General features: G+C 44.9%; 2 protein-coding genes across 2 annotated transcripts; both read left to right on the top strand.

Annotated features, from left to right (window-relative positions):
- Positions 1-19,067: 19,067 nt before the first annotated feature.
- LOC123064847 (putative receptor-like protein kinase At4g00960) lies at positions 19,068-25,510 on the top strand. Its single transcript, XM_044488252.1, has 7 exons — positions 19,068-19,394; positions 21,832-22,093; positions 22,205-22,433; positions 23,307-23,454; positions 23,561-23,737; positions 24,720-24,789; positions 24,978-25,510. Exons 1-7 carry the CDS (start codon positions 19,161-19,163, stop codon positions 25,508-25,510), a joined length of 1,653 nt encoding a protein of 550 aa, XP_044344187.1. The 5' UTR covers positions 19,068-19,160.
- A 4,773-nt stretch (positions 25,511-30,283) lies between these two features.
- LOC123067339 (coatomer subunit beta'-2) lies at positions 30,284-35,758 on the top strand. The gene is made up of 6 exons (XM_044490175.1): positions 30,284-30,434; positions 33,024-33,358; positions 33,483-33,611; positions 33,752-33,900; positions 34,034-34,099; positions 35,608-35,758. The coding sequence occupies exons 1-6, from the start codon at positions 30,284-30,286 to the stop codon at positions 35,675-35,677; spliced, it is 900 nt and encodes a 299-aa protein (XP_044346110.1). The 3' UTR covers positions 35,678-35,758.
- Positions 35,759-72,089: the final 36,331 nt, after the last annotated feature.

Here is a 72,089-nt window from a genome sequence, read left to right on the forward strand (position 1 = left end):
CTTTGGTTATAAAAACTTTCATATAAAGTGCATTGAATACTATGATCAATTTGATACTTGATAGTTGTTTTGAGATATAAAGGTGGTAATGTTAGAGTCATGCTAGTTGGGTAATTATGAAATTGAGAAATACTTGTGTTAAAGTTGGCAAGTCCCGTAGCATGCACGTATGGTAAATGATGTGTGACAAATTTGAAGCATGGGGTGTTCTTTGATTCCCTTCCTCATGAGTGGAGGTCGGGATCGCGCGATGGTTAACTCCTACCAACCCTTCCCCTAGGAGCATGCGTAGTAGTACTTTGCTTCGAGGGCTAATAAACTTTTGCAATAAGTATATGAGTCCTTTATGACTAATGTGAGTCCATGGATTATATGCACTCTTACCCTTCCGTCATTGCTAGCCTCTACGGTACTGTGCATTGCCCTTTCTCACCTTGAGAGTTGGTGCAAACTTCGTCGGTGCATCCAAACCCCGTGATACGATACACTCTATCACACATAAACCTCCTTATATCTTCCTCAAAACGGCCACCATACCTACCTATTATGGCATTTCCATAGCCATTCCGAGATATGTTTCCACGCAACTTTCCACCGTTCTATTTATTATGATACGCTCCATCATTGTCATATTGCTTTTGCATGATCATGTAGTTGACATCGTATTTGTGGCAAAGCCACCTTTATAATTCTTTCATACATGTCGCTCTTGATTCATTGCATATCCCGGTATACCGCTGGAGGCATTCGCATAGAGTCATATTTTGTTCTAAGTATTGAGTTGTAATTCTTGAGTTGTAAATAAATAAAAGTGTGATGATCTTCATTATTAGAGCATTGTCCCATGTGATGAAAGGATGATGGAATCAATGATTCCCCCACAAGTCGGGATGAGACTTCGGACTTTATGAAAAATAAAAGAGGCCAAAGAAGCCCAAATAAAAAAATTGAGGTCAAAGAAGCCCACCAAATAAAAAAAGAAAAAAAAAGAGAAAAAGAGAGAAGGGACAATGTTACTATTTCTTTTTCCACACTTGTGCTTCAAAGTAGCACCATGATCTTCATGATAGAGAGTCTCCTATGTTGTCACTTTCATATACTAGTGAGAATTTTTCATTATAGGACTTGGCTTGTATATTCCAGTGACGGGCTTCCTCAAAATGCCCTAGGTCTTCGTGAGCAAGCAAGTTGGATGCACACCCACTTAGTTTTCTTTTGATGAGCTTTCATACATTTATAGCTCTAGTACATCTGTTGCATGGCAATCCCTACTCCTCGCATTGACATCAATTGATGGGCATCTCCATAGCCCGTTGATTAGCCGCGTCAATGTGAGACTTTCTCCTTTTTTGTCTTCTCACACAATCACTATCATCATACTCTACTCCACCTATAGTGCTATGTCCATGGCTTACGCTCATGTATTGCATGAGGACTGAAAAGGCTGAAGCGCGTTAAAAAGTATGAACCAATTGCTTGGCTGAAACTGGGGTTGTGCATGATGGGAGTATTTTGTGTGACAAAAATGAAGCATGGCCAAACTATATGATTTTGTAGGGATTAGCTTTATTTGGCTATGTTATTTTGATAAGACATGATTACTTTGTTAGTATGCTTGAAGTATTACTATTTTTATGTCAATATTAAACTTTTATCTTGAATCTTTTGGATCTAAACATGCCACAATAAAGAAAATTACATTGATAAATACGTTAGGAAGCATTCCACATCAAAAATTCTGTTTTTATCATTTACCTACTCGAGGAAGAGCATGAATTAAGCTTGGGGATGCTTGATACGTCTCCAACGTATCTATAATTTTTGATTGTTCCATGCTATTATATTATCCGTTTTGGATGTTTAATGGGCTTTACTATATACTTTTATATTATTTTTGGGACTAACCTATTAACCGAAGGCCCAGTCCAAATTGCTATTTTGTTTGCCTATTTCAGTGTTTTGCAGAAAAGGAATATCAAACGGAGTCCACACGGAATGAAACCTTCGGGAGAGTTATTTGGAACAAACGCAATCCGGGAGACTTGGAGCAGACGTTAGGGAAGCAACGAGGTGGCCACGAGGGTCCAGGGCACGCCCTACCCCCTAGGCGCGCCCCCACCCTCGTGGGCGCCTCGTGGCTCCCCTGACCGACTTCTTTCGCCTATATATATCCATATACCCCGAAAACATCCAGGAGCACCGTAGATCGGGAGTTTCGCCGCCGCAAGCCTCTGTAGCCACCAAAAACCTCTCGGGACCCTGTTCCGGCACCCTGGCGGAGGGTGGATCCCTCACCGGTGGCCATCTTCATCATCCCGACGCTCTCCATGACGAGGAGGGAGTAGTTCACCCTCGGCGCTGAGGGTATGTACCAGTAGCTACGTGTTTGATCTCTCTCTCTCTCTCTCTCTCTCTCTCTCTCTCTCTCTCGTGTTCTTGAGGTGATACGATCTTGATGTATCGTGAGCTTTGCTATTATAGTTGGATCTTATGATGTTTCTCCCCCTCTACTCTCTTGTAATGGATTGAGTTTTCCCTTTGAAGTTATCTTCTCGGATTGAGTCTTTAAGGATTTGAGAACACTTGATGTATTTCTTGCATGTGCTTATCTGTGGTGACAATGGGATATTCATGTGATCTACTTGCGGGTTCAGTGACCTTGTGAACTTATGCATAGGGGTTGGCGCATGTTTTCGGAATCTCCGGTAGAAACTTTGGATCACTCTTTGAAGTTCTTTGTGTTGGTTGAATAGATGAATCTGAGATTGTGTGATGCATATCGTATAATCATGCGCACGGATACTTGAGGTGACATTGGAGTATCTAGGTGACATTAGGGTTTTGCTTGATTTGTGTCTTAAGGTGTTATTCTAGTACGAACTCTATTATAGATCGAATGTAAAGAATAGCTTCGTGTTATTTTACTAAGGACTCTTGAATAGATCGATCATAAAGGATAACTTTGAGGTGGTTTCGTACCCTACAGTAATCTCTTCGTTTATTCTCCGCTATTAGTGACTTTGGAGTGACTCTTTGTTGCATGTTGAGGGGTAGTTATATGATGCAACTATGCTATTATTGTTGAGAGAACTTGCACTAGTGAAAGTATGAACCTTAGGCCTTGTCTCCTAGCATTGCAATACCGTTTACGCTCACTTTTACCACTTGTTACCTTGCTGTTTTTATATTTTCAGATTACAAAAACCTATATGTACCATCCATATTGCACTTGTATCACCATCTCTTCGCCGAACTAGTGCACCTATACAATTCACCATTGTATTGGGAGTGTTGGGGACACAAGAGACTCTTTGTTATTTGGTTGCAGGGTTGCTTGAGAGAGACCATCTTCATCCTACGCCTCCCACGGATTGATAAACCTTAGGTCATCCACTTGAGGGAAATTTGCTACTGTCCTACAAACCTCTGCACTTGGAGACCCAACAATGTCTACAAGAAGAAGGTTGTGTAGTAGACATCAGTTCTTCAGTAGGTTGTGCAGATGCTTCAGCCTGAGGAATTTTAATGTGCATTTCACCAGCAACATTGGATGTAAATCCCTTCGCCATTCTGACGAATCTGACCTTGGCTCTAGCCATTCTACCTTGTAGGCGTCAAATTTATCACTGAGTTTCTTGATTTCTGATTACAGAGGAACAAGTGCTTCAGGTGATAGATTCAGAACATTTTCCTTCAGAAAGCGCCTTTTCTTGTACTGAGCTTTCTTCACAGACCTGGCTTTCTCAAATTTCCATTTTTCTTCAGAAATGAAAGCCGTCAACATATGACTTTGGCCAGGTGTGACGTTTAATTCTAGAAAGGGAGTGTTTGGGTCCTTGTGCCAGAGATCATTGAAGTCCAGGATCTTCTTCGGATCCATCATGAGTGGCACAGCACCGCCCTTGGCTCTAGCGGCCCTTTGTTGTCTGTCTCTGATGATTTCTGCTAATTCCTCATCATGAGCTTCGTCATCATTGGACGGCACTTGGAAAGCAACTTTCTTCTTATGAGGACTTGGTCTTGTGCCTCGTCCAGCAGTAGCCTTGGTCTTCAGCAAAGTGGGGCCTGTTGAGGACCGAGGAGGAGTTGTAGAACTTGCAGATGCTCCTGAAGCAATTGAGATTCCTGTGGTCCTTTGGCAAGAGGCGAGATGCACAAGTGTCGAGGACTTTGCTGGAGGAGCTGAGGGTTTTGCAACTTGAGGAACTGGAGCAGCTTGAGGAATATGCCATGAGGGCATAGAAGAGCTTGGTCGTGAGGGCATTGTTGAGGAAGGTGGTGTCCGAGCAGGCTTCTTGGCATAGCCTTCTTATTAGTAGAGGCCTCAGCAGCGGCATCTGTTGAGTCTTTGTTGAATTTCCTCACTATTTCCTTGGCCTGTTTTGCCAACTTGGCTTGCCGCTTGGCCCATTCATCATCATAGTCCTCACCGCACTTGATACTAGTGGGATCAGAATTTGGCTAGGTGCCAACATAGATCTTGGGCAAGGAGGGTGAAGAGCGAATTTCTTCATGTACTTTGGAGTGACATATCTGTATTCCCTCCATTCCCGTGCCCATCTTTTCTCAATCCTCTAAATGCGCACCTTGCTCTCATTCTTTGTTTCTTTCCCATGAGTTGCCTCGTCAGGAGTGCAATACCCTGCATATATGTCATCAGGGATTTCAAAGGCAGTGTTCACTTCCGGTTTCTTCCCTCCCTTTTGAGGTCTCTTGCCATCTGCCATTTTCTTCAGCTAAGGATTTTGAACAATTGAGTTCTCTGAAGAAGTATGCAGTTTTTCTTCGAGGAACACTGCAAATGAGTTAACTTGATGAGAACCTACTGATTCAGCAGCGGACATGTGTACATGTGAACAGAGTATAGGTGCGAAGAATTTGGAGAGGTCACATGCGTTCTCAGAAGTTTTTGCAAAAGGAACACGTTTGAGGAATTTGACCAGATATGTATTGAGGAATTTCACTAAGCGTTCTTTGACTTAGGTTCCAGAGTTGTATGGATTTGTGAAATACACACAATTAAGGAATCTTGAAGAAAAAAGTTTCTTAGAGAAACAGATCAAGAACAGATGATTGTGTGAGGTGTTTAAAGTGTGGAAGTTGAAGAATAAACACCTTTTGAAGATTTTATGGAAATCATCAGAATCAACAAAGGAAGTAAAAGTAACTTTTAATTACCCTTGACGAAGAACACGACGAACTGGGAGTGTTAGGTTGGAAGTTCGTCAGTCCAGATCTTCCACGCCCTAACTTGGCAGAGGAAGACAGCTACGGCGGCGGCGGAGTGAAGATATCCGCGGTCGGCGCGAGTACGACGGCGACGAGGTCGAGGCAGTGAAGCTCTTCCTCACCGGCGATGATGAAAGTAGCGGCGGCACTAGGGCTTGAGAGCTCGAGCAAGGGGAGTGAGTTCGAGCGGGGTAAATGCAGTCTGAGGAGGGTGATGGGTATTTATAGACGAGGTGAAAAACCGCTCGCTCGAGGAAAATGGACAAACGTGCCCCCGACCCTTCTCATCCTAGCGACATGTGTCACCCACGTACAGTGTGGTGGAGATCGTGTGAGATCGCGGGTGAATAGATAAATCTTATCGTGGGATGTGGAATGGTTTGAGCAGCAAAAGCCAAAAATTCACATAAGAAAATTTTAATGCTTCGTTTGCAAATTCTTCAGCTAACAAGGACACAGTGGAGATTTTGAACAGGTTTCAAATAGAACACACATAAAGAATTTGTGAACAGACTGGGTTGAGTTTAGCATAGAGGGGGAAAGGGTCCGATCATATTCACTTAGCAGAAAAAGCAACTTGAAGAATTAGCGAGAAGTGAATGTTGTAGAGGACATAAAACTCAAGTATATATTTAGTCAATGAAGAACGCACATAAAGAAATTGTGAACAGACTGGGTTGAGTTTAGCATAGAGGGGGAAAGGGTCCAATCACATTCACTTAGCAGAAAAAGCAACTTTAAGAATTAGCCATAAGTGAATGTTGTAGAGGACATAAAACTCAAGTATATATTTAGTCAATGAAGCAACAACGGAAAGAGTGAAGACAATGCAAAGTTGAGGAAATTGAACAACTGAGGAATTTCAAAAATGAAGGAAAACTCAAATTGAAGATTTTCAACTTTGGTTGGTGTCGTAACCCACTGTATAAGAATGATGATTTCAGACACCGCGTACAATTCTCGTAGGGTTCTGAGAATCAAATTTTTCATTAATTTCTCGTAGGGTTAGTCTTCATTGATTGAAGAAAAATGTTACTTCGTGTGTTGCACATCTAAGTCATCAAATTTGCATAAGTGTTAGGATGTGTGTCCTTTTCAAAGAACATTTGAAGATTTTAAGATATTTAGCTCACACCGCAACTTGCTAAATCTCTTCTCATCCAAGGGCTTTGTGAAGATATCGGCCAGCTGGTCTTCAGTATTTGCGTGGTCGATGGAGATGTCACCCTTCAACACATGGTCACGAAGAAAATGATGATGAATCTGGATGTGCTTTGTCCTCGAGTGCTGAACTGGGTTGTGCAATCTTGATAGCACTCTCATTCTCGCAGTAGAGTGGCACATTCTTTACATTGATGCCATAGTCCTTGATGGTTTGCTTCGTCCATAGCAATTAAGCACAGCAGGATCCAGCAGCAATGCACTCAGCTTCAGCAGTAGAGCGTGATACGCAGTTCTGCTTCTTCAAGGACCAACATACCAAGGATCGTCCGAGGAAATGACATGTGCCGGATGTTGACTTGCGGTCCACCCGATCACCAGCATAGTCAGAGTCGGAATATCCAATGAGATCAAAGGAAGAGCCCATGGGATACCATAATCCAAGTGTTGGAGTGTGAACTAGATATCGAAGAATATGCTTCACAGCCTTATGGCGTGATTGCTTCGGTGTAGCTTGAAATCGGGCACACATGCAAACACTAAGCACAATATCCGGCCTAGATGCACATAGGTACAATAAAGATCCAATCATGGAGCGCTATACCTTTTGATCGAAGTCTTTAACATTTTCATCGGTGCATAGATGGCCATTTGTGGGCATAGGGATTTTGACGCCTTTGCAATCTTGAGATATGAATATGCCATTGTGTTGTTGACGAATTTGAAGACCTAAGAAGATTTCAACTCTCCCATCAGGGACATTTGATATTCCTCACTCATCATATAGGCAAATTCTTCACTGTAACGCTGGTTAGTACAGCCAAAGATAATATCATCAACATATATTTGGCACACGAATAATTCATCATCATATGCTTTGGTGAAAAGAGTTGGGTCAAGTGATCCGGGTTTGAACCCTTTCTTCATGAGGAATTCCTTCAATGTGCCATACCACACCCGAGGTGCTTGCTTGAGGCCATAGAGGGCCTTGTTGAGTCTATAGACGTGATTTGGAAATTTTGGATCCTCAAAACCCGATGGTTGAGCAACATATAGTTCTTCCTCAAGCTTACCATTGAGGAATGCACTTTTCACATCCATTTGATGTAAGATGATATTATGGTGGTTAGCGTAAGCAAGCAATATACGAATAGCTTCAAGTCTAGCAATAGGTGCCAAAGTTTCGTCGAAATCAATTCCTTCAACCTGTGTGTAGCCTATAGCTACAAGACGAGCCTTATTCCTCACCACAAGGCCATTTTCATCTTGTTTGTTGTGGTAGATCCATTTGGTATCGATGATGTTGTGCTTGCGTGGGTCTGGTCGCTTGACAAGCTCCCACACATTGATGAGCTCGAATTGATGCAATTCATCTTGCATGGCTTGAATCCACTCAGATTCGATGAATGGTTCATCAATTTTGGTGGGCTGTGACAAACATGTATCATCACGGAAGTGCATTTTTTTGTAGTGCTTGACATCGACGACGATGAGTAGCTTGTCTTAACAGCTACGATCTTGCACCCTTGGGAGGGTTTGTAGATAGTCAGGCTTGCTAGCCCTCTATATTTTCTGTTGTCTGTACTCAGATAAGTTTTATGCTTCCGCTTGGTTTTTATGACTTGTCTGTATGGTCATGAGACCCCTATTTGTAATAACCTGCTATATATGGCTCTCCAGAGCCTTCTAAATAAATACTTGAGTTTGTAGACTTATGTTGTGATGTCATTGTTGTATCTACACATATCATGCATATTGTGTGTATGTTTGAAATGCAATGATATTTGTGGGATCCGACACCTAGTTGTTAATTCTTGGTAGCCTTCCTTATGTGGAAATGTCTCCTAGTGCTTCCACTGAGCCATAGTAGTTCGCTACATACTGCTCCGGAACACTTAGGCTGGCCGGCATGTATCCTTCTTCGTTCATGTGTCTATCCCTTTGGGGAAATGTCACGAGTGCTCTTTAAGTCCATGTAGCTTGCTACGACTTGGGTTCATATGTTGATGACCGGCACGTTCGTTGCCGGGTTATGTATGCCTGTCCCTGTAAGTTTGTGCCACCTTGGGTTTACGACTAGTCATGTCGGCCCGGGTTCCTTGTCATATGGATGCTAGCTACACAATCATATACGTGAGCCAAAAGACGTAAACGATCCCAGCCAAGGTAAGGCTGCAGCCATGAGAATACCGTGCGTGTGGCCGTAAAGTGATATGATGTGTTACATGCTAGACCTGTGCGACTTAGGATCGGGTCCCGACAATAATACACGAAAAAGAAACAAAAAGAAAAAAATACGAAAAAGAAAAGAAATAGAAACAGAAAAAACAAGAAAATGAAAGAAACGGGAAAAAGAAGAAAAAGCATCGTGATAGTGGGCCGGCCCAAGTAGGCGTCGGGTGTCCAGGATTGAGCGAAGCCACGTCCTTTTGACGCCCGCGGGAGTCAAATAGGATCTGCTTGAGCGTCCAACAGGGACTCTCTGGATGGAAGTTGGATTGGAGTGGGGGTTAGTTTGCTCACCATGCGGTATAGATCGATAGATATATTTGATACGTCCTATGACATATGGAGATGGAGATAGCCAAGCCCCTTTCTCGAAAGGCAAACCCTCTTTATCATCCAACACAGGATCTCCCTATGAAAGTACCTGCCATCTGTAGTGTACCTCTTTGATGGGCTGAGGCCCAAGTAACAGGTGATACACGCGCTAATAGGAGTCGGGCCCAAGTAACAAGTGATACACGCGCTAATAGGAGTCGGTCGTACAATCGCTCTAATAGGACCGTATAACATAAATGGTATGAAACTAAGAAAACTGTATGAGGAACTATAAAATCCTTCTTCTTTCAATATTAGGTATGTATATAGATTTTTTTTTGAAAAAAAAAATCTGAGTGGTGGTTCCTAGTCGTTGTTTGCCAACACAAGAAACCATCTCTAAAAGTCAACACATGTTTTCTTATTGGCGACTGCGACTTAATTACTATCTAATTTTCACGCGTCGTCTCCGTCGCAATACCTTTCCAATCATACGAGACGTGGAGATAAGACAAGTGGATGTTTTTAAACATTACAAGTTCTTTATATACAGACAACCAGTAACTGCTTGATTGGTGGTACGAGTATACGAAGTCGTACCTTTCAGTTGATTATATGTCACCAACAAGGCGACAAGCCAACAACCCATCGTCTATATGACTTTTTGCTCCAACCGCAGATTAGTGATCAACAATACTTACGCGTCATCTATATAGGTTACCAAAAAAAAAAGTACTCCCTTCGGCACCGTAAAGATAACGGTGTAGGCATTCATCTGGTTACAGCTTAATTTGACCAATAGTTTCTCTAGGCATACATATACGTGAGAGTACACCCTCCTTTTCGGTTTAGAGGGCATATTTTAACTTTTTTGTTTTTTTTTTGACTTAAAGTGCTTATCTTCATCTCTTTTTGAGATTTGAAGGAGTTAAATCTTTGCATGCAGGAATTAAAAAGGAACTCATCACTGTCTACTCATCAACAATTAATTTGGATAGTTTTATAAAGTACGAGACACATTCCTCCACTCATCATCTGCCATGATTGATGAGATTTCATATTTGAGCCTGAATATAGGAAAGGAGAGAGTACTGCAAAATTGTGAGGACACTGAATGCAATATTCCTCCACTCATGTTTATTTGGGTAGAAACATGAGACATGGGACAAGAGTATCTTACTAAATAATTAAGAAAGCAAATCGAAGAATATTGCTTCCAATGTTACTAACTTTTTTTCAAGAACACGCATGAGGTTTGTGCGTCTTTTCATTAAGAGAGAAGAATAGGTTCATACAATCTTTACATGGGTATGGGCAACACAAGAGGAAGTCGTCCATCCACAGTCCGCATGATGATCAAGAAAGAGAGGCAACTACTCGCTAACCACCGCTGTGCCGCGAGCCCTTTGCCAGAGATCCAACTCTCTCCTAGCCTTAATGACAACCTTCAATGCGCGTGAAGATGTCTGCGCTTGCGCTGAAGCCAGATGAAGTGTAACGTAACCGAGATCAATGAATTCACCGCCCTCCTATGTCTATGCTACACTGCCCTAGCCACCTATGGCCACCACTCCTACAGGTTCTGAAGCCCCATCAGGTGAATCTATGCAGGCGCCATGGGAGAAGCATGGCAAACCAGACCTCTCTCGAGAAACTACAGCTTAGCAGCATGTGACCATGATCTTCCAGAATATGTTCGCAAAGCACACAGCGAGAATAGTGATGTAACTATCGATATGCTAGTCGATTCCCTATCCAAAGGCGCTCCCATAGCACAAGCCATAAGAAAACCTTCATGTCCGAAGGAGCCCAGGAGTTCCACAGCTCGGCCGCGCAAGGGGTGAACGGCCGACCAAGGAACATGGTATGGTAGGTCGAGCTCGCAGAGTACATACCATTAGTAGTCAGCCGCCATGAGAGCTTGTCAGGCACGTCCGTGAGCTCAACCTGATGGACGAGTTCCCAAAGCTGAAGAAGTTGGGATATCGCCGAAATGGAGGCGGAGCCCCGGAAGTCACAAACCAATAGATCATTGTTGAGAGCCTCTACCACAAAGCATTGTCGCTTGGAGTTGGAGTTGGCAAATTGAAGAAGATCCAGGGCAAGATGTTCGATCCCTAGCCCCTGGACCCACCCGTCCGCCCAATGAAACATGGCATCCCCATTACTGAGTGAGCACATCAGGCCTGCCCTATAGAGCTACCCCTCCCCCCCCCCCCCCCCCCCTTCCTCAGAATGTTGAACTCGAGGTCAGCCCAAGGCTTGTCTGCCATCATGCGCTCGAACCAACACCGCCTAACTCGAAGAACCAAGTTGAGCAGGTGAAGGTTGTGCACGCCTAATTAACCCCCACCCCCCGAACTTCTTTGGGGTGCAAACTCCATTCCAAGTGATGAGCAAATAACAACCATTGTCCTCCTCCTGCCCACACCAAAAGAAAAAGCGGTGGAGCTTGCCCATGCACTTGATAATCCATGGCAGGAGGTCGAGGGTGACCATGTGGTATACCATAGTGGTCGTGAGGGTGGGGTTCACCCAAATCAGCCTTCCGCCATGCTTCACGAGCCTTGCCTTCCATGTTGGGATGTGGTTTAAGATTATCAATCAGCAGCTGCAGCTCTGCGTAGTAAGAGCATAGAGGACAAGGGAAGGCCCAAGTACCTGACAGGAATTGCTTCTGCGGGCATCCCATCGCAGACAGGATCATCTGAAGGTCCTCCTCCGAGCATCTTATGGGTGATAAAGAGCTATTGGTAACATTGTGTTGCAGTCCCAAAGCCGCATTGAAGCAATTGAGCAGTGCCACCACCGCTTCTACCTCGCCCTTTAGTGGCCGAATGGAGAGGATGGCATCGTCCACATAGAGAGATCGGCGGTGCTGAATGCCCTAAGGCCCAAAAGCACTAAAGACACGTACCGCCTCTGCCAGTGCAAATATCACCGTGAGCACGTCCATGATGACAATGAATAACATAGGGGAGAGGTGGTACCCCTGTCGCAGTCCCTGGGCATGGAGGAAGCAACTGCGTGCACCACCATTAATGATCACCCTAGTGGACGCTAAAGAGAGAAGGACCATCAATCTGTCCATCCAACGCGGCCCAAATCCTCTGAATCTCAAAACTTCTAGCAAAAACGGCCAAGCGACGGAATCAAAAGCATTGGCCACATCCATCTTAACCAAAGTCGACCCAACTCGGCGACGATGCATCTTGTGAATAGAGTGCTGCACTAGCATAAAATTGTCTAGAATTAACCGGCTGTCAATGAATGCGCTCTGATTTGGGCCACCAAAGCAGGCAGTAGAGGAGCGAGTAGAAGGACATGGCCTTAGCCAAGATCCTGGCAAAACTATGGACCAAGCTCATCGTTCTGAAGTCATGGATAGTAGAGTAATGTATGCTTCATTTAGGCGAGCAAACCCCTCCCATTCGCTGAATTGAAGGACTTAACCGCATGCATGACCGCCTCCTTAATGATTGGCCAACATGTCTGGTAGAAACGACCCGAGAACCTATCCGAGCCCGATGCCTTGTCCATAGGGAGAACATTAACAGTGCGCCAAATATCCTCCTCAGAGAGGGGAAGTTCGAGATGCCTGGTGTCCACCGGTGGCAAGTGAAGGTTCTCCATGTTGAGAGTGTGATCTCTGCGCCGGCGAGCCAAGAATTCTTCTGAAATTCTCTTCAATGATGCCTTGCATTCCTTTGGCAATGTTTCCTCATGGTCACAAGACTTAAGCATGAAAATGTGATTCTTCTAAAGGCGACCACTTGCATGAAAATGTTTCCTCATTTAGTTATGTTAATCTTAACTGTAATCTTGTGATCATCCATTGCAGAGAAGCTAGGCCCAGAACTCTCTTCTTGAGATTCACCTGCAGCCATATTTTAGTATCAGACAGGCGGCGGGACTCCATGGCTTGGTCAAGCAGCAAAATAACCTCATGTGTGAGCATGAGATGCTCCTTTATGTTGCCAATCCTCCTATGGCTCCAGCTAGTCAGCTCCTGGGATATTGACAGCCAACACCTCAACATTGCCTCATGGAAGCCACTAATAATCTTGGGCCAAAACGCTTGAAAAAAATGATCTTCCTCGATAATGAGACATTGGTGGCCATCGAAAGGGGGGGGGGGGGGGGGGCAATGATCTAATAATGACATTGACATGGCTTGAAGCAAGCAATTTGGATGGCCCAAATCCCAATCTGCAAATGCAAACCATCTATCAATATGTTTCAACATGGGTCAACGGTTCGTTGCTCCATGTCTAACGGCACCAATCAACAGTTGCTATTTAAGCTCAAGATCATCTAACAGCCTTCAGAAGTGGACCACTGCAGCTGATATTGTCGCTGCTTTTGTCTGCAGCATCAAGGATCAGATTGAAATCTCCCACGATCGCCCAAAGGCCTAGGGTGGCCACGCGAATCAAGCAGATCTCCTCCAAAAATAGCGTTCACAATTGATCAACACTAGGACCGTAGACCATGGACAGATACCATGAATCCGACCCCTTGAAATGCACCATGATCGTGATCGCAAATCTTTCCACCCACACATTGTTGTTAGAGGCCTTCGAGCCTTGCCACGCCACAGTAATTCCTCCTGTTGTGCAACTAGCAGTAAGGGCCCCGAAACTGTCATAGTTAAGGCAAAGCAATGAAGAGATGGTGTAACTGTTAACCATGGCCAACTTTGAATCCAGCAAACATACCACAACATCACCCACTTCCAATGCAATGTTACGCACAACCGCATCCCTAGTCGGGTCATTGAGACCTCGCACATTCCACACAAGGATATTATGATTGATGTGCTCCATTGCAACACGCCTCTAACACCGGCATATAAAGCGAGAACAGCTTGCTGAGCGCATTGACGTAGTGGATAGACAACATTTCCCTAAAAACATAGCATATTGCTCAAGGCGAGCCACCGATGGCTCGTCTTCCAACGTGCAAAAACCCAGCCGTGCCATCACAATGGGTAGGGTCCTCTTCACATAAGAAGAAGGTAGACCCGCAACCTTTCCAGCGAGGCAGCCTGATTGACGTAGTTGATCCCCTGGGACAAAGAGGTGACACCGATGACCACACTACACGTTTGGCAATGCCAATAGTGGAGCCGCAATGTGCAACCTTAGATGGGATACCATGTCTTGGAGAGCCGCATTCTGCATGTTCATGGGTGTGGAAGGAGGCATGGGGAACCTAGCGGTAGGAGAGGAGGGAGCAGAAGAGGAGAGAGCCCAGGATCCCCATGGGCCAAATAGTGGGATATCAGTCCAACGGCTCCCTGCAAACCGGTAGCTGAGGCATTGCTTCTGTGTGGCTCAGATGTTACATGCACGCACTCATCGGCCCCGCATCCTGTTGTCCCTGTAACAGAGGGTTGGCTCGAATCCCAAGCTCCATCCCATTCTCTTGGTCAACTCTTTGTTTCGAAATCAGGCATGACCCCACCTCAGACGCATAGGGCGAGCCTCCTTGCGCATAGCACGTCTAGCCCGAGTGCAGCTCTCCTCCAATGGCGCCGCACACAGATGTCTTGGACTGCGCGTCCTTATCTGCAGCGAGATACGCACAGGTTCCAATCCATGCAGAGCCTCCCACTGAATTTGTGTTGGGACAAGCTAGCTGGTGAGAAAAACCGATTAGGGGGACAGAGTTCGGCCCTCCCTGGCCAAGACAGGGCATGCTTCCGGGAATGGAAACTGCAGGGAGCCGCAGGAGGAAGGCAACCATGTCGGGTACAACGAGCTAGGAACACTATGGGCAGCAACAGGCTGAAACTGGTGATCGGGCCCCAATGCGCTAGTCACCAGTTGGTCCATAGTTTGATCCGAAACCTGGACATGTCCCAGCGGTTCACCGTGGCTCTATCGATCTCCATCACAAAGCCAAATCCCTCCAGAGCCACCTCTACCGAGCGACTGTACCACAAAACCAAAGCCAAAGCTCAGTGTTACTAATGTAAATACCTTCATATATATTACTAGCTAAAGATATAAAACCATCCTCGAGACAAAAATAAGCTAGAAAGCCATGTTTTCTAGCATGTTGTACACGGTATCTGCATTATAAACTATTTTATGCAATACGTTGATCATTCATATGTAATAATCAAGTTTTTTTTCCAATAAAGGGCATCTTTATTGACTCATAATGCAATATATAGGGCATACAGAAGACGATGAACACATACCCGAGGTCTGTATAACTATGATGCACACAACAAACAACAATGCATGCACATAAAGGATCACGTCAGCCAAGAGCAATGTCATGGTTGTGTGCACCCTAACTATGGATAGGCCAAATGTGTGCTCATTGTGTTTGTATCCTCCTGATGCTCCATTTAAACTAATAGAATCAACCATTTATAGAAAAAAAGAGCAAAGTCATACAAAACCGAAGCTAAGCATATGCAGAGGAGAAAGTAAAAGAAATTAAAAAAAGAACAACAATGATCTGCATTGAATTGCTGCTGACACATTAAAGATGTAGGCGCCACGATTTGGATATGGGCACAGAAACAGAAAACCGTGCATCACCAAGCAATTATCCTGACCACCAAGAGTTATCCACAAAGATGAGGACCAACAATGCCCATGCGACGATGGTCGCAGATTAATTGGTGAGAGGGAACCGCACCGCCAAAATCTCACATTAGTACGCTTTGGCAATCCCACGCCTTCGTCATGAATGTACGTCGGTGGTTAATCTTGGCATGGCCACCGGTCTCCACATGATACACCAGGAGCCGACATCGCACTGCCATGGCCACAATCTGTCGTGACTAGCTCCGTCATGGTCTGGCCATCCGCATCCTTGGCCTCGCCAACACCGCCGACATGAATCATGTCCACCATGCCACACCGCCATGATAGATCGTAGTTGCCGCCTAACACGCCACTTCCACGCCTCATCCACTCACATCTATGCACCGGAAAGACAGGAAAGCAACAAATGCGGTGCATACCACTAATGCCTCAACCAGACCAACTCCAAAATGATAACAGAAGTGATGTCCTCGTCTGGTTTGAGGGATTACGAGCCTAGGGTTTCCCCTAGTGCAATAGGGATGGGAGAAGAGAACGACATCAATGACACCTTCATCACGGTAACGACTCTTGCGGGTACTACTGTCATCGGCCCGGACCGTGTTCGATCTAAGCTTACACCATCTATGTTGACTCCCAAGCCTGTAGGTTGGCTGGTCCGCCTGAACCACCACCCATTCTATCCTCCTCGCTACAGAAAAGACCCACAACAGGATCATAGGGACCCATGTCCGTCGGATCAGGAACTACCGATCGGGAGAGGCGTAGCCCAACATGGTCACTAGTCGGGCCACCACCGGGAGGACCTTCAAAGCTGCGAGGCGGCCATACCAAGAAACTAGAGCATGGGCATGTCACTGGTAGACGCAGTCTAGTCCCATCTAGCCAAGAGCCCCACCCAGATAGATATGCAATTCCAGATCAAGGGATGGGCTGTGCAACAGCTTCGGGAAGCCACATTTGGCCACCACATGAAGGGTCATCAATGACTGGGACGCCGCCATGCCGAGCAACTTGAGCAGGGGCACGACACCGGACAACGCCTGGATTGCACGCCACCGAGAGTAGAGACGTCGGGACAGGACACCACTATCCACATGCCTTGTCGTTGCCTAGGAACCACAACTCGAGGGAGGAGTTTGGCCCATGTACGGCCGCTACAGCTTGAAGAACCATCAGGGAAAAAGGCATCGCGTGCAGCGAGAGATATCCTCTCCGCATCGGTCGTGGCACGAGCTTAGAGCCGCTTCCTCTTATGGCGGCTAGGGGATCCGGACGACATGAGTGGTAGCAAGTTGTGGCGGCTAGCCTTCCCATGTGAGAGTGGTGCGGGGGTGGTTTGTTTGAGACTTGTCGGTCTTTAAAGTTGAGAGAGAATTTCACTTCTATCGGCCTCTACATCAATTAGGGATGAACACAAACATTTTGGCATTAGTACCATGCTGATTTTTATCTCAATATTATCGAAAAAAGCCCCCCCTGCTTTGTATTCCAAAGCACCAACACCGAACACAGAGCATACGCTGGGGTGAGCAGCACAACAAGCCAAAGAAAAAGAATAAGAAACAATGCCAACACCGGCAGCTCGACAAAGCGCGGATGACCCATTACAACTGCGCCCTCCGAAATTTACCCACCACGATCCTAGGCTCCGATCCTCCGCGTACCAAGCAGCACCTCCAGGAAGGAATGCGACGCCGACGACGCTGCTGCCCAGATGTGTCCTAGGGTTTCCCCCGACACACGGAGGGTAGAGGGGAATGAAGACCACCGACACCCTCCAGGAAGGAATGGTGGCACCCGCAGGCATCACCGCATCGTAGCTAGAAGACCCGGAAAGGATTTCTCCCAACTCCAAACCACATCGCCCAACCGGATAGGAGCCAACCAGCCAGCCCGCCGCCCACCAGCATGCGTCACCACGGACGCAACACCACCCACGCCGCCTCACTGAGATCACCACCACGAGGCCAAGAGAGCGAGGAGAGGAGGCGTTGGTCGACGGGAGCAGCAGCGCCGTAGCCGCGCGGGAGGGAACCACCTCCTCTGCCGTCGTGCAAGAAGCTCGTGCCTCCGGCACCGTCGCGGTCGCCATTCGGACGCAGCAGCAGGGCATACCAGGCCACTCCTGGCCCAGCCAGGCCCGAATCGGGCCCGCTAAGCCCCGCCGGCCACGCTGCAGTAGTGCGCCGCCAGCACCGCCAGCCCCCAACGCCCATCGCCGCTCCCCCGCCTCCTGGAGGCCAGGCCGACGACCCGCCCCGCCGTCAGCCCGCCCAGACCCAGATGGGGCCCAAAGGGCCCATATCTGAGCCGAGGGGGCGCCGCCTAGCCGCGCCGCCGCGCCACCCCGCCGCCAACGGCGATGCCGCCATCCAGTCGATCTCCCGCGCCGCGCTAGGAAGCCCCGCCGCCACGTCAGACCGCCGCCGCCTAGGGAGCACCCCCTGGCGCCCTCCGCCCCGCACCGGAGAGCAACTAAGAGGGGAATGGCCGGGGCCGCCGCCACCAGCGTCGCCCGGGCCAGGTACGACGGCGAACGCCGACGAAGGCGCTGGGGAGGAGGGAATGAGGGAGAGCTGGCGGAGGAGGATACGGGGCGCGGCCGGTCGCCTGCGGGGGCGACGCGATCGCGAGAGCCCGAGTCGGGGGAGGGGGGGAGGGGGCTACGGATATTCGATGTATAGTGTGATCACGCGTCAATTATGAGAAATGAACCCGGGTGGTTGTGATGTCTAACCACTGACCCAAGGCTCTATTTGCAGTAAAATAGGGCAAGTATAGCTAGCATCTCAATACTAATCGATCTCTTGCTGTTAGTCAGCACATGACGTTCCCCACATCAAACCGGTACGCGCAAGATGACGCGTTACTACTTTTTTAGGGATGACGCGTAAGTTTGTTTGTGATGTATTCTATTCCTATAAAAGAAGAGGGAAAAAAGACTATTGACTTTAATTGAACTAATACAAGGGATCAGGCCGGCCGGCCATAATTTTTTTTGAGAGAGGAGGGGGGGGGGGGGGGGGGGGGGGATAATTGACTAGAAGAAATAAATGACGGTCTTGCAACTTAATAATTAAAATATATCCCAAATCATATATTGACTCGATCCTTCTTGATCACCCCCTTCTCGTTAAAGGGTCCGCAACAACGCTGCTCATCCACTCCCATCCCCCCCGTCTCACTCCGGCTGTTCTCCTCCTTTTCTCCAGGTAAAGTGCCTTTACGATACAGATGTTCTATTTTCAGCCATATAAAGTCTATATATATCTCTGTAAAATACACCACAGTTGTGTTTAATTAGCGCAAGTATTCATTGATTATTTGCCATTCTGTTCCATACTAGGTTTATGGAATGTGATTTCTTCACAAAATTATGTTTATATATCTCTTTTTATTATGTTGGTAACTGTTATCATACGCCAAAATATTGTTGCAAAACCGAGTGATTGAGAAAAAAAATGATACAAGTTGCTCGATTTTAACTTAGTTTTCAAGGCTTATTAACTGTATGTAAGGGAATCATATACATACTCGTTCTTACGCAAGAGGATTTTATTGTACCAGAAGGAGCAGCAGGGGTGAATCCAGAAATCACTCACGCCCAGGGCTGGATCTTCTCATCCTGCCTTAATTACTCCACTCTACATTTATTTCTTTATGAATCATCTTTTTTCTTATTTTCCAAGGATTAAAAACTGGGCTCTTGGGCATAGGCCCCCGGCTGCAGCCAGAGTTGCCCGAGGTGTAAATCGGGCTCTGAGCAGTAGCATGGAGAACACGGCACAACGCTCAGGCAACGAGCCAAGTGAGCTACCGTACGAGTTGATAAAACTGATTACAAAGGATTTCAGCGAGGAGCTTGGGCGTGGTACATTCGGAATAGTTTATAAGGTATGAATAAAATCTTGTTTTCTTCTCTGAATTGGGTTTTCATGGCCAACCTAGCAGTCTTTTGTACAGCACTAATAAGGTTATTCTTGAAGCTCCATGTTAACCCCTACAAAAAACATCTAATCTAACAACAACAGAAAAGCGATATCTAACATACACCGTGCGATCAATCTCATGAGCCAGCTCATACATACATGCCTACCGTACTCTGTGTCCACTGGTCAGGATTTTTCTTCCTTGCGACATTAGATCGACTGTAGAAGTGTCATGATGCTTATAAATGATTCATCTTTAAGATAAAAAGGTGGCTCGCGGTGCATGTAGACAATTACGCAAGCTCATATGTGATGCGCAGAACACATATGCAGTATGCATATGAGATTTTTTTTTAAGGAGGATGTACCCCCGGCCTCTCCATCTGAACGATGCATGCAGCCATATTATTGATTGTTCGCAAAGATTATACAAGGTGATACATCAATAAGTCTGAAGCCACCATCTTGGCAACACCGTTGCTACTCCTATCCCCTTGATGAAGACGTGCCGAATGTCCGTACCTAATACCAAACAGACATCGCACCAAAGCCTAACATCTAAAGCTGGGTGTCCCATCCAAACCACTACCTGGATTGGGTCCCACACCGGTTTGGCACACCCCCAATGAGCACCACACGCTGCAAGGGCCGTCAAATCCATCATCCCTCTGTCCATCCTCTGAGCAGAACTGAAGCACCGACCTTGCCAGGCCTCTCTGCCATCAACACCACCATGACGCCAGACAACTTCCTCCTCCTGCGCGAGTCCATCTCCGCGCATCAGACGCCGAGTCTTCACACAGCACCACGCCGCCGAGATCCGACACCATCAGTGTGTAAGATTAAGCAACGCTCCACCAAAGTCGCCATCCTCCGGTCCCTCGAGCCCGTGTGCACCTCCCAGAATGATGCCCCCAAGGGGGAAACGACACCAGACAGTCACCGTCATTCGATCTACTGATCTAGGGTTTCCCCCGGAGGTAGCAGAGAGTGGCCTTGAACTTATCCACATCGATGCCTTCAGGAAGGGAATGATGCAGACAGCGTCGACATCGCCGGCCTTGGCAATAGCCAATAGCAAGTTTTCACCCGGATCTCATCGAAGACCTCCATCTCTCGTGCACGGGTCGCCGCCATCCCTGCCGGGATCTAGATGATCCAGGTCACCGCTGTCAGATCTCAGCAAGAGAAGTCCCACCACCGAGACCCGTCGGCCGAGCAGGGGAGGCCCGAGACCGCACCCGCAGGACCAGATCCGCGATGGATCCGTGCCCGCGCCGACACCCCGAAACCAACCCCGCGCGCAGCCGCCACGGCCTGGCCGGCCGCTCGCGCCGTCCGATGCGCCCTCGCCGCATCAGCATCAAGACTCCGTCGCACCGCCGCATGCCGGGCGGCGGCGAGGGGAGGGGATGGTGTAGGAGGTGGGCGCGGGGTGGGGGCTATGGTTCCCCCGCTGCCGCCCGCGAGAGCGAGACGAGGGATGAGGGACCAAATCCAGGTTCTGGTAACGAGGGCCCAAATGATAAGTGCCACCTGTGTGGCACGAAGCAATTCGGCTTTGACGTTTTTTACAACTAAAGTTGCCATCCGAAAAAACAAACCCACAAAAAAAATAACTGGAACTTGCCATCCAAAAAGGAAGGTGCCATGCTCAAGTAAAGTTGCCATCCTCGCGTCAGTAAACTTGCCATAAGAAATGTTGGGAGTTTTCATATGTTCGAGCCACACGTGTGACACTTATCAAGGTCCATTTCAGTTGAGATGTTTAAATATCCTGACTTAACTTAATTTGCCGACGCAAATTCTCTAGAAACTATATACACATGCTTTAGAAATTATTAATAAAATATAATATACGCGACAGCTGACGAGTGACATTCATTGTAGTTGGAAGACTTAAACAATGAAGTTTGTAGTGATGAAAAATTAAGAACTTTTCACCATTTTGTTTTTTATATCTTTCAAATAGAATTGTGCTAGTACTTACGGTATTAGTGAAACTGGAGACCCCCATACGTCAGATCTAAGTAGATAGTGTCATCACAAATTTGGTGCATCATGTACTAACCATATTTTTCGCAAAAAAAGTATTAATCATATGAATAGCCATCATTCCAAAATGCACGATGTTAACTCATTTGAACTCTTCCCGCCGAACAAAAATAACTTAGAACTGTTAATTTTCACTCATGGAATTGATATCAACAGATACATCACAAAGACACATATTATTGGGTTATAGTAGTATTCGTTAGTACAGTACCATATTATTAGGCAACATATACATAAATAGAAGCTAAGCCATAGTGTACGTTCAAATTTCTACTTTCTTCAATTCCGAATTTCCGACAGTGCTAGAACAATAAGAGTGTTGAGTGTTAACAAGAGATACCGGACAGGGCGTGTATGCAGATGGTGCAGAGATTGCCGTGAAGGTATTACGCAACATTTCTGGAGGACTGGATGATGTGGAATTTCAGAAAGAATTTGACAATCTTAGGGGGCTCAAGCATCCAAATATTGTAGAGCTAGTGGCGTTCTGCAATGAAATAGTGGAAGAACCTGCAGAGTTTCAAGGACAACAAATTACTGCCGGACGTGTGCGTACCGCACTCTGCTTCGAGTATGTACACAATGGTGGCCTAAACAAGTTTATTAGTGGTAATTAAGTTGGTGCTCACTTCTTCACATGTACTTTACTTAGCAAGTGAAAAAATATATTCTTTAGATTATATTTTTAATATCATACTCCTTTTCTTTTCTGTATTGCAGATCAATACACAGGACTTGGCTGGCCTGAGCGCTACAAAATAATCAGAGGTGTTTGTGAGGGTCTAGCATATCTTCGCTTGGAAATAGAGAATCCAATAATGCATCTCGACTTGAAACCTGAGAATATATTGCTAAATAAGAATATGGAAGCGAAAATCGCAGATTTTGGAATATCAAAGCTCTTCGGTGAAGAGAACACAAAAAAGACAATGAGTGTCATAGGTACAATGTAAGTACAACTGACATGTATTTTTCCTCATTGTATAAATTTGACATGAGTGTTGATGTCTTTTGATCCTTTTTATTCTGAAAAAGTGACAAATATTAAGATAAAAGATGAATCGTTCACAACATATACTATTATTATGGTTTTGAACATGACTCTGCCATATTTCCATATTCATCCACTTTCACACCTTGGGCTTCAACATCGTTTGACCCATCCATCAGCCTTTTTAAGTTGCCTGTGTTAGGATGATCTCCATCGTGTGGGCCCAACGGCCCACCGGGCCCTTAGATCCGCGCCCTGATCGGGGGTGCTCAACCCACTATGGGTGACGGGCCCCTGTCACCTGCACTATATAAAGAGGTTGGGGCCGGCGGCTCGCATGACAAGGTTCGTCCAGCGCCGTACACCCCACCTAATCCCCTACCGATCTAGGGTTAGTGCAGTGCTGACGGGAAGCGCCGCCACCACTTCGCCCACTACTCTCTGCCATCACAACAGGCCATCATCGCCATGGCCGGCACCGGGAGCTCCTCGAGCCACAAGGTGAAGGTAGGACCACCAGGATCCCTAAGCCTATCCGATCCAAAGTCTATCAGCCTGGACGCATATTTCCGGAAAAAATATTAAATTTAGAAAATGTAAGGCCCATCGATCAGCCCAATCTCCCTCTAAAGTTCGGTAGCACATACTGTCTACCGGTGTCAGTTATGCATCGTGTCGTAGGATTTTAGTCAAGTAATCAACAATTTGTAATAAGCACTAATATACTTCTGCTACCTAAATTATACATGTTTTGCCATATATATACTATTGTATTTTATGTATCACTACTTTGTTTGCTAAGTACCAATTTCTACCATTCGTGGCACGCAGGGGATATTGGCCACCAGAATACATAAAGCATCAAATTATATCAAAAGAGTTTGACATATTTAGTTTGGGTGTAATCATTGTAAAAATAATGGTCGGACAGAACTACAATTCTATTGTCGAGATGACAGCCCGGAAATCTATCAAGCTTGTAAGAATAACTTCTTCCTATGTGTCTTTTTTATCCCAGTATCGATATTAATTGTGTTATGTTTGACCTTTGTGTAATCATTCTAACATTAATTCCAATATTGGAGGTACATGAAAGTTGGAAAGATAGGCTAAGTGCAACGATACCGAGTCACAAACTTGAAGCATATTGCAATCAGGTGAAAAGATGCATTGAGATAGCACTAGATTGCTTGAAGTCAAACCGACAAGAAAGGCCTACTATAAAACATATTGTTGCTTGTTTGAAAGAGACGGACACAATGGTAGGTTACCCAGGGACACAAACTATATATTAGGAAATTTCCTAAATTTGTTAGAAAATTATAATAAGGATTACAATTCATTTTCTAATAAATGTTACTCCCTCCATTTTAAAATATAGTTCGCTCGCGCTTCTCGAGGTCTAATTTTGACCATAAATTTAACCAATAAGACCGACTGCGGCGGGAGAAAAAAATAATAATTGAAAACTTCATTTGAATACGAATTCACTGGTATAACTTTTGCTCCCGTCGCACTCGGTCTCGTTGGTTAAATTTATGGTCAAAGTTGAAGCACGCGAATGAAGGAAGCACTATATTTTGGAACGTAGGAAGTATATTTTATCATTGCGTATATGTCGATGTATACATGTTGTTACTATTATACTTGGTGCGGATAATGAAGAAGGTGGTGAAGCGTGGGGCGGCGGCCTGGCCTTGTGCCCGAAGTAGTGTACATTAGAGTTATGATTCTGCACCCGTATCTCAACTAACCCATATAACCTATTTGAGGCCAAACCATTAGCACGTCATAAGGACTCCTTGTTGGTCGGCCTAAGATATGTATACCACCCACTTAGCATTTCCTAGTTTTCTCTAGCAATATAAGAGATACAAAATGATTGCATAATACCGATCCAAACCATTCATAAATCTCGCATATGGAGTTCATTGAGTCAATCCCTGGAATCAAATACCATTTCATTGCGCATTTGTTGTATAATTTCATTTCGAACCCTACTAATTGATTCTTCTTCATCGCTAGATTATACTTTATGATTTACTACGTTTGATGCCATGCATTTTATCTTGATACAATATTTTGTGGTAAATAAAGATTCCGTGATGGTTACATTTAAATTTTAGATATGGCTTTCTAGCAAAGGTTATAGTTATATTCCACTTCTAATATACATAACGTGATAACGAGAACGTGAAATCACATACACATTCACTAATTATTATCCTTTTCATCGATTTATAGTTCTATGAAGATGATGGAGATTCATCCACTCTTTCTTCAGATATCAACAATATCACCACACCTTCTTCAGGTTAGTGCTTGCGTTAGCTAGCTGCTAATTCATCTGTTTCAAAATATAACGCAGCGTATTTTGATTGCTTAAGATGATACTACCAATATAACCAAGAACTACTTCACTAATATGCGAATTATGTGACATAAAATCAGGTTATTGGATTCTTATTAAAACTACTTATTGTATTGTGTTATGAGAAACAGAAACCAGCTTCATCCCGCAATCAGAAAATGGGCCAGACTTGGAGCTGCTTGATTCAGAACACACGGAGCTGCTTCACGTCCAACCCCGGGAGCTCTGCTTCCCATTCATGTCGTCGTTGGAAGTACTACCAAGAAAGAAGGCCATGATCTCCTGCTCGCTGCAACTAAACAACAAGGAAAACGACCGCGTCGCATTCATGCTTGTGGCCAAGACTCCGAAGAAGTACTTGACAAGGAAGCCGCTCTGCGGCATTGTACCTCCAAGGTGCATCTACACTCTCAGTCTCACAATGCCCAAGCAGCCACCAGTGACATCGTCATCAGACAGCGGCGGCGACTACTTTACACTGTACACCACCTTAGTGAGCCAATACGACCCCCGCGATCACGACAAAGATTCCGTCTCCGTCAAGTACCACAAGCTCTTTGAGAAGGCCAAGCAGGCCGGCGAAGAGGTGCACGAGCTGACGCTGAGGGCTATTTGTGATCAACCAGCTCAAGGGGCGTCGTCGTCTGATCAGGTAACTAATTAAGCTAGTCGGTGATGTCTCTTTTGACTCTGGTTGATGAAACAAAACTCTACTTACTGCCTATTCTTGTTGGAGTATATGACATCTTACCATCTTTTTGTTTTCTTAAAAGAAGGATGACCCCCGGCCTCTGCATCTGGGCGATGCATACAATCATTTTATTAATTATTCATCAAAAACTTATAAAATGATACATCAATAAGTCTGAAGCCACCTTGCTAGCAATATTTGTCGCTACTCCTATCAACTTAATGAAGGGGGATGCACATGGTCGGGACCGCCTGCCTTGACCTCACACCAAGCCCAGCATCTAGAACCAGGGGCCACAACCAAGCCGCACCGCCGGGTCTGGGGCACAAACGGTCCATCGCACCGCATGTGCACGCTTTAAAATCCGTCGCCACCATCTTCCGCCGTCCCATCTTCAGGAGAGATCAATACATAAGCCTTGTCAGCCCCAACTAGTGTCGATGCCACCATGACGCCAGAAAACGCCACCATCCAGCTGCATTCATCCATCAACATGCGTCCACTGCCGACACCCCGCTGCCCCTTGCCGCCGAGACCCGCTGTTGTCGACGTGCCAGATGCCACGCCGCTCCATCTTCGCGAACACCACCTGCTGCCACTGGTCCCATCTGCCCCACGCGCAGTTCCTCTAACAAGGCACCCAAACACAGGCCATGCGACGCCTCCAAGAAGGGCACGACACACGTAGTGCCGCCGCCGCCCCCCAATCTGAGGAGATTTTGGGTCTTCACCCGAGCATGGGTTCGGGGTGGACGGGAGGGACCTCGACGGTACCTGCAAGGAGGAGAGCGGTGACCTTGGCTGTCGCCACCGTCCAGATGAATGAGCCAGCTAGAGTTTCCTCCGATCAGAAGCCACCTCTATAAGCCCACGCCAACGCACCGAGGCAGACGACCGAGACTGCAAAAGCCATCAAATGCAGCGGGAGAGAGGCTGCAACGGGAAGGAGATCCACCAGCGACACACCACCCACGCGGTCAAGCAGCCGTCCATCTACCACCCGCGAGCACTGCTGCCACGCCTAACGGGGCCACCGTCCTAGGTCCAGAGTTCTCCACGAGGACCGAAGCGAGACCCAGGCCGGCGCCGAAGCCAACGCCGGGAGTCAGCCGAGCGCCGCCCTGGCGCAGGTCTTGGTGACGCCTCAACGCGCCAGGAGGTTCCGCGAGACCAACTGACGCGGGGAAGGGAGGAGTTTCCGCCACCACCGTCGGCCGCCCGGGCTTAGCCTGGCGGCGTCCTCCGGCGGTGGCGGGGGGGGGGGGGGGGGGGGGGGGGGGGGAGGAAGAGAGAAGACGGTGACCCCGGCAGCCCAACGCGGGGGCGATCCACTTTTTCGGTAGCGAAAGATGTCTTAATGGCCGGGATGATTTGGCACTTGAATCGACCGACGGTTTGGGTGGTTTTTTTTCTCCTCATTATTAATTTGAGGTTTCGCAAAGTTTAATTCGATGCTAAATTAACCGAGAGTCATACTATCATTTGTTACAAAATAAGTCACGCGGAACAGATCATCACTAAATGCTAGACCGTCCAACAAAAAAAACCCGTCCGGTCTGGATGTCATTCAGAATTTAGCAATTTCATGCGCTACCTCATTTTCATCTCTATTGATCATCCTTGGAGAAAATTTCCTAACGCCTCTTTCTTCAAGTCCACAAAGGCTGATATTTCCAAGACATGATTAGACAAGTAGTTCTTCATGAATAGACAGTCCATATCCATAATGATGGGATTTTGTAGAGCCAAATCAATATGAAGAACCGTGAGGCAAGATTGAAGCTCTCCTTCCTCCACACTTGAACGGAAACGGTGGAAGTCCCAGGAAGACAGAATGACCACACCTCTATGATCTCTCGGCACAATACCAATGCTTGCACAAAGATCATCAGCCAGGTAGCTTGCTTCAACATTTAGCTTAACAATTCTTACCGGAAGCACCTCCCGCACACACCTGAGGACGAGAAGGGCAAAAAATGAAGTCTGGTTAACAATGGACTTACATTTGTCCGTACACGATAGATATGAGTCCCTTCTCATGCCAGCAAGGGCATCTCCAGTGGTAACCCACAAAAAACCTCCCACATCGTCCACGGACACGGATGCAGGAGATAGTCATCCAACTATAGCCACATACATCCTGCCTTTCGGATTTTTTTTAGTCCGCATGATCAAGTAGCCGCATGCAAAGGGCACAGAAGTTCAAATAGCCGCATGCAACACTAGTTCAAATTTTAAAAAGTTCAAATATTTTACATCCCAATGTTGTTGTCCTCTTTCACCGCCCACTAATGCTCAATCAGATTCTCCTTGAGCTGCTCGTGTGCATTTGTATAAACTCCTCAAATGTGCTGGATTCTGGTGCGGAAGTTGGATAGGATCACCCATGTTCTCAAATTCCAGAGCCGTGGCAACATCGTCACCCTCATTCTCGACGATCATGTTGTGGATGATCACACAACATGTCATCACCTCCCACAAGGTCTTCGGATCCCATTGTTTTGCAGGTCCACGAACAACTGCAAAACGAGCCTGCAGAACTCCAATAACCAGATAGTAGCGCATGTTGTACTCATGCCCATTGACAGTATAGTGGCAAGGAGGAGCTTTCCCTTCAATCAGCCTCGCAAATAACGGCGATCGTTGCAACACATTGATGTCATGTGAGACCTGGGCATGCCAAAAAAGCGTGCCAAATCCAAAGATCCTATGATGCATGCAACTGCTTCAAGAATACTGGTGGGCTTCTTAACATGACCCTGATATTGCCCTTGTAAAGCCTTCGAGCAGTTCTTCCATTTACAATGCATGCAGTCAAGAGACCTAAGCAAACCTGGCCACACTCTTGCTTCTGAGATTGCCAGAAGCCTCTTGGCGTCTGCCACAGTTGACTCTCACAGGTACCGAGGCCCGAACACCTCGACCACGGCAGTTGCAAGCCTGACCATGGCATCTTCACATGTACTCTCAGACATCCGTAGGTACTCGTACCACGAACCAACGACCGTGCCATATGCAAGCATCTAGAGTGTGCATGTGCACTTCTGGTAACTAGAGAAGCCAATCGTTCCCACAACGTCCTTCTCCACGATGAAGTAGTCATCGTACGACCGTATGCCATGGTACAAACGATCTAAGACGGTCTTGCGCATCCGAAAACGCTGGCAAAAATGGTCAGTGAAGAGTGCATTTGGGGCAAAGTAGTCGGCCATCAGTGTCAAATGCCTCCGTGCCCTGTTGCGGTTGAGCACGCGATGACCCTTGATCGAACCCTTGAAATTGAGAACATGATCCTCCGCACGCTCCGCGTCTTCAAGGACCGCCTGCATCATTGTCGTCTCATCGGAGGACTCAACATACTGCTCGTATATGTACTCCAAATCGAAATTCATTGCTACAAACAAGAAAGGATAGCTATTTTTAGCTCCGGCGATTCATCGACCAGTTGTCGGGGATGGTAGAGGATGGTACCTGGCGGGGCCGTCGGAGGACAAGGGGTTGAACGGAGACGGCGGAGAAGCGGCAGGAAGCCCTGCTGGATTGCTGGAGGTGACGGGGACGCAAATTTCCGGCAGGGGTGTGGTGTCATGGCCAAGGTAGTGGAGCTGCCGCGACGGCAAAAGAGAAAGAAGGAAGAAGAGAAAATGGGGAGGATGGAGTCGCGGGGTCCGGAAAGGGTTTTGGATGGGCATGTGGTGTCGGATTCGTATGTTTCGTGTGTCTTGACTCCCGCATACCTCCCCCACTTTTGTCTCCTTTTTGCGGTAGAAATCACGTCCGTTCCGCCTCGCGGGTCGATACAAGGCCGCGTTGGATCGCTTCCGCGGTCCGGACAGTGTGGTCCGGATGGTTGCGGGGGGTTTACGGGTCTACCTTGAAGATGCCCTAAAGCTCATTCACATATTATCCAGCAAGATGACCGAAGCCCTTACAGAGGCCTTTCCATCACCAGAAATTGCATTGTTCCTCAAATATCAGGCCCTACATAAGAAAATCAACAATTTAGATTGATGGCCCTCGTTGATCTTTTTTAATAAAAGGACGAACCACCCATGACCACCCTGAATTAGTAATTCCTCCTCGGGGAGGTCTCAAATCTCTCTGAGAGCATCTACTGTTGGGCGCCTCTAGCCGGTCTTAAACGTCCGGGCGAACGGATCGGTCATTGAGTGGTAAAAAAAGTTGAGCCAGCCGGGCACCTAAAACCGGCCCTAAACACCCAGGTTGTCCGGCATCCCTCATATTCAGCTCAAATCTAGAGCAGATATGAGGAGGCTCGGGCGCATCCGTCACGTCATCCCGGCCCACTATGGCTCACCCCAACTCCAGTAAATTCAACATCGGGAGCAAACCCTAGCTCACTACACTCTCTCGCGGTGTTCTCTGTTTATTCTCCTTCCACTCCCATCCAATTCCCATGTCCTCTCCGGCAACCATGTCGACAAGGGTGGAGGTGATGGATCTGACGATGATTGGGATGCATTCCTCCGTGATTCGGCTGGCGACTAGGAGCTGTCACTCCGCATCAAGTTGTAGCTCTCGAGGGTGAACACGTGAAACATCTACGACCCTGCTCTGTCCCGTTCCGCAACACTGATGTTGTAGTGGGCCCGTCCCTCACCGTGCAGAGCTCTGCAAGGTGCACCCGCTCCATGCCGTTGGTCCGTTGCCGCCGTCCTAACCCTCTGACCGCTGCTTCTCAAGGGACAACAGTGGATGTTAATGCCTGCTTTGCCGGCACCACAGATGCGCTCGCCCGAATCTGAGGCGCACGTCGCCTGCCGCGAGAGGCAGTGGGCAAGGGAGAGGGCGGCGTCGTTGGAAGCGGTCGCACAGTCCTTCTGCGGCCGCCGTAGGATGTCAGTGATGCTCGATCATGAGGAGTGGGTCCTCGTGGGTCTATCGCCGCTCACTTATCATGGCGAAGACGGACTCCCGCCGGATCCATCAGAAAAACGCAAAAAGGCACTCCGGGTTGGGCTAGAGTCGTCCACGCGTGAGGCAACCAATGCATCGGGGAAGGCAGTGAGGGTAGTGAAGCTCAAGAGGTAGCAGGACTGCGTCGTTTGAAGGATTGCGGGTTACACCTCCTGCCGCCGATGCCTACCTGGAAGCCTAAAGCACCGCCGAAGACCGGAAGGGCAAAGGGCCGGAGAGAAAGTGGTGAAGCAAGGCCCTCTCTCCGTGTTTATTTCCGTTATTAGTAATCTTAGTTTAGAACTTGTCTGTCGGCTAAACTGTGCTGGTTTTTTGGTGATCGATTATGTGGATTATGTCCGTTAGTTGTCGATCTCTACGTCTGTTTGCTGTCACATTTCTATGTCCGTTTAATGATCTACGAAGTTCAGTTTTACGTTGCATGCTTTAGTATGAATACAAGGTTACCTGATATAAGATACACGGCTGCGGATGCGACAATTTACAGATTGCCGGCCAGCTTACACGGACGCGTCGGAACGTGGCTGCGGACGGTGCTGGATTTGACAAATCCGGCTATAAATGCCCTCACAAGCCTGCGAAGTGTACGGACTTTAGGACAAGCCAAGAGAGCGTGAAACACATCCTTTTCTATTACTCCACAAATCATACACATCCTGCGAGCGACCTGGTCATGTATGATTCTTGAAGACTGGACTGCCACAGCCATACTATCGGCACACCAAGGCAAAAGTTTTAACTTTAGGCGAAACATTAGCCTTCCAAACGAGATTCCAAAGTTTCCTACCGCCATCTGAAGCTCAATTATGTTGAACCTATCCATAGATGCATAGCACTTCTTACCGAAGAAACGCGATTCTTCTCATAGTAGCAAGCGACAAAATCACCACGCCAAAGGAAGGGATACGTACCACATGTGACACCATATACGTTTTTGGGTTTTATTTTTATCATTTCTTGACGCCGCGTGTAAACTACAGTTGGACGTCCGCCGGCTCCGCGCAACTGAAGTTGCACGCCCGCCGGCTGTGCACGGCTACATATCCACCGGCCATGCACAGCTGCAGTTACACGCCCACTAGAAAGAAATTTTTAGTTAACAATGTTTTACATTTCGTTTCCCTATTTAACACTGAAGAAATATTTCTTTCCTATCTAACACCAACTTTAATTTTTTTTTATGATAACCCCAACTTTAAATTTTGTTCCCAATACAACACTTCCAGCCATTTTTTAACCTAACGGTGTTAAATAACATGTGAAATGACAAGTTTACCCCTGGTGCCGGCTACAAAAACTCCTCGAGGCGGGTGGGGGGAACAGCTACCGTGCAGGGGAAACATGTCGGAGAGATTTGTTGGTCATGTCGCTCCTGCATTTTTATTATATTTCTTAATCTTTTTTCTGTTGTACAAGCAGTCTTGACGGTGCTTATATGCACGACGAGAGACTTGATTAGAACTAGAAAACCTAAGTCTAATATAAAGAAAATGATTGCATAGATGTTCGAGGGCGGAATTGTCATTTCATGTGCCATTTAACACTGTTTGCAAAAAAAAGGATGGAAGTGTTATATTGGGATAAAATTTAAAGATTGTGTTAGATAGGGAAGAAATATTTTTTCAGTGTCAAATAGGGAATAAAAATTTAAGATGGTGTTAAATAAGGAATTTTCTCCGCCCACTAGCCATGCGCAACTGCATGTGCACTGGTCAGGTGCAACTACATTTGCATGTCCGCTGACCTTGTGCAATTATATTTATGTATTTTATTTGATTTATTTAGCTTCAACTGAAAAAACAACAAAATTTATATTAAGGTATTTTGAAAATATAAAGTGAACGGGAAAATTATATGCTGATGTCAGTAACTTATTGAGATCTAATCACACCGTTAATATATTCCATTTGCGTGTTGCTGTTGAGAAATGCATATCATCTTAAAAAGTGAAGCGCATGCCTTTGTTAAATTAGAAAAAATGGCTACAATTGAAAACCATGCGTGCATGTATATATAGGTTTCACTGATGAGAGGGTGTTTGGTTGGCCTTATCTTGCAGATCATAATTGTGCCTGATGCTCAGCAAGTTTCGTCCATAGATGTGCATCCGACGGAGCCATGGTGAGAGCGTCAGTTTGTTCTATAATGTGTGGTATATTGTACCAGCTACGTACAACTATAAACTGTATGTTCAATTCATCCATCCTTTGCACACAATTTATATGCAGGATTTTGACGACAAATCACGTAGGGATCATTCGTGTTTGGAACTACCACACAATGGTAGGCCGGTACTATTAATTTATCATGCATGCGTACATTCAGAACCGACTCAAGTTAATTGCTAATACATATGCATATGTTCTCTTGCCGGACACAGGAAACGCTGGACTCCTTTAAATTAGTGATATATGAACCAGGCAAGCATATGCTTACTTTCTAGCAGACTTGATTAATCTTTCACGTTGTAATTTGTTGATCACACACCACAAAGCTAAATCGTACCCCTTCGAACATATACTAATTCCGCTCAGTTGCATGCATGCAGTTTGTGCGGCAAAATTTATAGCAAGGGAGAAATGGATCATCACGGGTGATGGTAATGGGGTGATCCATGTGTACAGTTACGACCAAAACCAACATGACAAGACCTTGGATGCTCAAGATAGTTGCATCACAACTTTGGTTGTGCATCCAACGCAACCTTTTGTGCTGTCATTATCTGATGATGAAGATGACCCATTGATCAAGCTTTGGGACTGGGACAGGGGCTGGGAATGTACTCGAGAATTTCGGGGACACACTAACAAAGTGATGCAAGTAACGTTTAACCCAGAGAACAAGGACTGTTTTGCTAGTGCTTCCTGTGATGGCACGGTCAAGGTTAATTAATCTGCTTACTTTAGTTCTTCTTATGTTTACGAAAAAAACTTTAATTCTTCTTATCAAATTTGTTAATGATTTAATTTTTATGCACTTAAAATAACTGGCGTTAAATGACTCATAGATCTGGAGCATCTGTTCCGATAAGATCACCACACTGAAATTGGGTGGTCAAAGCCTGCTCTGTGTTGATTACTTTACACGCCGTAATCAACGATATCTGATCGTGGGCTGTCAAGACAAGACCGCACAGGTGGATGTGGCCTCTTCCCTGCATACATCATATACTCTTAACTCAATCATAATATATACAATTAATCGTAGTTAGCTACCAAGTTGCCATATAGCACGCTTCTAAAAAAAATGTTCCTTATTTGTTGTTGCTGAATCAAGATCTGGAAATTGGAGATGAATGGATGTTTTGACAAGCTAGAAGGGCATGCAGGCCATATCAGTGCCGTCAGTTTGCACCCGGAGCATCGATTGTTACTTACAGGTTCACTTGACGGAACCGTACGCGTATGGAACTCCATTACCTACAAGTACGTATGGCTTCAACTTTACTACAGCCACTACATATATAGCTGAATTTCCATGTGTAGGATTGTACAGTGATTGTAGACACTACATTTTCAGTTGCATAGTTAACAGTGCGTTCCCCTCCTAACATGATAGGCTTGAGAACATAATTGGTTTCAACCTCGGTGCAGTTTATGCTTTTGGATGCATAAAGGGCTCAAGGTAATTGGCAATGAATTTCATGTGTGTCCTTTCTCTAGTATACTATTCCCTCCGTTCCAAAATTATTGTCATGGTTTTAGTTCAATTTAGTTCAAATTTGAACTAAAACCATGACAATAATTTTGGAATGGAAGGAGTAGTTAATTGGAAAATTCCCAATCTGGTTTGTTTCATTTTGCTAAACATTGTAAGCAAAAAAAAAAAGGAAATGAACTGTGTGACTTGTTGAAGTTCAATCTACAAAACTTAACAAGTAAGGTATGCAATACTTTATGTTTGAGAGCTTAGGTATAAATGATTATCACGGGTCTGAATACATTCATATTTGACAACAAACAATTGGTTTGGTGCCTAGTGGGTTGGTTGTACACAAATTCACCATGGACCAAACGTCAGGCTTGATGTCCAGTGCGTCTCATTAGGTCAAACTATTCAGGCCTCCGTTTTCATCTCTCTCTCTCTCTCTCTCTGTGTGTGTGTGCGCGCGCGCGCGCCTCTACATCAAACAGCGGGCACATCCATATTTGTTAAGTTCAGAGTGTCAAACGTTCACAATGTCGTACTCCCTCCTTTCCGGTTTATAGGGCTTATATCAAAATTTTAGTTTTTTCATTTTATAAGGCTCAATTTGGTTGTTCCCCATCACATGTTCAGATTTCAAGGTGCATTAAATCATTGCATGCAAGTATTAAGAGAAAATTGACCAATGCATGTAATTTATGCATGCATACATTGCAATTAATGCATTGGTAAACATACTTTTTTAAGAAAACAAGAGCATTAATTGGGTGCTTTTGCAAACTACAAAAAGTATTTCACCACTCACCATCTACCTTGGTTGGTGATATTTTTGAATTGAGCCTTAGGAATAGAAGTGGCGCACCTCCTGAAATGCAACCAGGCACTAAATAACTCAATCATCTATGCTATAATTGGATCAACATCCAACCCGGATGAAGAAACAATTACATATGTTAACATTGGATTGCCATCCAGCCTGGTTAGGGAAACCCCGTGCAGTCATCTCCCGTTGGTTTACACCCCCAAAGTTCATAGATCCTTTGTTCTCCACAGTTAGTACTGTTGCCCAGGCACGGATAAAACTGGATGGCTCGTAGATGATGTGCAAAAGTTTAGAAATTTGGATTTATTAAAAGCAAGCTCATTACAACAATTTTTTAATGCCCACACTAAAGCGCAAACATCAATACATATTCGTGCCTTAAGCTTAGTGGGAACTCCCATCAATCAGTTACCACTTGCCAAACATATTTTCCATTCTAGTTGGAGATGGTAGATTAAGCGCAACATGTAGCAAATAAATTCGTCGGTGGTGGTAGTGGTTGTTTATATATGTGAGTCTAAGTTTGTACTTGATAAACACAATCATATTTTGTGTGATGAAGTATTTCACAACCTTGCTCATCTTGTATTTGATAATTACATATTTGTGACATCGTCTATTAATCTTCTCAATTCTTACGCAACATTCTGACTGATCTTTTCAGGATGGTGGTTGGGTGTCATGAAGGAATAGCAATGGTGAAAATTTCTTTGCCTTCAGCATCAAGGTGTTAGAAGAGAGTACAACGAAGAAATATTATGAACATAATAAATGCATTTATTGGTTCAATATTTGATGTAGACAATTGAACTTCATAAATTTCACTTGGCACCAGCTACCAAGAACTTTCCTAAAAATACATGTATTATTTGCTTCCACAACATTGATGTGTTTAATTATGACAAACTATGCTAGCAACTTGTATGGATTGTTTGGGAATCATTGCTGCTCAGAATAGTTTTGTCGGGTACCTCAATGGTACGACAATTGCACATGATTTACTTGGTATTGGGACGTCACCTTAGTCCAACAGATGGACACGAGACATAGATTTTGCCCAGATTCCGCCCCCCTAGTCATGTTTAATCATGTTTTAAAATAGCAGGCTATGACAAATAGCGGCGGTCCTTCAAATAAGCTATAACGGGGCTATTTCAGAATTTTTCCAGACAATTATACATAACCCTATAGCCTATCATTTAGCGACACCCTACTCAAACCGCTATAGCGCGGCAATAGCCGGCTATTTAAAACATGTTAAGATGTAATTAAGGAGTGGATCTAGGTAGAGTGTCATAGATTAGTCTGGATTTCGTCATCAGATGCCAACGTGTGTTAATCTTGGTCCTCCTCCATGGTGCAGCATGCCCTTATCGACCGAAACGATTCTGCATCTACTACTATTACACCACACATTGACCGCTATCTAGCATGCCTCTAGTGTATTAAGTTCATGAAAAATGGAGTAATGTCTTAAGCAAGATGAGATGATGTAGACAAGATAAAGTCACGTATGAGTAAACCCCATCTTTATACCATTGATAGCAACGATACATGCGTGTCATGTCCCCTTCTGTCACTAGGATTGAGCAAGGCAAGATCGAACCCATTACAAAGCACCTCTCCCATTCCAAGAAAAATCAATCTAGTTGGCCAAATCAAATCAATAGATCAGAGAGAAATACAAAGCTATAGTAATCATGCATAAAAGATTTCAGAGAAAACTCAAATAATATTTATGGATAGATCTGATCATAAACTCACAATTCATCGGATCCCAACAAACACACCGCAAGAAGTCAATACATCGAATAGATTTCCAAGAATATCGAGGAGAACATTGTATTAAAGATCAAATAGAGAGAACAAGACATCTAGCTATTAAGTATGGACCCTTAGGTCTGTGGTAAACTAACCACGCATCATCGGAAGGGCAGCAAGGATGATGTAGAGCCCCTTTGTGATCTAATCCCCCTCTGATAGAGTGCCGAAAAAGTCCTCGAGATGGGATCTCGTGGTTCTAGAACTTGCGGCCGCGTAAAAAGTATTTCCTGGACTCCTCTGTTGGTGTCACGATTTTAGAGATTTTATAGAGGCAGAGTTAGGTAAAACGGAGCCACGTGGGCCCCACAAGCCACCAGGGCACGCCCTGGTGCCTCTTGGGCCCACGCTTCACCATCTGGTATTCTCTCGAAGCTTCTAGTGTCTCATTTATCCCGAAAAAATCTCCAAAAAGTTTCATGGCATTTTGACTTCACTTGGTACTGATATTCTGCAAAACCAAAAACAAGCAAAAAAACGGTAACTGACACTGGGCACTAAGTTAATAGGTTAATCCCCAAAAAATGATATATAATTGCTTGAAAGTGTATATAAAACATCCAAGATTGATAATATGATATCATAAAACAATCAAAAATTATAGATACGTTGTAGACGTATCAGTGCCCAACAATAATTTGCTCACCCATGATACCTCTCCAACGTATGTATAATTTATGGAGTATTCATGCCATGTTTACAACAATTTTATATGGTTTTGGTATGATTTGGATGGAACTAATCCGGACTAACGCTGTGTTTAGCAGAACTACCATGGTGTTGTTTTTTGTGCAGAAATGAAAATTCTCCAAATGCAATGAAACATTTTGATGATTTTTTTGAACAAAAGAGGCACTAGAAGCTTCATAGGAGGACCAGAAGGTAAAGGAGGTGAGCACAAGACACCTGGGCATGCCAGGAGGCCCACCCACACCCAGGTGGGTTGTTCCCACCTCAAGGCCCATCTTCGCGTGATTCCAACGCTGAAAATCCTATAAATAGAGAAACCATCAGAAATAACCCTAGATCAGATGTTCCACCACCGCAAGCCTCTGTAGCCATGAAAAACCATTCGGGAGCCCGTTTCGGCACCCTGCCGGAGGGGGAAATCATCACCGGAGGCCATCTTCATCATTCGTATGGCCACAATGATGAGGAGGGAGTAGTCCACCCTCGGGGCTGAGGGTTCATACCACTAGCTATGTGTTTCATCTCACTCTCTCTCTCTCTCTCTCTCTCTCTCTCTCTGTCTCTCGTGTTCTTGATGGAACGACCTTGATGTATCGCGGGCTTTAATATAGTTGGATCATATGGTGTTTCTCCCTCTCTATCTTGTTGTGATTAATTGAGTTTTCCCTTTGAGATTTCGTTTTATCGGATTGAATATTTTTTTGGATTTGAGAGCACTTGATATATGTCTTGCATATGAATACCCGTGGTGACAATGGGGTATTATATTGATTCACTTGATATATGTTTGGGCACTCAACTTGCGGATTCCCGAGGTGACATTGGGGTAATCTTTGCATAGGGGTTGATGCACGTTTTCATCCTTGTTTCTCTGATAGAAATCTTGGGGCACTCTTTGAGGTTCTCTGTGTTGGATCAAGTACTATGTATCTGAAATTGTTTGATGCGTATCATATAATTAACTCATGGATACTTGTGGTGACATGGGAGTAAGGTGACATTAGAGTTGGTTGATGCATATCATATGGTGTTATTTTAGTATGAACTCTTGAATAGATCGAATGAAAAGAATAACTTTAAGATGGTTTCGTACCCTACAAACAATTTCTTCGCTAGGTAAGAACTTTGGAGTGTTTCTCCGCTAGATAAGAACTTTGGAGTGATTCTTCATCACACGTTGATGGATGGTTATATCATCCAATTAGATTAGCATTGTTGAGAGATTGCACTAGCGAAAGTACACACCCTAGGCCTCATTTTCAAGCATTGCAATACCGTTAGTGCTCTATTTTATCAATTGCTACCTTACTGTTTTTTATTGTTCCTATTACAAAAATCAATATCTACTATCACTACTACACATGTATTACCATCTCTGCGCCGAACTAGTGCACCTATACAAATTACCATTGTATTTGGTGTGTTTGGGACACAAGAGACTTTTTGTTATTTGGTTGCAGGGTTGTTTGAGAGAGACCATCTTCATCCTACGCCTCCCACGGATTGATAAACCTTAGGTCATCCACTTGAGGGAAATTTGCTACTGTCCTACAAAACTCTGTGCTTTGGGGGCCCAACACGAGTCTACAAGAACAAGTTGTGTAGTAGACATCAACCCACCGTTTGCTATGTGCTTGAGAAAGAAACCTCTAGTGAAAATTATGTCCCCCGGGTCTACTTCTATCATATATAAAAACACAAAATACCTTGCTGCAATTTTATTTCTTTTATTTTGTTTTGCAACTCACTTTATTATCTACCACTACAAGATTTAATCCTTTCAAGTAACCGCCAAGTGAAGGAAATATGCCCTAGAGGCAATAATAAAGTTATTATTTATTTCCTCATATCATGATAAATGTTTATTATTCATGCTAGAATTGTATTAACTGGAAACATGATACATGTGTGAATACATAGAAAAACATAATGTCACTAGTATGCCTCTACTTGACTAGCTCATTAATCAAAGATGGTTATGTTTCCTAGCCATAGACATGTGTTGTCATTTGATTAACGGGATCACATCATTAGGAGACTGATGTGATTGACTTGACCCATTTCCGTTAGCTTAGCACTTGATCGTTTAGTATGTTGCTATTGCTTTCTTCATGACTTATACAAAGTTCCTATAAATATGAGATTATGCAACTCCCGTTTACCGGAGGAACACTTTGTGTGCTACCAAACGTCACAACGTAACTGGGTGATTATAAAGGAGCTCTACAGGTGTCTCCGAAGGTACATGTTGAGTTGGCGTATTTCGAGATTAGGTTTTGTCACTCCGATTGTCGGAGAGGTATCTCTGGGCCCTCTCGGTAATGCACATCACCATAACCCTTGCAAGCAATGTAGCTAATGAGTTAGTTATGGAATGATGCATTACGTAACGAGTAAAGAGACTTGCCGGTAACGAGATTGAACTAGGTATTGGATACCGACGATCGAATCTCGGGCAAGTAACATACCGATGACAAAGGGAACAACTTATGTTGTTATGCGGTTTGACCGATAAAGATCTTCGTAGAATATGTAGGAGCCAATATGAGCATCCAGGTTCCGCTATTGGTTATTGACCAAGAATAGTTCTAGGTCATGTCCACATAGTTCTCGAACCTGTAGGGTCCGCACGCTTAACGTTACGATGACAGTTTTATTATGAGTTTATAAGTTTTGATGTACCGAAGGTTGTTTGGAGTCCCGGATGTGATCACGGACATGACTAGGAGTCTCGAAATGGCCGAGACATAAAGATTGATATATTGGAAGCCTATATTTGGATATCGGAATCGTTCCGGGTGAAATCGGGATTTTACCGAAGTATCGGGGGGTTACCGGAACCCTCCCGGGGGTTAATGGGCCTTAGTGGGCCATGAGAGAGAAGAGGAGGGCCGGCCATGGCAGGCCGCGCCCCCCCCAGTCCGAATAGGACAAGGAGGGGGGGCGGCGCCCCCCTTTCCTCTTTCCCTCCCCCTTTCCTTCTCCACCAAGGCAAGAGGGGGGAGTCCTACTCCCAGTAGGAGTAGGACTCCTCCAGGCGCACCCCTAGGGGTCGGCCGCACCTGCCCCCTCCCTCCTCTATATACGGGGCCAGGGGGCACCTCTAGACACACAAGTTGATCTTCGTGATCGTTCCTTAGCCGTGTGCGGTGCCCCCCTCCATCATATTCCACCTCGGTCATATCGTTGCGGTGCTTAGGTGAAGCCCTGCATCGGTAGAACATCATCATCGTCATCACGCCGTCGTGCTGACGGAACTCATCCCCGACACCCTGCTGGATCGGAGTCCGGGGATCGTCATCGAGCTGAACGTGTGCTGAACTCGGAGGTGCCGTACGTTCGGTGCTTGGATCGGTTGGATCGTGAAGACGTACGACCATATCAACCGCGTTGTTATAACGCTTCCTCTTACCGTCTACAAGGGTATGTGGATAACACTCTCCCCTCTCGTTGCTATGCATCACCATGATCTTGCGTGTACGTAGGAAAATTTTGAAATTACTACGTTCCCCAACAGTGGCATCCGAGCCTAGGTTTTATGCGTTGATGTTATATGCACAAGTAGAACACAAGTGAGTTGTGGGCGATACAAGTCATACTGCTTACCAGCATGTCATACTTTGGTTCAGCGGTATTGTGAGATGAAGCGGCCCGGACCGACATTACGCGTACGCTTATGCGAGACTAGTTCACCGTTACGAGCACTCGTGCTTAAAGGTGACTGGCAGGTGTCTGTATCTCTCACTTTAGTTGAACCGAGTGTGGCTACGCCCGGTCCTTGCGAAGGTTAAAACAACACTAACTTGACGAACTATCATTGTGGTTTTGATGCATAGGTAAGAACAGTTCTTGCTCAGCCCGTAGCAGCCGCATAAAATTTGCAACAACAAAGTAGAGGACGTCTAACTTATTTTTGCAAGGCATGTTGTGATGTGATATGGTCAAGACGTGATGCTATATTTTATTGTATGAGATGATCATGTTTTGTAACCGAAGTTATCGGCAACTGGCAGGAGCCATATGGTTGTCGCTTTATTGTATGAAATGCAAACACCCTGTAATTGCTTTACTTTATCACTAAGCGGTAGCGATAGTCGTAGAAGCAATAGATGGCGTAACGACAACGATGCTACGATGAAGATCAAGGTGTCGCGCCGGTGACGATGGTGATCACGACGGTGCTTCGGAGATGGAGATCACAAGCACAAGATGATGATGGCCATATCATATCACTTATATTGATTGCATGTGATGTTTATCCTTTATGCATCTTATCTTGCTTTGATTGACGGTAGCATTTTACGATGATCTCTCACTAAAATTATCAAGAAGTGTTCTCCCTGAGTATGCACCGTTGCGAAAGTTCTTCGTGCTGAGACACCACGTGATGATCGGGTGTGATAGGCTCTACGTTCAAATACAACGGGTGCAAAACAGTTGCACACGCGGAATACTCAGGTTAAACTTGACGAGCCTAGCATATACAGATATGGCCTCGGAACACGGAGACCGAAAGGTCGAACGTGAATCATATAGTAGATATGATCAACATAGTGATGGTCACCGTTGAAACTTCTCCATCTCACGTGATGATCGGACATGGTTTAGTTGATTTGGATCACGTGATCACTTAGATGACTAGAGAGATGTCTGTCTAAGTGGGAGTTCTTAAGTAATATGATTAATTGAACTTAAATTTATCATGAACTTAATACCTGATAGTATTTTGCTTGTCTATGTTTGTTGTAGATAGATGGCTCGTGATGTTGTTCCGTTGAATTTTAGTGCGTTCCTTGAGAAAGAAAAGTTGAAAGATGATGGTAGCAATTACACGGACTGGGTCCGTAACCTGAGGATTATCCTCATTGCTGCACAGAAGAATTATGTCCTCGAAGCACCGCTGGGTGCCAGGCCTGCTGCTGATGCACCTGACGATGTTAAGAACATCTGGCAGAGCAAAGCTGATGGCTACTCGATAGTTTAGTGTGCCATGCTTTACGGCTTGGAACCGGGTCTTCAACGACGTTTTGAATGTCATGGAGCATATGAGATGTTCCAGGAGTTGAAGTTAATATTTCAAGCAAATGCCCGGATTGAGAGATATGAAGTCTCCAATAAGTTCTATAGCTGTAAGATGGAGGAGAATAGTTCTGTCAGTGAACACATACTCAAAAGTTCTGGGTATAATAATCACTTGATTCAACTAGGAGTTAATCTTCCTGATGATAGTGTCATTGACAGAATTCTTCAATCACTGCCACCAAGCTACAAGAGATTCGTGATGAACTATAATATGCAAGGGATGGACAAGACTATTCCCAAGCTCTTCGCAATGCTAAAAGCTGCGGAGGTAGAAATCAAGAAGGAGCATCAAGTGTTGATGGTTAATAAGACCACCAGTTTCAAGAAAAAGGGCAAAGGGAAGAAGAAGGGGAACTTCAAGAAGAACAGCAAACAAGTTGTTGCTCAAGAGAAGAAACCCAAGTCTGGACCTAAGCCTGAGACTGAGTGCTTCTACTGCAAGCAGACTGGTCACTGGAAGCGGAACTGCCCCAAGTATTTGGCGGATAAGAAGGATGGCAAAGTGAACAAAGGTATATGTGATATACATGTTATTGATGTGTACCTTACTAATGCTCGCAGTAGTACCTGGGTATTTGATACTGGTTCTGTTGCTAATATTTGGAACTCGAAACAGGGACTACGGATTAAGCGAAGATTGGCTAAGGACCAGGTGACGATGCGCGTGGGAAATGGTTCCAAAGTCGATGTGATCGCGGTCGGCACGCTACCTCTACATCTACCATCGGGATTAGTTTTAGACCTAAATAATTGTTATTTGGTGCTAGCATTGAGCATGAACATTATATCTGGATCTTGTTTGATGCAAGACGGTTATTCATTTGAATCAGAGAATAATGGTTTTTCTATTTATATGAGTAATATCTTTTATGGTCATGCACCCTTGAAGAGTGGTCTATTTTTATTGCATCTCGATAGTAGTGATACACATATTCATAATGTTGAAGCCAAAAGATGCAAAGTTGATAATGATAGTGCAACTTATTTGTGGCACTGCCGTTTAGGTCATATCGGTGTAAAGCGCATGAAGAAACTCCATACTGATGGACTTTTGGAATCACTTGATTATGAATCACTTGGTACTTGCGAACCGTGCCTCATGGGCAAGATGACTAAAACACCGTTCTCCGGAACTATGGAGCAAGCAACTGATTTGTTGGAAATCATACATACTGATGTATGTGGTCCAATGAATATTGAGGCTCGCGATGGGTATCGTTATTTTCTCACCTTCACAGATGATTTGAGAAGATATGGGTATATCTACTTAATGAAACACAAGTCTGAAACATTTGAAAAGTTCAAAGAATTTCAGAGTGAAGTGGAAAATCATCGTAACAAGAAAATAAATTTTCTACGATCTGATCGTAACAAGAAAATAAATTTTCTACGATCTGATCCTGGGGGAGAATATTTGAGTTACGAGTTTGATTTACAATTTGAAACAATGGGTATATCTACTTAATGAAACACAAGTCTGAAACATTTGAAAAGTTCAAAGAATTCCAGAGTGAAGTGGAAAATCATCGTAACAAGAAAATAAATTTTCTACGATCTGATCCTGGAGGAGAATATTTGAGTTACAAGTTTGGTTTACATTTGAAACAATGTGGAATAGTTTTGCAACTCACACCACCCGGAACACCACAACGAAATGGTGTGTCCGAACGTCGTAATCATACTTTACTAGATATGGTGCGATCTATGATGTCTCTTACTGATTTACCATTATCATTTTGGGGTTATGCTTTAGAGACAGCTGCATTCACGTTAAATAGGGCACCATCAAAATCCATTGAGACGACGCCTTATGAACTGTGGTTTGGCAAGAAACCAAAGTTGTCGTTTCTTAAAGTTTGGGGCTGTGATGCTTATGTGAAGAAACTTCAACCAGATAAGCTCGAAACCAAATCAGAGAAATGTGTCTTCATAGGATACCCAAAAGAGACTATTGGGTACACCTTCTATCACAGATCTGAGGGCAAGATTTTCGTTGCTAAATTCGGATCCTGTCTAGAGAAGGAGTTTCTCTCGAAAGAAGTGAGTGGGAGGAAAGTAGAACTTGATGAGGTAACTGTACCTGCTCCCTTATTGGAAAGTAGTCCATCACAAGAACTGGTTCCTGTGACAACTACACCAATTAGTGAGGAAGCTAATGATATTGATCATGAAACTTCAGATCAAGTTTCTACTGAACCTCCTAGATCTACCAGAGTAAGATCCGCACCAGAGTGGTACGGTAATCCTATTCTGGAAGTCATGTTACTTGACCATGGCGAACCTACGAACTATGAGGAAGCGATGATGAGCCCAGATTCCGCAAAATGGCTAGAAGCCATGAAATCTGAGATGGGATCCATGTATGAGAACAAAGTATGGACTTTGGTTGACTTGCCCGATGATCGGCAAGCCATTGAGAATAAGTGAATTTTTAAGAAGAAGACTGACGCTGATGGTAATGTAACTGTCTACAAAGCTCGACTTGTTGTGAAAGGTTTTCGACAAGTTCAAGGGGTTGACTACGATGAGACTTTCTCACCCGTAGTGATGCTTAAGTCTGTCCGAATCATGTTAGCAATTCTGCATTTTATGATTATGAAATTTGGAAAATGGATGTCAAAAATGCATTCTTGAATGGATTTCTGGAAGAAGAGTTGTATATGATGCAACCAGAAGGTTTTGTTGATCCAAAAGGCACTAACAAAGTGTGCAAGCTCCAGCGATCCATTTATGGACTGGTGCAAGCATCTCGGAGTTGGAATAAATGCTTTGATAGTGTGATCAAAGTATATGGTTTTATACAGACTTTTGGAGAAGCCTGTATTTACAAGAAAGTGAGTGGGAGCTCTGTAGCATTTCTGATATTATATGTAGATGGCATATTATTAACTGGAAATGATATAGAATTTCTGGATAGCATAAAGGGATACTTGAATAAAAGTTTTTCAATGAAAGACCTCGGTGAAGCTGCTTACATATTGGGCATCAAGATCTATAGAGATAGATCAAGACGCTTAATTGGACTTTCACGAAGCACATACCTTGATAAAGTTTTGAAAAAGTTCAAAATGGATCAGGCAAAGAAAGGGTTCTTGCCTATATTACAAGGTGTGAAGTTGAGTCAGACTCAATGCCCGACCACAGCAGAAGATAGAGAGAAAATGAAAGATGTTCCCTATGCTTCAGCCATAGGCTCTATCATGTATGCAATGCTGTGTACCAAACCTGACGTATGCTTAGCAATATAAGCTTAGCAGGGAGGTACCAAAGTAATCCAGGAGTGGATCACTGGACAGCGGTCAAGAACATCCTGAAATACCGGAAAAGGACTAAGGATATGTTTCTCGTTTATGGAGGTGACAAAGAGCTAGTCATAAATGGTTATGTCGATGCAAGATTTGACACTGATCCGGATGATTCTAAATCACAAACCGGATATGTGTTTTTATTAAACGGTGGATCTGTAAGTTGGTGCAGTTCCAAACAAAGCGTCGTGGCGGGATCTACATGTGAAGCGGAGTACATAGCTTCTTCGGAAGCAGCAAATGAATGAGTCTGGATGAAGGAGTTCATTTCCGATCTAGGTGTCATACCTAGTGCATCGGGACCAATGAAGATCTTCTGTGATAATACTGGTGCAATTGCCTTGGCAAAAGAATCCAGATTTCACAAGAGAACCAAGCACATCAAAAGATGCTTCAATTCCATCCGGGACCAAGTCCAGGTGGGAGACATAGAGATTTGCAAGATACATACGGACCTGAATGTTGCAGACCCGTTGACTAAGCCTCTTCCACGAGCAAAACATGATCAACACCAAGACTCCATGGGTGTTAGAATCATTACTGTGTAATCTAGATTATTGACTCTAGTGCAAGCGGGAGACTGAAGGAAATATGCCCTAGAGGCAATAATAAAGTTATTATTTATTTCCTCATATCATGATAAATGTTTATTATTCATGCTAGAATTTTATTAACCGGAAACATGATACATGTGTGAATACATAGACAAACATAATGTCACTAGTATGCCTCTACTTGACTAGCTCATTAATCAAAGATGGTTATGTTTCCTGGCCATAGACATGTGTTGTCATTTGATTAACGGGATCACATCATTAGGAGAATGATGTGATTGACTTGACCCATTTCCGTTAGCTTAGCACTTGATCATTTAGTATGTTGCTATTGCTTTCTTCATGACTTATACAAAGTTCCTATAACTATGAGATTATGCAACTCCCGTTTACTGGAGGAACACTTTGTGTGCTACCAAACGTCACAACATAACTGGGTGATTATAAAGGAGCTCTACAGGTGTCTCCGAAGGTACATGTTGTGTTGGCGTATTTCAAGATTAGGTTTTGTCAGTCTGATTGTCGGAGAGGTATCTCTGGGCCCTCTCGGTAATGCACATCACTATAAGCCTTGCAAGCAATGTAGCTAATGAGTTAGTTACGGAATGATGCATTACGTAACGAGTAAAGAGACTTGCCGGTAACGAGATTGAACTAGGTATTGTATACCGACGATCGAATCTCGGGCAAGTAACATACCGATGACAAAAGGGAACAACATATGTTGTTATGCGGTTTGACCGATGAAGATCTTCATAGAATATATAGGGGCCAATATGAGCATCCTGGTTCCTCTATTGGTTATTGATCGAGAATAGTTCTAGGTCATTTCTACATAGTTCTCGAACCCGTAGGGTCCGCACCCTTAATGTTACGATGATAGTTTTATTATGAGTTTATAAGTTTTATGTACCGAAGGTAGTTCGGAGTCCCGGATGTGATCACGGACATGATGAGGAGTCTCGAAATGGTCGAGACATACAGATTGATATATTGGAAGCCTATATTTGGATATCAGAATCGTTCCGGGTGAAATCGGGATTTTACCGAAGTACCGGGGGGTTACCAGAACCCTCCCGGGGGTTAATGGGCCTTAGTGGGCCATGAGGGAGAAGAGGAGGGCCGGCCAGGGCAGGCCGCACGCCCCCTCCCCCCTAGTCCGAATAGTACAAGGAAGGGGGGGCCGCACCCCCCTTTCCTCCTTCCCCTCCCCCCTTTCCTTCTCCACCAAGGCAAGAGGGGGGAGTCCTACTCCCGGTGGGAGTAGGACTCCTCCAGGCGCACCCCTAGGGGCCGGCCGCACCTCCCCCTCCCTCCTTTATATACGGGGGCAGGGGGCACCTCTAGACACACAAGTTGATCTTCGTGATCATTCCTTAGTCGTGTGCGGTGCCCCCCTCCACCATATTCCACCTCGGTCATATCGTTGCGGTGCTTAGGCGAAGCCCTGCGTCGGTAGAACATCATCATCGTCATCACGCCATCATGCTTATGGAACTCATCCCCGACACCCTGCTGGATCGGAGTCCGGGGATCGTCATCGAGCTGAACGTGTGCTGAACTCGGAGGTGCCATACGTTCGGTGCTTGGATCGGTTGGATCGTGAAGACATACGACTACATCAACCGCGTTATTATAACGCTTCCGCTTACTGTCTATGAGGGTACGTGGATAACACTCTCCCCTCTCGTTGCTATGCATCACCATGATCTTGCGTGTGCGTAGGAAAATTTTGAAATTACTACGTTCCCCAACACCAAGGGGACTGACAACCCCCTTGTTCGCATTGGGTCAAGTATTTGCTTTTGTGTGTGTAGGTGCTACTAATAAGGTTCTGTGTGGTTCTCCTACTGAACTGATAACCTTGGCTCTTAACTGAGGGAAATACTTATCTCTATTGTACTGCTTCATCCTCTCCGCTTTGTGGAAATCCCAACGCAGCTCACATGTAGTGGGAAGAATTCCTGGCTCCGTTGTTGAGACATCAGCAAAACCTAGCAATTACCTTCGCACAAACTATCATCTACTTGCTCTTTTTTTTATTTGTAGTTGCCTCTTGTTTTCATCTCCTCCACTTCTAAATTTGTTTTTAGAAAAACAGAAAACAAATTGTTTGCTTGCGTCGTTCGAAGTTGCTATCATGTCTCAATTTTAGAAAGTTATTGTTGAAAGCGCTAGTGAAGATAGTGCTAGTGAATGTCTAGAGGAGAAACTAATTTTTTTGCATATTAATCATGATCCTCTGGATAACAAAGGTCCTACAAATTTGAAAACTAAAATATATCATGTGGCTAGCGTAAATAGTATTGCGAAGAATATTATTCAGGAGTTGTTTAATTGCAAGTCATGCCAATAATTAAAGGATCTATTATTGATAAAACAAATTGCTTTGTGGATGCTATTGCTATGCTTGTGGTTAAGTTAGAAAGTATCTTTTTCATATTCATTTGGCTTTACAAAAGATATTTTATGAACTTTCCAATATACATGATCCTAAAATTTGAAAGATTGCAACTATTTTCCTTATGCATGAATTTGACTTTATAATTCAGGAAGTTAGGGACATCTTTGCATTTTATAAAATAGATTTTAAGCATCCCCATAGAGAAGAAGTTCTTCATGACAAAGACAATATACATAGGTTGAATCTAAAGATTATTTTGCGTATGGTGAAAATCTTAGGAGAAGAGTCCCTTATGATGAAATTATTAAAACTTTGTACCACCATACTTGTGATAAATTCGAATGGATAAATAAGGGGATTGATGATGTGTTTAGTGATGATTGGTTTGAAAATAGGGTTATAGATCCTATTGATGATGAAATACATGTTTTGTATGATGATATTCATGGTGATGGTTCGGAGTTTGAAGTAATGAACGATAAAACTACCGAGCAAAGTCCTTTTAAATATTTAAGTTTTCACACTAGGAAAGAAGAACATGAGAGGAGAGAACTAATGAGCAAAGTTATGGATGACTTGATCAAAAAGGACATGGGAATGGAGGATGGCCATACTTGAAACTATGAATTACGCCTAGCTAGGGGCGTAAAACAATAGCGCTTATTGTGAGGCAAACCAATAGTTATCTTATTTTTCTTATTTTCTTTCTGGTTTTTGTATCCACACAATTATTCTACTATTATGATTGTGTTTTTATGTTTAATTAGTGTTTCTGCCAAGTAAAGCATTTGGGATTATTTGGTGGATAGTTCACTTGATTCTGTGGAAAAACAGCAACTTTTGCGCCTAGTACTGGAATTTTTAGAATTCAATGAACATGATAAAATTCTGAATTTTTTACAAATTATTGATATAAAAATTGCACATGTTGTCCTAATTTTTTTTCAGAATTTTGTAATTACAGAAGTATGGTCGTTGTTCAGATCATTACAGACCGTTCTGTTTTGACAGATTTTGTTTTCGTTGCATAGTTTGCTTGTTTTAATGATGCTATGAATTATATCCGGGGGTATAAGTCATGGACAAGTTAGAATACAGTAGGTAGTATGTAATAATAAAATATGAATGAGTTTACATCAGTACCTAAATTTTCTGATTTGCTAGTTATAGTAACGGATCTCACGAGGTTTCTGTTGAGTTTTGTGTGCTGAAGTTTTCTAGTTTTGAGTGAGATCACGATGGATGAAGGAATAATGAGCGGCAAGACCCTAAGCATGGGGATGCCCAAGGCACCCCAAGGTAATATTCAAGGAGACCCAAGCGCCTAACCTTGAGGATGCGTCAGATGGCGTCCCCTCTTTCGTCTACAAACCATCGGTAAATTACTTGGAGCTATATTTTTATTCATCACATGATATGTGTTTTGCTTGGAGCGTCATGTATTATAAGAGTCTTTGCTTTGTTTGCTTTTTAGTTTGCCACAATAATCTTTTATTGAACACACCTTTTTAGAGGGACACGCATTATTCATGATTTGTTAGAATACTCTATGTGCTTCACTTATATCTTTTGAGCTTGGCACTTGCTCTAGTGCTTCACTTATATCTTTTATAGCAGGGCGGTGGTAATATTTTAAAGAAATAGTTGCACTCTCATGATTCTCTTATATCTTTTTGAGAGTCTAATAAATAGTAATGGCAATATGCATGTGTTATGAAATTGGTCCTAGTATGATAGGTATTCAAGAGGGATATAATAAAAAAAATTCATGTAGATCAGGGAATATGATAAGGTTGATTCCTTGCAATAGTTTTGAGATATTAAGATGGAAATGTGTGGGAGGTGCTAGCGAATGATTGTGGTTTAGTAATAGTATTGGTGTTAAGGTTTGTGATTCCCGAAGCATGCACGTATAATCTCTAGTTATGCTAAGAAGTTGGAGCATGATTTATTATTGATTGTCTTCCTTATGATTGGCAGTCGGGGACGAGCGATGGTCTTTTCCTACCAATATATCCTCCTAGGGGCATGCGTAGTAGTACTTGGCTTTGAGGGCTAATAAACTTTCGCAATAAGTATGTGGGTTCTTGATGAGTAATATGAGCCCATGGATTATACACACCCACACCTTTCCACAATTTGCTTGCCTCTTCGGTATCGTCCATTGCCCTTTCTCACCTTGAGAGTCGGTGCAACTTCGTCGGTGCATCCAAACCCTGTGATATGATACGCTCTATCACACATAAGCCTCCTTATATCTTCCTCACAACAGCCACCAACCTAACTGTTATGGCATTTCCATAGCCATTCCGAGATATGTTGGCATGCAACTTCCACCGTTCTTTTTATATGACATAGATCATCATTGTCATATTGCTTTGCATGATCATATAGCCACTTCACCATTATTTGGGCCTAGAGGAAGGCATTGGGAAGTAATAAGTAGATGATGGGTTGCTAGAGTGACAGAAGCTTAAACCCTACTTTATGCGTTGCTTCGTAAGGGGCTGATTTGGATCCACTAGTTTCATGATATGGTTTGATTTACCTTAATACTTATTTTGTAGTTGCAGATGCTTGCAATAGGGGTTAATCATAAGTGGGATGCTTGTCCAAGAAAGGGCAGTACCCAAGCACCGGTCCACCCACATATCAAATTATCAAAGTACCGAACGTGAATCATATGAGCGTGATGAAAACTAGCTTGACGATAATTCCCATGTGTCCTCGGGAGCGCTTTTCTCATTATAAGAAATTGTCCAGGCTTGTCCTTTGCTACAAAAAGGATTGGGCCACCTTGCTACACTTTATTTACTTTCATTGCTTGTTACCTGTTACAAATTATCTTATCACAAAACTATCTGTTACCTACAATTTCAGTGCTTGCAGAGAATACCTTACTGAAAACCGCTTGTCATTTCCTTCTGCTCCTCGTTGGGTTCGACACTCTTACTTATCGAGAGGACTATGATAGATCCCCTATACTTGTGGGTCATCAACGACCTTGATGGGGTGACCTTGAAAGTAGTGATGCAGCTTACGCGAGGCCACCAGCAGTGCAAGCAAGAGCTTCTAAGGCATGGGGTATCGTGCCCTTGCATCCTGCAGCACCGTGCTGACGAAATGCACCGGATGCTCGATGAGGGTGGGTGTGCTGATGAGGTCCATGCCCTCCGGATGGTTAGGCACCTCCTGAGACGACGGAGCCCCTAGCACCTGGCTGCCTAGTGAGGCCCGTTCAGCCCTGGGGGCGTCTTCCTGTTGAGGCTGGTGTCCATCTGCCGAGGCCGTGGTCTTCGCGAGGCCTTCTTGGTCTTGTGCTGCCGTGGCAGGGGCCGTGGCCGGTCGTGATGCATCCTTGACCTGGCGCTCTTCCCGAACCGCCACGTGGTTATCTCTATGGTGGCTATCTCTATATATAGAGGCCCTGGTCCTCTTCCCAAATATTGAGCGGGAAGGGAGCCAACAACGGCCATTTCTAAAGGGGACAGCTAGTACAAGCTATCCTGACTAAAGGTGGTCTTCGACTGCCAAAGGCACTAGCAATGACGTCGTCTTGGGCTCCACGGTTAACTCTATCCTACCGTCATGCTGGTCTTGGTCTTGTTGCACCGATATGGAAACCTTTGCTTGATGCCTCAGTACTCCACACCTGTGCTTGCCCCCTTTGCACCAAAGAGGAAACGAGGACACTACGCAGGCTGGTGCCTGCCTGGTCTCGATTGTCATGGCTTGTGTCATGAGCATCTCGCGAGGTACCCCTTGCCTTGATCTCTCCGCCTCCTCGCGAGCCTGCCTGGCGAGGCCGCCCCTGGGAAGCCTTGTGTCGTCCGCCCCGTGAGGCTTGGCCCCTCGCGAGGGTCTTGACCTGGGTTGATGAAGACGGGCCGTATTGGGCCACCGCTGAGCCACGCCACAGGCCGCAGGAAGGCAAGTCTGGGGACCCCCGTTCCCAGAACGCCGACAATGGCCTTGGCCTGCGCCAAGATGCACTGGGCAAAGATGGACGCCACGAAGCTAATGACCGAGGGACCGCCTGCGGGTAAGGAGCACCGCACACCCGAACTGTATTTTGACAATGTCTTGGAGGGATCCCGCCTTGTGGCGGAGCAATGTGCTAAGGATATCATATTCCGATGAATACACTCATGTTATCATGTCCTGTACTATGAAACAGATCAGTTATGTAATATAATGTCTGTTATTTAAAATTTTACCTCCTGTGCGGCCGTTTTGTTAAATCTGAGAATTGGCCAGTCGTCGGCTTCTGCCCCCACGTAGGTAGGACAGGGGTGTTCGGGATAAATCTAAACACTCTTTATCCAAGGTTTTGGTCTTTAAGGAGGTGTTTAGCGCAACGAACCAGGCAATCAGACTATGCAGCTTTATTACTCTCACTGAGCCATAGGAGTTTGACAAGAAAAATTTAGGCGCAGCCCCTGGTGTTCAAAAGTCTGAACTTAGGGTGCTATACACGCCTGATCGGATAAAAACTGATTCATCGGATAATGCGGAAAAAATCACTACGGAGTTGTAACCTCTCGAACAGCTGACTGGCTCTCGCCGCATCATGACAATCACTTTTCGGCTTTCTCTACTGAGGTGCTCATCCGGCAGAACCGGGACACAATTGTAGTAGTTATCCCTTTACTACCCTAGCCAATATAGCGGAACATAAGGTAGTAAGCACAGGAGGCGGGCAACCCAATTATTGACCAAAGACATGATTCGGAACCGATGCATATAATGCTATAAGTTCGGGGTGCTGAACTATACTGTAAAAGTGTTCAGACTTTATTGCCGTATTGTGGGGTATGATGAAGCCCCTGAATTAAGGTATAACAGAGTGTACGGGCGTAATTGATAAGAATATAAAGAAATGGAAAGAATCAAGCAATAAGCTGACGCCACAAATTATTTTCCATTGTAATTTTAATAATACGTCAAGGCATATTTGTAGAAGTAATGCGATAAGCACATAGGGCTATTTGACATTCCACGACCATGGGCGAGCTATGTGTGGATTTTTAAAACAGGTATAACGATCAGTAACAGAGATCACCTGGGGGTTCCCTTGTACGTCAAAGCTTCTTGCCTTCTTGGTGTATCCGTCCCTTGATAGGTCCGATGATCAGGTTATCAGGAAAAGGCCTGGGGGAAAAAGAAACCTGAAAAGAAAAGGAAATAGTAAAAGTATGCATGTCCGGGAGCGGTTGAGCCGTATTGTGGACCACAGTCTAGCTGTGCCCCCGTCTATGACCATGGTATTTTGAGTGCGAAGTTATGTACGCGTGGTACATATGATGTTGTTTGGTTGGGACTCAGACGGAGGCCGAATTGCTAGTCAAGCTCTTGACGAACTGGACCGTCCTGCTGCGGAGTTGTTCGGACTCGTTTGACAGTGTCCGGGAGCTTGGCCGTTGAATTGCGGTTATGCCTGAAAAGGCCGCTTTGTACTTCTGCTGCAAGGGCCGCAGTGTGCTCCTCGGTGCGGAGGGAGCGTTCCATGTTTCCATTGACTGTTATAACACCGTGTATCCTAGGCACCTTGAGCTTGAGGTAAGCGTAGTGCGGCACCGCATTGAATCGAGCAAATGCGGTTCGCCCGAGTAGTGCGTGATAGCCACTGCGGAAGGGGACGATATCGAAGAACAATTCTTCGCTTCGGAAATTATCCGGGGATCCAAAGACCACTTCTAGTGTGATTGAGCCCATACAGCAGGCCTCTACACCTGGTACGACACCTTTAAAGATGGTTTTTGTGGGCTTGATCCTTGAGGGATCGATACCCATTTTGCGCACTGTATCCTGATAGAGCAGGTTCAGGCTGCTATCACCATCCATGAGGATCCGCGTAAGGTCAAATCCATCAATGATTGGGTCAAGGACCAGTGCGCCTGGACCGCCATGACGGATACTGGTCGGATGGTCCCTGCGATCGAAGGTGATCGGATAGGACGACCATGGGTTGAACTTTGGGGTGACTGGCACCATTGGATAGTCGTCCCTGAGTGCACGCTTGTGCTCCCGCTTGGGGATATGGGTAGCGTATATCATGTTTACCGTTTTAACTTGGGGGGACTTCTTCTGTCCCCCTGTTTTCAATGGCCGGGGCTCCTCGTCATCATCATTGCTTTGCGACCCCTTCTCCTTGTTCTCGGCATTTAACTTGTCGGCCTGTTTGAAGACCCAACATTCTCTGTTGGTATGATTGGCTGGTTTATCAGGAGTGCCGTGGATTTGACATGGACGATCAATATGCGGTCCAAACTGGACGGGCCTGGATTGTTTCTCTTAAATGGCTTCATCCACTGACTGGACTTAGAGCCACTGAATCTGGCATTGACAGTCGTGTCTTCGGTGTTGTCACCGTTGCTTCGATGTTTGTGTCTGTTGCGTCGTGGCTTGCCGTTGTTGTTTCTGGCCTCAGAAGTGCCAGGTTCGCTTGCATGATTATTGCTACGGGCTAGCCGGCTATCCTCGCCCGCGCAAAAGCGGGCCATAAGTGTCGTGAGGGCTGCCATGGACTTCCGCTTTTCTTGGCGAGGTGTCGGGCGAGCCATTCATCACGGATGCTATGCTTAAAGGCCGCAAGGGCTTCGTCATCCGGACAGTCGACTATCTGATTCTTTTTACTTAAGAACCTGGTCCAGAATTTCCTAGCTGACTCTCCGGGATGTTGAACTATATGACTTAGGTCGTCGACATCCGGAGGTCAGATATATGTGCCTTAAAAGTTGTCAAGAAAGGCGTTTTCCAAGTCCTCCCAGCTGCCAATGGATTTTGCGGGCAGACTGTTCAACCAGTGTCAAGCTGGTCCCTTGAGTTTTAGCGGGAGGTATTTGATGGCATGAAGATCATCACCGCGGGCCATATGAATATGGAGAAGAAAATCCTCAATCCATAGTGCAGGGTATGTTGTCCCATCATATGATTCGATGTTCACGGGTTTTAACCCTTCTGGGAAATCGTGTTCCATTACTTCATCAGTGAAGCAGAGGGGGTGTGTGGTGCCTCTGTATCGGGCCAGGTCGTGACGTAGCTCGGATGGAGTTCGTCTGCGGCCATCGGCTCGGTCATGATTATGTTTGTGACATCTGGCCAGGTGGTTGTCATAGCGCATAGGGGCATGCCCCCGCGATCCGTAGATCAATCTTGTCTGACCTGATCTGTTTTCCAAGTCATGCTGCAGGTCATGTTTGTATCCCCGAGCTATTGTATTTCTGTTTCTATGGTGAGGTAGTGCGGGCTGGTGTTCAGCTCGAGGTGCCGCCATGTCCTGGCCACGTGGTGGCCGGTCAGCCGCATTATGCGCTGGTAGGATGGGCTCCAGCGCCTCGTCATCGTGGTAACAGTTTGCGCTTTGGGTAGCTTTTGGTTGGGCGCTCGAGGCCATATTCTTTGGCTGCCAGGAAGTCAGTCCATCTATCTTTGAGCAGATCTTGATCAGCTTGAAGCTGCTACTGCTTCTTTTTCAGGCTCCTTGCAGTGGCAATTAGCCGGTGCTTAAAGCGTTCCTGTTCGTCGCGCTCCTCAGGCACGATAAAATCTTCGTCACCGAGGCTCACCTCGTCCTCGGAGAGCGGAAGGTAGTTGCTATCCTTTGAGTCTTCATTCAGGGCCTGTTCGTCAGGGTTGACTCGCCCGTCTTCCTGTTCGTCCTGTTCGGAGGTTGGCTCAACGGGGTCTTCATTGTCTTCGACATCGTCTGGAGTATCATTTTCTCCTGTGACGGTGTTGCTGTTTTTGGCACGGTGTGGCTTAGAGTGGCCGCTGACGTTGGCGCTTTGGCTGTCTCTCAGGAGGTTTATCCTCGACCGGATTTTCATTATCACCGTTGTTCTCTTTGGGTGTATCCACCATGTATATGTCGTACGAGGAGGTGGCTGTCCAATGCCTTGTAGGCGGTGGTTCCTGTTCCTCTCCGGCATCGTCATCCATACTGTTGATGTCTTCGAAGTCGTAATCAAGCATGTCGGTTAAGTCGTCGACAGTGGCTATAAAGTGGGTGGTGGGTGGGAAACGAAGTTCTTCATCGTCCGCTTCCCATTCGAGCCGGACATAGTTCGGCCGAGAGTCCCCCGACAAGGAGAGGGATTTCAATGAGTTTAACACATTGCCTAGAGGTGAGTGCTGGAAGATGTCCGCGGAGCTGAACTCCAACATCGGCGCGCAATCAGGTTCGATGGACGCGGATGCACGTGGTCCGGAACCTATGGCCGAAGACGAATCCGAGGTTCCGGTGACACAAGCCCCACTCGTTGTTGGGTCTGTGTGGGGCTCAAATGCTGCTGAGTCTGCGGCTTCCGTGGCGGGGTTGAGCTTCCCGTTTTCGGACGATCCGGTCTGCTCCGGATCTAGGGCCAGAGCGATTACGGGCACTATCTCTTGATCTAGGTCATGTTCATCGTGGTGGTAGGGAACAGCCGTCATGGGTTTGAATCCGTCGAAGACCAAGTCTCCATGGATATCGGCCACGAAATTCAGTCTTCCAAATCTGACCCGATGGCCAGGGGCGTAGCTATCGATCTGCTCTAGATGGCCAAGTGAGTTGGACCACAGTGCGAAGCCGCCAAATATGAAGATCTGTCTGGGGAGGAAGATCTCCCCCTGGACTTCGTTGTAGTAGATGATTGATGGAGCCATCAAGCCTTCTGATGATGACGCAGCGGAACTCTCAATGAAAGCACCAATGTCGGTGTCAAAACTGGCGGATCTCGGTAGGGGGTCCCGGACTGTACGTCTAAGGCTGATGATAACAGGAGGCGGGGGACACAATGTTTACCCAGGTTCGGGCCCTCTCTATGGAGGTAATACCCTACTTCCTGCTTGATTGATCTTGATGAATATGAGTATTACGAGAGTTGATCTACCACGAGATCGAAATGGCTAAACCCCTAGAAGTCTATCCTATGATTATGATTGTTGTTGTCACTACAGACTAAACCCTGCGATTTATATAGACACCGGAGGGGGCTAGGGTTATACAAAGTCGGTTACAGAGAAAGGAATCTACATATCCGAATCACCAAGCTTGCCATCCACACAAAGGAGAATCCCATCCGGACATGGGAAGAAGTCTTCTATCTTGTATCTTCATAGCCCAATAGTCCGGCCCATGTCAATAGTCCGGCCGTCCGAGGACCCCCTAATCCAGGACTCCCACAACCGACACGTATGTATCGTTGCTACTAAGGATAAAAAGACGAGATCCATATCTGCCGCAATAGATAAATGGATCTTGTCTACATCATGTCATCGTTCTTATTGCATTAGTCTGTTTTTCCATGAACTTAATACACTAGATGCATGCTGGATAGCGGTCGATGTGTGGAGTAATAGTATTAGATGTAGGCAGGACTCAGTCTACTAATCTTGGACGTGATGCGTATGTAATGATCATTGCCTGGATATCGTCATGATTATTTGAAGTTCTATCAATTGTCCAACAGTAATTTGTTCACCCACCATTTGCTATTTTTCTCGAGAGAAGCCACTAGTGAAACCTACAGCTCCCGGGTCTTCTTTCTCATATATTGGCCTTGCGATCTACTTTTTCCTTGCGTTTATTTTCAGATCTATTAAACCAAAAAATAAAAAAAATACATTGCTGCAATTTATTTGTTCCGCGATCTATTTATCCCATCTACAAATTTACCTCACGTCCTTTGCCTATCTTGAGGCGCCGTACCCCGAAAGGGATTGACAACCCCTTTAACACAATGGGTTGGGAGGTGTTGTTATTTGTGTGCAGGGGCTGTTTACGTTGTGTTTCTTGGTTCTCCTACTGGTTTGATAACCTTGGTTTCATATCTGAGGGAAATACCTACCGCCGCTATGCTGCATCATCCCTTCCTCTTTGGGTAAATACTGACGTAGCTTCAAGCGACATCAAAAGGAATTTCTGGCGCCATTGCCGGGGAGGATCTTCAACATAACCAGGTTCCTAATCACAAATCTCATCTCCTTGCAATTTACATTATTTTCCTCTGCCCCACTTCACAAAAATTTTCCGTTTTATTCGCCTCTCTTTTTCCGTTTGTCGTTTTCTTGCCGGATCTGTTTTTGAGTGCAATCTTGTTGTGTGGTCATCATGACTCAAGAGAACACCAAACTATGTGACTCCTCAAATACCCCCAACAATGATTTTATTGGCACTCCGCTTGCTCCTCCCACCACTAGTACGGAGATTTGTGATATTAATACTGCTTTGCTGAATCTTGTTATGAAAGACCAATTTTCCAGTACTCCTAATGAGGATGACGCGTCCCATCTTAATACCTTCGTGGAATTATGCAATATGCAAAAGAAAAAAATATGTGGACAATGATGTGGTAAAGATGAAATTATTTCTATTTTCTTTGCGTGGTTCTGCAAAAATTTGGTTCTCTTCTTTGCCTTGCAATAGTATCGATTCTTGGAATAAGTGCAAAGATGCTTTTATCACTAAGTATTTTCCTCCCGCAAAAATTATTTCCCTTAGAACCCAGATCATGAATTTCAAGCAACTTGAACATGATCATATTGCACAATCTTGGGAAAGGATGAAAATGATGCTAAGGAATTGCCCAATTCATGGGCTAAATCTTTGGATGATCATACAAATTTTTTATGCGGGGTTGAATTTTGTTTCTTGTAATCTTTTAGATTCCGCCGCGGGTGGTACTTTCATGGAAATTACCTTGGGTGAAGCCACCAAATTGCTTGATAATATCATGGCAAATTATTCACAATGGCATACCGAAAGGGCTCCTACTAGTAAAAAAGTTAATTCGGTTGAAGAAATTTCTTCTTTGAGTGAAAAAGTTGATGCTCTTATGAAATTGGTTGATAGTAAAAGTTCTCCTATTGATTTTAACGATATGACTTTGTCTACTTTGATTGAGCAAAATAGTGATGCCATAGATGTGAATTTTATTTCTCGCAATAATTTCAATAATTCTTATAGAGGTAATTTTAATCGTAGGCTGTAACGCCCCGGATTCGATGCGCCAGGTGTCCGCCAGTTTTTCGCCATTGTTGCCATGTCATTTGCTTGCGTTTTGCACTTTGCCATGTCATCATCTGCATTTCATATCATGTCATCATGTGCATCTCATTTCGCTTACATGTTCGTCTCTTGCATCCGGTCATTTTCCCCGTTGTCCGTTTTGCAATCCGGCACTCCTATGTCATCCGACGTCCCTTTTGCCTCTTCTATTGTGCGGGTGTTAAACTTTCTCGGAATGGCCCGAGGTTTGCCAAGCGGCCTTGGTATCGCACCGGTAGACCGCCTGTCAAGTTTCGTGCCATTTGGAGGTCGTTTGGTACTCCAACGGTTAACCGGGTAACCGTAAAGGCCTCTTTTGTGTGCAGCCCAACACCCCCTTCAAAGTGGCCCAAAATCCAGCAAACTCCCCTCTATGCTCTCGGTCGTTCGATCACGATCGTGTGGGCGAAAACCGCTCCTCATTTGGACTCTCCTAGCTCCCTCTACCTATAAATTAGTCCCCCTCCCCCGAATTCGCGGTCTAATTCCCCCTAACCCTAGCCTCCTCCTCTTCCGCGCCGTCGGACATGTCCGCCGATGGCTGGACACGTCCGCGCCGCCGCCCGATCCAACCCACGCCTGCCACGTGGCGCCCGGCTGCCCGCGCCGCCGCCGCCCCGCCGGGCCCAGCCGCGTGAAGGAAATATGCCCTAGAGGCAATAATAAAGTTATTATTTATTTCCTTATATCATGATAAATGTTTATTATTCATGCTAGAATTTTATTAACCGGAAACATAATACATGTGTGAATACATAGACAAACTTAACGTCACTAGTATGCCTCTACTTGACTAGCTCGTTTATCAAAGATGGTTATGTTTCCTAGCCATGGACAAAAGAGTTGTCATTTGATTAACGGGATCACATCATTAGGAGAATGATGTGATTGACATGACCCATTCTGTTAGCCTAGCACTTGATCGTTTAGTATGTTGCTATTACTTTCTTCATGACTTATACATGTTCCTGTAACTATGAGATTATGCAACTCCCATTTACCGGAGGAACACTTTGGGTGCTACCAAACGTCACAACGTAACTGGGTGATTATAAAGGAGTACTACAGGTGTCTCCAAAGGTACATGTTGGGTTGGCGTATTTCGAGATTAGGTTTTGTCACTCCAATTGTCGGAGAGGTATCTCTGGGCCCTCTCGGTAATCCACATCACTATAAGCCTTGCAAGCAATGTGACTAATGAGTTAGTTGCGGGATGATGCATTACAGAACGAGTAAAGAGACTTGCCGGTAACGAGATTGAACTAGGTATTGGATACCGACGATCAAATCTCGGGTAAGTAACATACCGATGACAAAGGGAACAACGTATGTTGTTATGCGGTTTGACCGATAAAGATCTTCGTAGAATATGTAGGAACCAATATGGGCATCCAGGTCCTGCTATTGGTTATTGACCGAGAATGGTTTTAGGTCATGTCTACATAGTTCTCGAACCCGTAGGGTCCGCACGCTTAACGTTTCGATGACAGTTTTATTATGAGTTTATAAGTTTTGATGTACCGAAGTTTGTTCAGAGTCCCGGATGTGATCACGGACATGACGAGGAGTCTCGGAATGGTCGAGACATAAAGATTGATATATTGCAAGCCTATGTTTGGACATCGGAATAGTTCCGGGTGAAATCGGCATTTTACCGGAGTACCGGGAGGTTACCGGAACCCCCCGGGGGGTTAATGGGCCTACATGGGACATAAGGGAGAAGAGGGAAGGAGCCAGGAGGGGGCTGCGCGCCCCTCCCCCTCCTAGTCCGAATAGGACAAGGGAAGGGGGGCGGCGCCCCCCCTTTCCTTCCCCTCTTCCTCCTCTTTCCCCCCTTCTCCTACTCCTACTTGGAAAGAAGGAGTCCTACTCCCGGTGGGAGTAGGACTCCCCCCCTTGGCGCGCCCTCTAGGCCGGCCGCCTCCTCCCCCCTGGCTCCTTTATATACGGGGGCGGGGGGGGGGGGCACCCCAAGGACACACAAGTTGATCTACGGATCGTTCCTTAGCCGTGTGCGGTGCCCCCTTCCACCATATTCCACCTCGGTCATATCATCGCGGAGTTTAGGCGAAGCCCTGCGCCGGTAGAACATCATCATCGTCACCACGCCGTCGTGCTGACGGAACTCATCTCCGGAGCCTTTGCTGGATCGGAGGGCCGGAGATCATCATCGAGCTGAACGTGTGCTGAACTCGGAGGCCCCGTACGTTCGTTGCTTGGATCGGTCGGATCATGAAGACGTACGACTACATCAACCGCGTTGTGCTAACGCTTCCGCTTATGGTCTGCGAGGGTACGTGGACGAACACTCTCCCCTCTCGTTGCTATATCATCACCATGATCTTGCGTGTGCGTAGGAATTTTTTTGAAATTACTACGTTCCCCAACAGTGGCATCCGAGCCAGGTTTTATGCGTTGATGTTATATGCACGAGTAGAAAACAAGTGAGTTGTGGGCGATACAAGTCATACTTCTTACCAGCATGTCATACTTTGGTTCGGCGGTATTGTGAGATGAAGCGGCCCGGACCGACATTACGCGTACGCTTACGCGAGACTGATTTCACCGTTACGAGCACTCGTGCTTAAAGGTGACTGGCGGGTGTCTGTCTCTCTCACTTTAGCTGAATCGAGTGTGGCTACACCCGGTCCTTGCGAAGGTTAAAACAGCACCAACTTGATGAACTATCGTTGTGGTTTTTTGATGCGTAGATAAGAACGGTTCTTGCTAAGCCCATAGCAGCCACGTAAAATTTGCAACAACAAAGTAGAGAACGTCTAACTTGTTTTTGTAGGGCATGTTGTGATGTGATATGGTCAAGACGTGATGCTATATTTTATTGTATGAGATGATCATGTTTTGTAACCGAAGTTATCGGCAACTGGCAGGAGCCATATGGTTGTCGCTTTATTGTCTGAAATGCAAACGCCCTGTAATTGCTTTACTTTATCACTAAGCGGTAGCGATAGTCGTAGAAGCAATAGATGGCGTAACGACAACGATGCTACGATGGAGATCAAGGTGTCGCGCCGGTGACGATGGTGATCATGACGGTGCTTCGAAGATGGAGATCACAAGCACAAGATGATGATGGCCATATCATATCACTTATATTGATTGCATGTGATGTTTATCCTTTATGCATCTTATCTTGCTTTGATTGACGGTAGCATTTTAAGATGATCTCTCACTAATTATCAAGAAGTGTTCTCCCTAAGTATGCACCGTTGCGAAAGTTCTTCGTGCTGAGACACCACGTGATGATCGGGTGTGATAGGCTCTACGTTCAAATACAACGGGTGCAAAACAGTTGCACACGCGGAATACTCAGGTTATACTTGACGAGCCTAGCATATACAGATATGGCCTCGGAACACGGAGACTGAAAGGTCGAGCGTGAATCATATAGTAGATATGATCAACATATTGATGTTCACCGTTGAAACTACTCCATCTCACGTGACGATCGGACATGGTGTAGTTGATATGGATCACGTAATCACTTAGAGGATTAGAGGGATGTCTATCTAAGTGGGAGTTCTTAAGTAATATGATTACTTGAACTTAAATTTATCATGAACTTAGTCCTGGTAGTATTTTGCAAATTATGTTGTAGATCAATAGCTCGCGTTATTGCTATCATATGTTTATTTTGATATGTTCCTAGAGAAAATTGTGTTGAAAGATGTTAGTAGCAATGATGTGGATTGGATCCGTGATCTAAGGTTTATCCTCATTGCTGCACAGAAGAATTATGTCCTTAATGCACCGCTAGGTGACACACCTATGGCAGGAGCAGATGCAGATGTTATGAACGTTTGGCTAGCTCAATATGATGACTACTTGATAGTTTAGTGCACCATGCTTAACGACTTAGAATCGGGACTTCAAAGACGTTTTGAACGTCATGGACCATATCAGATGTTCCAGGAATTGAAGGTAATATTTCAAGCAAATACCCGAGTTGAGAGATATGAAGTCTCCAACAAGTTCTATAGCTAAAAGATGGAGGAGAATCGCTCAACTAGTGAGCATGTGCTCAGATTGTCTGGGTACTTCAATCGCTTGAATCAAGTGGGAGTTAATCTTCTAGATAAGATAGTGATTGACAAAATTCTCTAGTCACCATCACCAAGTTAGTAGAACTTTGTGATGAACTATAGTATGCAAGGGATGACAAAAACGATTCCCGAGCTCTTCGTGATGTTGAAATCGACGAAGATAGAAATCAAGAAAGAGCATCAAGTGTTGATGATTGACAAGACCACTAGTTTCAAGAAAAGGGCAAAGGGAAAGAAAGGGAACTTCAAGTAGAATGACAAGCAAGTTGTCACTCCCGCGAAGAAGCCCAAAGCTGGACCAAAGCCTGAAACTGAGTGCTTACACTGCAAAGAAAATGGTCACTGGAAGCGGAAATGCCCTGAATATTTGGTGGATAAGAAGGATGGCAAAGTGAACAAGGGTATATTTGATATACATGTTATTAATGTGTGCCTTACTAGTGTTTATAGTAGCCCCTGAGTATTTGATACTTGTTCGGTTGCTAAGATTAGTAACTCGAAACAGGAGTTACAGAATAAACAGAGACTAGTTGAAGGGGAAGTGACGATGAGTGTTGGAAGTAGTTCCAAGATTGATATGATCATCATCGCACACTCCCTATACTTTCGGGATTAGTGTTAAACCTAAATAAATGTTATTTGGCGTTTGCGTTGAGCATGAATATGATTTGATCATGTTTATTGCAATACGGTTATTCATTTAAAGTCAGAGAATAATTGTTGTTCTGTTTACATGAATAAGACCTTCAATGGTCATACACCCAATGAAAATAGTTTGTTGGATCTCGATCGTAGTGATACACATATTCATAATATTGATGCCAAAAGATGCAAAGTTAATAATGATAGTGCAACTTATTTGTGGCACTGCCGTTTGGGTCATATCGGTGTAAAGCGCATGAAGAAACTCCATAAAGATGGATTTTTGAATCACTTGGTTATGAATCATTTGATGCTTGCGAACCGTGCCTTTTGGGCAAGATGACTAAAACTCCGTTCTCCGAAACAATGGAACGAGCTACTGACTTATTGGAAATAATACATACCGATGTATGCGATCCAATGAGTGTTAATGCTCGTGGCAAGTATCGTTATTTTCTGACCTTCACAAGATGATTTGAGCAGATATGGGTATATCTACTTGATGAAACATAAGTCTGAAATAGTTGAAAGGTTCAAAGAATTTCAGAGTGAAGTGGAAAATCATCATAACAAGAAAAATAAAGTTTCTACGATTTGATCGTGGAGACGAATATTTGAGTTACGAGTTTGGTCTTCAATTAAAACAATGTGGAATAGTTTCACAGCTCAAGCCACATGGAACACCACAACGTTATGGTGTGTCCGAACATCGTAACGGCACTTTATTGGATATGGTGTGATCTATGATGTCTCTTACTAATTTACCACTATTGTTTTGGGGTTGTGCATTAGAGACAGCTGCATTCACATTAAAAGGGAACCATCTAAATCCGTTGATATGACACCATATGAACTGTGGTTTAGCAGTAAACCTAAGCTATCGTTTCTTAAATTTTGGGGCTGTGATGCTTATGTGAAAAAGTTTCAACCTGATAAGCTCGAACCCAAATCGGAGAAGTGCCTCTTCATAGAATAGCCAAAGGAAACTATTGGGTACACCTTCTATCACAGATCCGAAGGCAAGTTATTCGTTGCTAAGATGGATCCTTTCTAGAGAAGAAGTTTCTCTCAAAAGAAGTGAGTGGGAGGAAAGTAGAACTTGATGAGGTAACTGTACCTTCTCCCTAATTGGAAAATAGTTCATCACTGAAATCAGTTCCAGTGATTCCTACACCAATTAGTGAGGAAGCTAATGATGATGATCATGAAACTTCAGATCAAGTTACTACAGAACCTCGTAGGTCTACCAGAGTATGGTCCGCACCAGAGTGGTACGGTAATCCTGTTCTGAAAGTCATGTTACTAGACCATGATGAACCTACGAACTATGAGGAAGCGATGATGAGCCCAGATTCCGCGAAATGGCTGGAGGCAATGAAATCTGAGATAGGATCCATGTATGAGAACAAAGTGTGGACTTTGGTGGACTTGCCCGATGATCGGCAAGCCATAGAAAATAAATGGATCTTCAAGAGGAAGACGGACGTTGATAGTAGTGTTACTATCTACAAAGCTCGACTTGTCGGAAAAAGGTTTTTCGACAAGTTCAAGGTGTTGAATACAATGAGATTTTCTCACTCGTATCGATGCTTAAGTCTGTCCAAATCATGTTAGCAATTGCCACATTTTATGAAATCTGGCAAATGGATGTCAAAACTGCATTCCTTAATGGATTTATTAAAGAAGAGTTGTATATGATGCAACCAGAAGGTTTTGTCAAATCCTAAAGATGCTAACAAAGTGTACAAGCTCCAGCAATCCATCAATGGACTGGTGCAAGCATCTCAGAGCTGGAATATACGCTTTGATGAGTTGATCAAAGCATATGGTTTTATACAGACTTTTGGAAAGGCCTGTGTTTACAAGAAAGTGAGTGGGAGCACTACAGCATTTCTGATAAGTATATGTGAATGACATATTGTTGATTGGAAATAATGTAGAATTATTCTGCAAAGCATAAAGGAGTATTTGAAAGGAGTTCTTTAAAAGAAAGACCTCAGTAAAGCTACTTACATATTGAGCATCAAGATCTATTGAGATAGATCAAGATGCTTGATAAGATTTTCAATGAGTACATACCTTGACAAGATTTTGAAATAGTTCAAAATGGAACAGTCAAAGAAAGAGTTCTTGCCTGTGATGCAAAGGTGTGAAGTTGAGTAAGACTCAAGACCCGACCATGGCAAAAAATAGAAAAAGAATGAAAAGTCATTCCCTATGCCTCAGTCATAGGTTCTATAAAGTATGCTATGCTGTGAACCAGACCTATTGTATACCTTGCTCTGAGTTTGACAAAGGAATACAATTTTGATCTAAGAGTAGATCACTGGACAGCGGTCAAGAATATCCTTAGTGAGAACTAAGGAGATGTTTCTCGATTATGGAGGTGATAAAAGAGCCCGTCGTAAAAAGTTACAACGATGCAAGCTTTTACACCAATCCAGATGACTCTAAGTCTCAATCTGGATACATATTGAAAGTGGGAGCAATTAGCTAGAGTAGCTCCGTGCAGAGCATTGTGGACATAGAATATTTGCAAAATACATACGGCTCTGAATATGACAGACCCATTGACTAAACTTCTCTCACAAGCAAAACATGATCATACCTTAGTACTCTTTGGGTGTTAATCACATAGCAATGTGAACTAGATTATTGACTCTAGTAAACCCTTTGGGTGTTGATCACATGATGATGTGAACTATGGGTATTAATCACATACATATGTGAATATTGGTGTTAAATCACATGGCAATGTGAACCAGATTATTGACTCTAGTGCAAGTGGGAGACTGAAGGAAATATGCCCTAGAGGCAATAATAAAGTTATTATTTATTTCCTTATATCATGATAAATGTTTATTATTCATGCTAGAATTGTATTAACCAGAAACATAATACATGTGTGAATACATAGACAAACTTAACGTCACTAGTATGCCTCTACTTGTCTAGCTCGTTTATCAAAGATGGTTATGTTTCCTAGCCATGGACAAAAGAGTTTTCATTTGATTAACGGGATCACATCATTAGGAGAATGATGTGATTGACATGACCCATTCCGTTAGCCTAGCACTTGATCGTTTAGTATGTTGCTATTGCTTTCTTCATGACTTATACATGTTCCTGTAACTATGAGATTATGCAACTCCCGTTTACCGGAGGAACACTTTGGGTGCTACCAAACGTCACAACGTAACTGGGTGATTATAAAGGAGTACTACAGGTGTCTCCAAAGGTACATGTTGGGTTGGTGTATTTCGAGATTAGGTTTTGTCACTCCGATTGTCGGAGAGGTATCTCTGGGCCCTCTCGGTAATGCACATCACTATAAGCCTTGCAAGCAATGTGAATAATGAGTTAGTTGCGGGATGATGCATTACAGAACGAATAAAGAGACTTGCCGGTAACGATATTGAACTAGGTATTGGATACCGACGATCAAATCTCGGGCAAGTAACATACCGATGACAAAGGGAACAACGTATGTTGTTATGCGGTTTGACCGATAAAGATCTTCGTAGAATATGTAGGAACCAATATGGGCATCCAGGTCCCGCTATTGGTTACTGACCGAGAATGGTTTTAGGTCATGTCTACATAGTTCTCGAACCCGTAGGGTCTGCACGCTTAACGTTTCAATGATAGTTTTATTATGAGTTTATAAGTTTTGATGTACCGAAGTTTGTTCGGAGTCCCGGATGTGATCACAGACATGACGAGGAGTCTCGGAATGGCCGAGACATAAAGATTGATATATTGGAAGCCTATGTTTGGACATCAGAATAGTTCCGGGTGAAATCGGCATTTTACCGGAGTACCGGGAGGTTACCGGAACCCCCCGGGGGGTTAATGGGCCTACATGGGCCATAAGGGAGAAGAGTGAAGGAGCCAGGAGGGGGCCGCGCGCCCCCTCCCCCTCCTAGTCCGAATAGGACAAGGGAAAGGGGGCGGCGCCCCCCTTTCCTTCCCCTCTTCCTCCTCTTAACCCCCTTCTCCTACTCCTACTTGGAAAGAGGGAGTCCTACTCCCGGTGGGAGTAGGACTCCCCCCCTAGGCGCGCCCTCTAGGCCGGCCGCCTCCTCCCCCCTGGCTCCTTTATATATGGGGGCGGGGGGGGGGGGCACCCCAAGGACACACAAGTTGATCTACGGATCGTTCCTTAGCCGTGTGCGGTGCCCCCTTCCACCATATTCCACCTCGGTCATATCGTCGCGGAGTTTGGGCGAAGCCCTGCGCCGGTAGAACATCATAATCGTCACCACGCCGTCGTGCTGACGGAACTAATCTCCGGAGCCTTTGCTGGATCGGAGGGCCGGAGATCGTCATCGAGCTGAACGTGTGCTGAACTCGGAGGCCCCGTACGTTCGGTGCGTGGGTCGGTCGGATCGTGAAGACGTACGACTACATCAACCGTGTTGTGCTAACGCTTCCTCTTACGGTCTACGAGGGTACGTGGACGAACACTCTCCCCTCTCGTTGCTATATCATCACCATGATCTTGCGTGTGCGTAGGAAATTTTTTGAAATTACTACGTTCCCCAACACCGCGGCCCTCCCGGCCCGCGCGCCGCCGCCGCGCAGCCTGAGCGCGCACCGCCCCGCGCCTCCCTTCGTCCTCGCCGCCGGCCACCGCGCGTCGCCGCCGGAGTGCGCCGTCGCCTCCTCAGGCGTCGTCCCTGTGCCCCGCCTCCTCCGCTGGCTCCCGTGCCGCCAGCTTCATAAACATGTATTCTTACTGTTGGGTGACTTGTCATGCCATATGTTGCTCTGTAGTGAGCGGTTCAAGCTCACCAACATGCCTACTTATTGTTGTTCCTGCCATGTATGAATCTGTAATATAACTTGCCATGTTTACATGGGTGCCATCATATTTTATATGCCTTTTTGGCTCATGGTCAGTAAGGGACTTTTGATCTATGCAATTAGTAGATTCATACCATGCCTTTGTTTGCCATGATATGTTCCTGTAACATGTTGTTTGCTTGCTCTAAACATTGCAACCTGATGTTATCTCCTGATAAGTCTGAAATTGTTATTATTCGCAATCTTCCCATGTCATTTTGAGCATGTTCTAGTTGTTTTTGGATATAGCTCAGTGTTCATGTTTTGTTATGCCTTACCTGTAGTTCATGCCCATGCCTTTTGTTATTATGTTGGGGTGCTGTAGCATATTGTTTTGATGCTTGTAAGATGCCCAGTTGCTGTTATGGACAGATTATTGTTATGACTTGTATAGTGTATGTGTTGAACCGTTGCTCCGTTTTGAGTGTGCTCTATATGAAACTTGCTTGTTTTTGCATGTAGCTTCATATTATCATGTTGCATCCTTGTTTTGAGGTGTTTGCTTGATGTTTGTATGCTTTTGCATCAATGCCATGCTTAACTTGTTTTGCTCATATCTTCTAGGCCGTAGCTCCGAATCTAATGAACTTTATATGTAACTTGACTAGAATTTCGTGTAGATCCTCTTGGTGCTCTTTAACTTGCTGTTTAACAACTTGAACATAAGGTTTATTCAGTTCTGGACCAATTTCGAAATTTGCATATGAGGACTTACCGGAGTTGTTATGTGTTGTTTCCGGCCTCATTTAAACTTGCCTTGATGTGTTGTTCTTGTTTGCATCATCTCTTGCCATGAGTAGCTTCATGTAGCCTTGTCATGCATCATGCTTGTTATGCATCATGTCTTGCCTATGTGTGGTGTGTTTACTATGTTGTGTGCTTCTTCTCGATAGTTCCTGTTTTGTTGCGATCGTGAGGATTCGTTCGTCTTCGCTTGGTTCGTCTTCGTGGCTTCATCTTCTTCATGGACTCGTTCTTCTTCCTTGTGGGATTTCAGGCAAGATGACCGCTACCCTGGATCTCACTACTATTATTGCTATGCTAGTTGCTTCGTTCTATCGCTATGCTGCGTTACCTATCTTTTGCTCATCAAGCCTCCCAAATTGCCATGAACCTCTAACCTTTGACACCATTACTAGCAAACCGTTGCTTGGCTATGTTACCGCTTTTGCTCAGCCCCTCTTATAGCGTTGCTAGCTACAGGTGAAGTTGAAGATTGCTCCATGGTGGACAGGGTTATGTTGGGATACCACAATATCTCTTATGTTATTAATGCATCTATATACTTGGTAAAGGGTGGAAGGCTCGGCCTTATGCCTGGTGTTTTGTTCCACTCTTGCCGCCCTAATTTCCGTCATACCGGTGTTATGTTCCCGGATTTTGCGTTCCTTACGTGGTCGGGTAATTTATGGGACCACCCCCTGACAGTTCGCTTTGAATAAAACTTGTCCAGCAAGGCCCAACCTTGGTTTTACCATTTGCCTCACCACCACCTATACCCTTCCCTTGGGTTGGCCAACCCAAGGGTCATCTTTATTTTAGGCCCCCCGGGCCAGTGCTTGTCTAAGTGTTGGTCCGAACCGAGCCGCCTGCGGGGCCACCTCGGGGAAACTCGAAGTCTGGTTTTACTCGTAGCCTGTCTCATCCGGTGTTGCCCTGAGAATGAGATATGTGCAGCTCCTATCGGGATTGTCGGCGCATCGGGCGGCTTTGCTGGTCTTGTTTTACCATTGTCGAAATGTCTTGTAAACCGGGATTCCGAGACTGATCGAGTCTTCCTAGGAGAAGGAATATCCTTCGTTGATTGCGAGAGCTTATCATGGGCTAAGTTGGGACACCCCTGCAGGGTATAAACTTTCGAGAGCTGTGCCCGCGGTTATGTGGCAGATGGGAATTTGTTAATGTCCGGTTGTAGATAACTTGACACCTGATCCGAATTAAAACGCATCAACTGAGTGTGTAGCCGTGATGGTCTCTTCTCGACGGAGTCCGGGAAGTGAACACGGTTTCTGGGTTATGTTTGACGTAAGTAGGTGTTAAGGATCACCTCTTGATCATTGCTAGTTTCACGACCGTTCCTTTGCTTCTCTTCTCGCTCTCTTTTGCATATGTTAGCCACCATATTCATGCTTAGTCGCTGCTGCAACCTCACCACTTTACCCCTTCCTTTCCAATTAAGCTTTGCTAGTCTTGATACCCATGGTAATGGGATTGCTGAGTCCTCGTGGCTCACAGATTACTACAACAACAGCTGCAGGTACAGGTTTTGCGATGATCATGACGCGAGAGCGATGTTTGCTTGTTTTGGAGTTCTCCTTCTGCTTCTTCTTCGATCAGGGGATAGGTTCTAGGTCGGCAGCCTGGGCTAGCAGGGTGGATGTCGTTTGAGTTTCTGTTTGTGTTTCATCCGTAGTCGGATGGTGCTCTTATGTAATATGATGTTGTATTCATGTGAGATTGTATGTTTTGGATGTATCCCCACTATTATGTAATGTTGATGTAATGATATCCACCATGCAAAAGCGTTCCAATATGCGGGTCTATCCTTGGTGGGACCTTCGAGTTCCTTTTGGATAGGGTCGCATATTGGGCGTGACTAGTTGGTATCAGAGCCTCGACCGACCCTAGGAGCCCCCTTGATTGATCGTGTAGTTTGGCCGTTGTTGAGTCTAGAAGAAAATTGTTTTCGGAGTCTAGTTATATCGGAGAGTAG

The sequence above is a fragment of the Triticum aestivum genome, chromosome 3B, assembly GCF_018294505.1.
Source record: "Triticum aestivum cultivar Chinese Spring chromosome 3B, IWGSC CS RefSeq v2.1, whole genome shotgun sequence".
Classification (NCBI taxonomy): domain Eukaryota; kingdom Viridiplantae; phylum Streptophyta; class Magnoliopsida; order Poales; family Poaceae; genus Triticum; species Triticum aestivum.

What these genes read in the sequence shown, in the direction of transcription:
- LOC123064847 (XM_044488252.1), top strand. Translation starts at nt 19,161, where the DNA reads ATGAATCATCTTTTTTCTTATTTTCCAAGGATTAAAAACTGGGCTCTT. An exon ending in CCCGGAAATCTATCAAGCTT is followed by an intron (nt 23,455 to 23,560) that starts GTAAGAATAACT and finishes CCAATATTGGAG; the next exon opens with GTACATGAAAGTTGGAAAGA. An exon ending in TGAAAGAGACGGACACAATG is followed by an intron (nt 23,738 to 24,719) that starts GTAGGTTACCCA and finishes ATCGATTTATAG; the next exon opens with TTCTATGAAGATGATGGAGA.
- LOC123067339 (XM_044490175.1), top strand. Translation starts at nt 30,284, where the DNA reads ATGCGCTCGCCCGAATCTGAGGCGCACGTCGCCTGCCGCGAGAGGCAG. An exon ending in CCTGTGATGGCACGGTCAAG is followed by an intron (nt 33,359 to 33,482) that starts GTTAATTAATCT and finishes AATGACTCATAG; the next exon opens with ATCTGGAGCATCTGTTCCGA. An exon ending in GTCAAGACAAGACCGCACAG is followed by an intron (nt 33,612 to 33,751) that starts GTGGATGTGGCC and finishes TGCTGAATCAAG; the next exon opens with ATCTGGAAATTGGAGATGAA.